This window comes from Rhinichthys klamathensis, unplaced genomic scaffold, assembly GCF_029890125.1.
Source record: "Rhinichthys klamathensis goyatoka isolate OS25496 unplaced genomic scaffold, OSU_Roscu_1.1 h1tg000303l_1, whole genome shotgun sequence".
Taxonomy (NCBI): domain Eukaryota; kingdom Metazoa; phylum Chordata; class Actinopteri; order Cypriniformes; family Leuciscidae; genus Rhinichthys; species Rhinichthys klamathensis.
The window spans coordinates 1,560,528-1,618,956 of NW_026606822.1; the positions used below are offsets into that span (position 1 = coordinate 1,560,528).

The window sequence follows — 58,429 nt, forward strand, 5'->3', positions numbered from 1 at the left end:
TAAATATATAAATGGGCGAATCTCATGAAACCTGTCATAAACATATCCAGGTCACATTGCACTCAAATCAAATGAAAAATAAAACCTGAAATTATATTGTGCAAGTCAATTTAAAGTCTGTTGTTAGGACTATTTTTTAATGCTCCTAAAAATAGACCTCAGTATATTTTTCTTGTGATTTTGGGGGTAAAATGTGACATGAGATTGACTCAAACCCATATTTAATATTTACTATTATAGAAATATCAGTGTTGTATTCCTGTTGCATAGGATATAAACTGTCTTTCCTATATTTCGAATAGGAAAAAATAAAATTGAGTACAGATAGAGATAATACAGATTGAATACAGATAAAGATAACTCTGGGATTTTATGGTTCAATGATAATAAGCATTAACAAGAGATATCTGAGCCTTGGCCATTTTGAGATGAGTTTATGAAGTTATATTTAAAGTTATATATGAAGAATGTGCCAAATCTTTGCAATTTTGTAGTCCTGTACACTTTTTGTGACATAGTAACGGTCCAGTAGTAGCAGATCAGTGGTCAGTGATGTTGATGCATGAGTTCAACACAACCATCTGCATATTTTATCCATTTGCAAGTCGAGATAACAATAGTAACACGTTTTTTGCTCCAATTTGCCACATCCTCTGTTGCCAGATTTGTAGCTACAGATCCAGCCTGTTCTTGGACTAATAAGCAGTTGGAATAGACTTTTATGTTTTACAGTGTCTGACCGTTGTTACTGCTTGCAGTGCATAATCAGGGCATTAGTGGAGTTCAACCCTCACGCTTTGAGAGAAAGTTGGCCAGTCTTTTAGAATAGCAGTTTCAAAGTGTTAGATGTGATAACTATTCCAACTGTTCGCATGTTTTCCATATCAGAACTTTAACGTTAGTGGGAAGGAGCCAAATGCAGGAATTTTGTATACGGTGCGCTTTAGGCTTTTGTCCAGGACTTTGTGAAGTGTGCAGTATGTCCAAATAGTTTCTGAAATTGCATTTTAACCATTTGTGTTAGTTGGCAGTTGGTCTCTTTAGCTCCCATGCTGTTCTTTTTCATGACTTTTCCTTTTTTATTTTTATACTGGATTGAGTGATTTTGAGAGGTCTTGCCAAATGCCCTAATTGTCTCGTAAACATTTTTCATCTTTCTCATTCTTTCACTGAATAACTTTTGGCCTGCACATCCAACATACTTTTACTATCTGGACAGGGATAAAAAAGGAGCGTATCTGGAAACTAGTCTTGTTCCAGTAAGAGCAAGACGTCTAAGCTCTTCATCTTTAAAAAAAAAAAAAAAAAAAGCAAAGGGAAGTAATTATACCACATATTCTTCTTTGAATTGACCCCAAATGAAATAACTCTTCTTTGCTGTCACTCAATTTTTCAGCCTAAATATTTTCTCAAGAGGTCTGGCGTCAGTTTCATTGAAGAAACAGAAAGTCTTATTTTTTGACAATCTGAGAAACTTACCTTTAAAAGATTTGTATTAATGTACACACTATTCGTTCAAGAGCTTTATAACACAATGTGGTTGAGTGACTCTTTTTCTACACATGTAGAATTTAAGATTATCTGTTACAATGTTGCATTTGAGAATATAGAATAAATATGTTATGATTTATCAACTGAATACCCACAATGACAAAGTTTTATATACTTAAAATGTGATTCATCTAAATGTACACTTCAGTATAACACGTAACACCATCTTTGTTGTTTTTAGAAATTAGTATGTGGCTTTTGATGGTACTTTAAAAAAAAAAAAAATTCATGGATATTATTACATGTGCTTTTGACACTATATTGGCATATTGGAGTCATAGAATGTGTTTAGTGGATCAGAATGGATATTATGGGCAATCTTGAGTTTCAATTCCCGTCCTTTATCCTGTGATTCTATATGCAGTGCTGCCAATGCGCTATGATGTTTTCAGGAATTCACAAGTGCAATAATAATACTTTCCCCCTCCAAAATATGTGCTGTCAGTAATAATAGCAGAGAGATTTATAGACTTATTAAAGTAATTGTAGTTAATCCATGAATTTTAGCACAACAATATTTTCCTTTAGAAGACTGCTTGTTAAATTTAAAAAATGGCATATTTGGAACAATACTTGGGGGGAAAACTGCACTTTTTCAAAATTCCTGTGTGTCTTTCGTCCTAGTTGAAACAACTTGAAAAATGACCGTCCTAAGCATTCCCATATCGATGTTTACACAGAGAAAATCATTCAAATTGATTCTTTTATTTTCTTTCTCTCATGTCAAACTAATTGAAGAAGGAAACGGCTCAACTAATGTCACATGTTATTAAACTCTCTGAAGGGCCTTTACAATGTATGGAAATGCATTGCTAGCTCTAAATGTTGTAGAGCAGCTGTTTGTTTGTCTTGTACAAAGCCTGTGATCCACAGTGAGACCAAATGTCTAATTTAGTCCTCTCGAAGTTCTTGAATTCCTGGCCAATTGGAAAGGACTTTCTGAATTGCTTGTCCTCTTGCTGGGGAGCACAGGTTTTGCATTAATGCCTTTGAATGGAACTACATGCTTGAGTCGGTCGGACAGGATAATACGCCGTCTGGTGTGGTTTGCAGTGGTGTTTAGGTGGAAGAATAGAGCCAACAGTCTTGGGCTGGCCCTAAGAAAGTTGTGAAATTCTCGTTATGTTCTTTACGTCCTTGTATATACCACACATTGGATGAAATCTGTAAATGAATTGATATAGGCAATGTTACTTTACCACTTACCATTGTAATTCAGTATTTACAAAAGTAATTTAACCTAATCATTAATGGTTTTTACCTTGTCTCTTTTATTGTTTTGTCATGCAAAGAAGGCTTGAAAATAACATGTATTTGTTCATTTGTGAATGTGCAAAAGGGAAATGTTTAGCTCTTTATTAGTAATAAAATGATACAAAATCCATTTTGATTTTTATGCTTAATCAACAACATTGAGAATCTGTTCGCAGCAGTGCTAGTTTCTCCTGCACTGGCCCATGGGCTATATATACACATATGACACTTGTGGTATGTGTCTCCTTTGGCAGGGGGTCCCTGCTGATATTTTAATTGTGCTGAGGAAAGTAAAACGGCCCTCCAAGAGCTTGTATTCAAAACTGCCAAACTGAGCATAAATTAACTCCCCTAATTCAACCAGATGCAAGTACGACGTATCTAGAATCTTGGCTGAGGATAAAGTATGTTCATTCTTAGATATTCAGTTGGATTACTATTGCTTTCAAAGAACAGATTTAGATTTTTTTTTTTTTTTTTTTACATTATAATTAACCATTTAAAAAAATCATTCTCAAATCTACACCAAAATACTCTTCTTACAGAAGTATATATAAAAAAAATCGGTGGTTCGTGAAAAACATGAACAATTTTAGTTACCTTTTTAATTGTTTTGCAGTCCCATTTATTATTTTTGTGTACAGATATCCTATGCTTCTTAAATATAAGGCTCATTAAAAATAATTATACAAAATATATGAATTATATATTTTCAATTATGTACTTTTTATGATATAATAGGATATATATTAAATAATAAACAGTCTAAGTATTAAACAGTTTTTAAAATAATATTATTAATTTAATATAATTAAATCTTTTTAATTATAAAAAGTATTTATATTTGTGCATTTTTTTTAGGTAGCCTACAATAATTCCATGCTTCTTAAACATAAGGCTCATTGATTATAAAATAATTATACAAAAATGTATGAAATAGAATATATATATATTAGGGTATATATTAAAAACAGTTTTTAATTATATATTGGCCTAATATATTATAACATAATAAAAAACTTTTTAACTATAAAAATGCTAGCATTTTCTTCAGTGGTCATTGTAAATGCAGTTACCGTAACATTTTCATAACATGGTTCATGACAGATGACCCATAAAGACAGCCCACCCCTCCCTCATTCTACTACACCCTTCTCCTCACATCAGTCGCCACTACTGAGTACTGCAGGGGCAGTGACGTCACGGCCAGCCTCTCGCTCTCTCTCTCTCTCCCACAGTCCCTTCCTGCTGCATCACAACAGTCGCTAGTGGATCGGGTAACTGAGCTATTTCCACTGCCTTGTGGAGTTTTTATTTCAAATAAATGTAACAGAAGTCCTCATCGACTAACAGCCTCAACCATCAAGCCCGTCACCGTCAGTCCGAGCGGACGTCAGCGCAGCCAGTCTGAACGCGTTTCAAGCGCAGTGGGAGATGGCCAGGCCAGAGCAGGTCCTGCTTCTAGAACCGCAGCATGAACTGAGGTTCCGAGGTGAGTGGAGAGATTGACACAGCCGTGGACGAGCGCCTATAACGCCCAACACAAAGAGGGAGGGTCAGTTTTTAGGGGATAAGGGCAGAAAGAGGCGGTGAGATGGCGTTTCTGACAGGCCTCAATCCTTGTAGTAATAATGATAATATGGCGCAGCGCCGTAATGATACATCGCTCCAAACTAATTAGAATGACATCAAACCCCTTTCACAAGGAGTAGATTAAGTGCTGACTAGGTTTAACAGAAGACTGACTACGTTAGCTCGAGCTAGCCTGTTTAGGCCTTAAAATACAGGCTCTGCTGGTGGGCTGGTTAATTCGGTTAGTATGAAGCAGTTCAACGAGTGTTGCCATGTTCGCTTATTATTAGCGACGTTGCGTTTTTTCTTTTCTTCATACAGTCGCTTAAAAAATGGGCTGTTGCTTTTATTATCGTCTTATTTACAGCAGCGTATATTTGCTTGTTAATGTTTCGTCTACTTGCATACAAAGTGTGTATGTCGTTGTTGAGTGTTATATTTCTCTGATTGAATGACCGCTGTGAGTGAGCTGTCAAGGCGAGCGCTCATTTCTCCTCGTGTTCATTTGATCGAAGGAGAAATGCTTCCTTTCGTAAGCATGAAGAACTGGGCCGCTTATTTTGACTTCTTTCGGTCTGGCAAGTCGATTATTTTTGGCTTATTTTTTCAGAACACGTCGCATATTTTTTCTAGCGAAATCTGGCAACACTGACAACAACATACCTTGATGCTGCTTCCAGTCAGGAAGTCGTTGGCACCATTGAAAAATCACCTGTACTATTACTCCACCTGACATGGATATATTGTGGATAATAATTATGTCGTAAACAAACTTATTTAGGTATTTTTGTGAAAACAAGTTGCCATTTTGTAGACTTTTAAGGTTTGGAGCTTTTAGTCTAATGTAAGTTCATAAATTTGATGTTTACACAATTTCAGGGTTTATTTCATGGACTGGGATTACACTAATTACTGTCGACAGGAGACCAATGCTATAGTGTTGTATGTTTACATTAACATACTATTTATTAAAGGTCGTAAGAAATAAGCCAATAAGAATGCTTTGGAGGCACTGACACCTCCCATGTGACTGCCCTTTGTCAACAGGCTCCAATATTGGTTTGTTCCCAACATTTCCAAAAAATTCTTCTTTTGTGTTCCATACAAGTGTAAAAGTCATACAGGTTTGGATTGGAATGGTGTAAGGGTGGGTGAATGATGACAGAATTATCATTGGTGGACTACCCCTTTAAGGAGCTCAATGAAAGTCCATTGAGCTCAACTTTCACATTTACATTTATGCATTTGGCTGAGACTTTAATCCAAAGCAGCTGGTATTGGAATCAAGCTATACATTTTATTAGTTCTTGCATTTGATGGGAATGGGCAAAAGACCGTTTGCCTCCCTCTGAAACTTTATTTGCTAAAAAGTGATATTTCAAAATAATATCACACCGACTGATTTCCTAAAAGATGCTCTAATTTTAAAGTTTTGGCAAATCAACTTGCAATATCAGTGAAACAGCATTCCTTCTTTAGTCACCCTACCTTGGGCATATTTACATTTTTCATAAACTGTCAGTGTCAGGACACACCTTGTGAATTGTCTGGAGTTAAAGGATTAGTTCACCTCAAAATGAAAAGTTCCTAATAATTTACTCACCCCAATGCCATCCAAGATACCCATGTCTTTCTTTCCTCATTGGAAGAGAAAATATTTTTTTTGAGGAAAACGTTTCTGGATTTTTCTTCGAATAATGGACTTCAATGGACACCAACGTTTTGAAGTCCAAATCAATCAATTTAACTACAATTGTTCGGATTCGAATCCGAACAATTGTAGTTAAAAAGTGTGTATATATATATACACAAAAATATATATATATTTTTTTTTTTTGGGGAAAATGACCTATTGTTTCGCTAGATAAGACCCTCTTCCTCAGCGGCGATCGTGCACAGCCGGTTGAAGCACTTCAAGACCTTTGAAACTGCATTGATTTGGACTTCAAAACGTTGGTGTCCATTGAAGTCCATTATTCGAAGAAAAATCCAGAAATGTTTTCCTCAAACTTATTTTCTCTTCCACTGAGGAAAGAAAGACATGGATATCTTGGAGTAAATTATTAGGAAATTTTCATTTTGAGGTGAACTAATCCTTTAACCAGGGACATTTTGTAAACCTATTTAATGTTGTTATTGTTTGTGATGTCATGTCTTTAGTTGTGTAATTGTTTAGTAAGTGCTTTAAAGGTGACGCATTATGCCCCTTTTCACAAGATGTATTATAAATCTGGTGTCCCCAGAATGTGTCTGTCAAATTTCAGCTCAAAATACCCCCCAGATCATTTATTATAGCTTGTCAAAGTTGCCCCTTTTTGGGTGTGACCAAAATCGCACAGTTTTTGTGTGTGTCCCTTTAAACACAAATGAGCTGCTGCTCCCCTCCCCATTCAGAAGAGGGCCAATCCTTTACACGAGCTTCAGATACTCCAGCAATAACAAATGCGAATTTCAGTCAATCCAGAAATAACCCATAGCGGAGTGCAGCCTTACAGAGAGACTCAGGAAGAGATTTTAACTTTTAGACACACATGGACGTTTCTGAATGGTTAGTGGATACATGTTGTTGTGGAGTTACGTTGATCAATCTCATCGACTTGCATGTACTGTCATGTTTAACTTTTACACAAGTTGACGGTTCCCTGAGGTCTTTATAAGACAGCTGTGACCATTTTTTGGTCCAATAGTGTTCAGTGCTCGTCTGTGCAGCAACGACAGAACAGTTTGCATGCTTTGCTAGAACTTTTGCCATTGCTGCACTGTTGTCGCTTGAGAAAACCAAATGGCGGTAATATTATAAGAAGATCCCCTTCCTACGTCAGAAGGGGAGCGAAATCAGATCGGCTTAATTTTTGACATGCTTGCAGAGAAAGGCTTTAACCGTACGCTCACACCGCCGCCGGCGAGAGCGGCAAAATTCGCTCTCGCCGCCCTGCCAGCGACGCCGTGGAAAGATTCGTGGATGATCTGACGTAGATCGAATGCGTGGTCTTTTTTAAAAACTGTATTTAAAGGGGCCGCAAAGCAAACAAGCATGTCGATCGTTATTTTTGCAGAAAATTGATCGATGGAAACATGGGCGGCGCTAGGGAGGGGCTAGCAGGTGCTTCAGCACCCCCAAGAAAGACCAAAGCACCCCGATAGCACCCCCCAAAATAATGTCTGGAATCAATTATATTCAAATATATGTTATTTCGAGATATTAAGTCGTTATTTCAATATAATATCTCGGTATTTCGACATAATAACGGCAAATGTTTGTCCCGCCAAAGCCTTTTTTGATCGGTGACGGTGAGTGATGTAGAATAGAATGACTGCTGCGCTTGACAGGGCGCATCACGAGCAGAGAGAGAGAGCCCCGGCCGCGCGCACTCTCACGTCTTCAAACACTTCTCGCGCATATTAATCAAAATCAATTGACACTATAGTAAAAGGTCGGAAGACCGCAGTTTCATGTGGAGCATTTGGAGATTTGTTCTCCTGAATTACCGCGGTGTGTGAATTGTGCTAAAAAAACAAGTTGCCTAGCTTATCGTCTCTAAAAAGCGTTCCGCCCATTCAGCTGACCTAAACCACATTTCAATAAACGAAAAAACCTATCCAGTGATATGTTTTCTGTATTGACGCAAATCTTGTGCGATGTCCTCCTAAACTGCCGAGATAATCACACAAAGACACAAGCACTATTAGTGTAAAAAAAAAAAAATCGGTAGATTAACTAATTAGATTAGTTAACATTTACTATTAATTAACTGCACTTCAGCATTGTTAATGTTAATTGTTTCAATGTTTAGAGAGTCAGGCCCACTATATGTGTGTTGTAGCCATTAAATAAGCGCATTTAATTTCATTTTTGTTAATTTTTTTTTTTTACATCTATGCTGATTATGAAAATTGATTAGTAAGATGCGCGATATATCAGAAGATATGATGGGTTAGACATGATTTTGCCCACTAAATTTACATTTACACATTTACATTTAGTCATTTATTTTAGCAGACGCTTTTATCCAAAGCGACTCAACTGAGGACTAAACCAAGCGAGTCATCGTAAAAAGGCAAAAACAATGCAAGAAGTGCTCAAAATACCAAGTTCGGACATTGTTCGAAGTAGCATAAGCCAGACAAGCGAGGATTTAAAGGAAAAAGATTTTTATTTTTTATGTTAAAGGATAATTCCGGTATTTAACACTTTGAGTCTATTTTTTAGTTTGTTTTGGATGAACTAGAGTGGTGGACTTAGAAATTTTGACGATGGGTCCTGTCTCGACTTTTTTAATATTTTAGAATCGCCTCTGAGCGCTTCAGAGTGGATGTCTATGGGCATGCTCAAACATGTCCTTAAAACAACCCTTAACGTTCGTTTTCAAAACTGTGCAACTCACCGAGTGGTTAGTGGTGTTCGTTGATGATTAAAAACAAATATATCGGCGCAATGTATGCTTTCAATCCGTGTTATTTGCTATACTGGAACTATTTTTTCAGATACCTCACAACCGCGTATAAACTTCCGCTCGATATTTGAGTCTGAAGCGTTAGCACACCCCCGACCACTTGATGGCGACAACCACTTTGCCGCAGCTGCTCAGCTCACGCTAGCCTTCTGAGAGACGGAGAACCGAGCGAAAAGACTACAACCAAATGTAAACAGACCCCTTTCCGTTTCCGGTAGCGCAGTAATATCAACGAGCACTGAGACCTCCAGCAGACATCAATGCGATTTAAAAAAATGGCAAATAAAACTCGACAGAAACTGTATTTCGCTACGCTACTTGTTTTGGAACATCAACGAACACCACTAACCACTCGGTGAGTTGCACAGTTTTGAAAACGAACGTTAAGGGTTGTTTTAAGGACATGTTTGAGCATGCTCAGAGGCTATTCTAAAATATTAAAAAAGTCGAGACAGGACCCATCGTCAAAATTTCTAAGTCCACCACTCTAGTTCATCCAAAACAAACTAGAAAATAGACTCAAAGTGTTAAATACCGGAATTATCCTTTAAGTATAAATTAAATTTTGTTTTGTAGAAAGCCATTTTTAAAGTGAATTTCGTTTTGTATAAATTGTATCTTAATTTTAATCAATTTTTCATCAACCAATTGACTGGGTATAATAGCCTAAATAAGAAGCAAATATAGCAGACAATATGATAAAGATCGCGGGCGCGATTGCATTGCACGTGAACTGGAGCACATCTCATCATAAATTTTGCTCATTTAAATAATAGTGTGTGTATATATATTAGGGCTGTCAAATGATTAATCACGATTAATCACATCCAAAATAAAAGTTTTTTTTACATAATATATGTGGGTGCATTGTGTATAATTATTTTGTATATATATAAATACACACACATGCATGTATATTTAAGAAAAAAATATAATTTATATTTAAAATATTTATATTTATATATAATATAAATTATATATAAATCTATATACAGTATATACATGAAAATATTTCTTAAATACATACAAGCATGTGTGTGTATTTATATATATAAAATAATTATACACAATGCACCCACATATATTATGTAAAAAAAACTTTTATTTTGGATGTGATTAATCACGATTAATCATTTGACAGCCCTAATATATATATATATATATATTATATATAGGCTATATAGATAGGCTAATTGCGCAGCTCCCCCTGTCAATGATCTAGCACCCCCTCAGCACCTGCGTTAAAAATTATCTGGCGCCGCCCCTGGATGGAAAGAACTTAACAATTATAGTGACATGTTTGCTAATGAAATAAACAAATTAAAAGCCATTTGTGTGGTGTGGCTTTTGTGTTCATGGTTAAGTGCTATTATAATTTGCATTCCCGCTGAAAAAGTGTTCTAGCACGAAAATCTTGCCTATAAATAGTGTTGCGCGACCTCCTCTATTTTGCTTGGGAACTAATGTGGTCGGAACCAAAGTTTACAGGACTGCGTTCTCTGGAATTCTCTCAAACGGAGCACTTCTACATTCCGATTGGTTGCCGCCGAACCGCGTCATTGCTTATTACCATAAAGTTGACCTGACTTCAACTCTCCTCGCCGCTCTCACTGTCCAAGACGCGCCACGCCGCCTTCGCCGGAGGTCGCCGCCGGCTCTCATTGAAAATTAATGACTTCCGCCCACTTTGGCGCTCTCGCCGGCGGCGGTGTGAACTGTTACTGTTACTGGGTTGTCACTTTTCACGTTTTCAGGGTTGGTAGATGCACAGGGGACCTGATTATAGCACTTAAGCACAGAAAAAGTCTCATTTTCATGATATGTCCCCTTTAAAAATGAGGGTGGTTCTCCTACTGCTTGTTCACACCTGCAGCCTGTGAGGTGACATATGCCAGGTTCAGACAACACAATATTTTTGTCTGTTACGATAGTCTCTGTGTCAGAGTATAATTTTGACTCCTATAAGATTTTGACTCCTTGTCGTGTCATTGACCGAAAACATATCAGACAGACTATATGTTGCTTGCTGTCTTTAGTGATGTGCGTAATGTCATCAAAAAGGCTGAACTAGTAACTGGAAACAAGAGCGTAAACAAGCAATGAGTTCATGAGTGCATGCGCGAGAACTGAGAAGATGACGCTCACGATCATTTGATGGGAAAGTGTGAAAGGTAAGCCATTCATTTTGCGGCATTGGTAAGGCACTTTAAGTTTTCTCGTTGGTTTCTCACGATTCGGACATCCAGGAAATGCACACTTTAGAAGCATTTTAAACACTTCATCGAGACCCATCTGCGTCACCTTCTCAGTTCTCGCGTATGCGTCGTGGCGCTCTCGTGAACTCCCGTCAGAGGCCCACAAAAAAAAGAGAATGAATAGTTGAATAAAAGTCGTTGTTTTTTTACGCACAAAAAGTATTCTTGTCGCTTGATAAACTTAAGATTGAGCCACTGTAGTCTAGTCACTTGAACTATTTTAACGATGTCTTTACTAACTTTACTGGGCCGGCAGATGCAATTACCTTGCAGTCTATGAAGGAGTGAGACCGCTCTCAGATTTCATAAAAAATATCTTAATTTGTGTTCCGAAGATGAACGAAAGTCTTACGGGGTTGGAACAACATGAGGGTGAGTAATTACTGACAGCATTTTCATTTTTGGGTGAACTAACCCTTTAATGCGCTCGCCGTTGTACTATTCTTTGAAAGTCAGGAATCAGTAGTGAGAAGTAAGGTACACATTATGTGACCGTTTGTTTTAGTACACTTCACCAAAACCACACTACAAAAGAATCATGTAAAATCCAGTTAACCTTGAGTTTATTGCTTGTGACATTAGAACTAAATACATGGATATCAGAACATGTCTAAAACTAAATTAAACAATGATCTCTTAAATATTTTCAAATTTTACCAAACATTTTCATTTAATTTTGTGAAATTTTTTTTTTATTAAACATGGACTTTTATTTTCATTTTAAAGGGCTTATTTCTGCTATAGTAGGCTCATTTTGTAAATGTAAGCAATTGATCTATACACACGCAAACCGGGTGCCGGTACAAACGTACCTGCTCGGCCAGATTCGCCTCCAAATCGTGCATCTTCGGAAGCAAAGCCACGCTGAAAGTCACAAAAAATGGCGTGCACACCGCCACACAAAATGGGGGCTCACGCACTTCCGTCAATGGTACAATGATGCCATTTTTGCCACGTGCACCCAAGCAAACTTAATCAGCCTTAATGCTAATTCCAGGACTCACATTTATCGTATCGTCGTGGTAGTCCTTCGTCAAAACATCAGGCAGGAGTATTGTTACGGAGGTTAGCTCCACGAACCTTCTCTCCATTGCATAATTCCACCTAGCAGCACCAATGACATCGTCTCTCTTTTGTTTCGCCATGATTGAAAGCTGTGTATGGAAGAGCTTCTGTGCTCCTATTGGTCAGTGTCACAGATCTGACGGAAACCGTCGTGGAGCACCGTAAAAAATTAAACATGCTAGTTCTGTTGGGATGTCGAAGCGTTGCAGATGTGGCGACGGTTGTCGTCCACTATGACACACTGACACTACACAAGATAAAACGCTAAATTCTTCGCGTCCTGATGCCCTTTGTCATTTACGAATCAGCACGACGACCTACATCTAATGGATCGGGCTGATATTGTGTAGTCTGAACCCTGCATTAGACATGCTCTTAGTTGTAGGAGTTAAATATCAATGCCAGTCTAATGCTGAATGCCATTTGGTTTCCCCAACATATTTAGTATGTTGTCAATATACTTTTCTTTAAACTGTTTAATCTAATGGTTCCTGTCGCGTCTTTTGTTAGTTTCATGTTAACCTGCAGTTTTGTGTTTTTATTTATGAATAAACTCTGAAATGAACTGCTCACTCACAAAGTTGTTTTTTTACAACAAGCCATATCTGATCTTTGCTTATCAACAGCCAAACTTTTAATAAGCATTGATATCAAAGCTAGTAATGAGTGTGTAACCATTGCCCCTTTTTATTGCTTAGTTTTCCTTTGGTGATCTTACTTGTTGAGCAATACTGTTCTTGTGCACGATTCTTCTGAAACGACTTTTTCAACTGATGTCACCTAGGCCACGAGGGCTATTGGTTAATGCTATGTCTTCAAAAGTGTGTGTGCTGCTGTTTAAAGGGCTGCTTAGTAATCGTGTAAATGCTCATTTGTTGACATTAAATCAAGTCTATGCTGGGAATAATGTTATTCTCTTCCAGGTTTGATTTTGGTTGTTAATCAATCACTAAAATTGAGGAAGATTAGCCTCAGTTGGTTCCACTGTGGAACAGTGCCAGTTCTAAAATGCTTCTCCAAAATTATCCTGATTCAAAGGGTAGTGCATATATAGTTACAGTAAAATTGTCGCCTGATGTGATTGTCCAAATGTTTTTGTTTCCGACAGGCTTTTAGATCTTTTAGGTCTACTATATATTAATTTTTAGTTTAAGTTCTTTTTAGACAATGAAGAATGTTAAATTCCTCCCTCACATATCAAACCTATTATTAATCGGTATATTGGATAAGTGGCAAGAGGAGTGGAAGGACTTATTTAGTAAGCTTATGCCTAAAAAGATTTTGGATTTTTTTTTTTTAATCATATGTTAATTAAAAAAAACTTGTGTTTGTTAGCTTGGTTTTATTATATGTATATGATATTTGTATTTTTGTAATTGCATTTTTGCCACGAAAATAGCCTTAGATGCTGAAATGGCATTAAATAAAACTATCTCTCTTTCAGACAAAGAATATGCTACACTAGAATAGTCCAAAATACACAAAAGCCTTATGGGCTGCGTTGCAGAAATAATTTTCTTACTCAGTATTTTTGGCTTGATTTTTAGTATCCTGAAAAAAGGATACAATTAGCTTATGAAGCAAAATGACATTAGACATGACATCTTCAATGTCAGCTAACTAAATTTAGTGAGGTTTATGCACAAAACAAGGAGGGCAATTTTAATTAGGTTTAGAAACATTTTCAATAGAGAGCAAGCTTATTTATTAACATATTTTTTTCTCCCCCCCCCCGCACCCCCCCCTTTCTAAAATAAAATACTAAATAAGTATTAATTTTGTTAGATTTTTCTGTGGGGGAAACACAATATATAATCTTCACATAAATATAAGCGTCACATGGCTGTCAAGTTGAAAAATGTGGGTTTAAATCTTTATAATCTTTTGTTATTATCATGCATTTTATGGGTCATGATTTAATGCATATATATATATATATATATATATACACACTCACCGGCCACTTTATTAGGTACACCTGTCCAACTGCTCGTTAACACTTAATTTCTAAGCAGCCAATCACATGGCGGCAACTCAGTGCATTTAGGCATGTAGACATGGTCAAGACAATCTCCTGCAGTTCAAACCGAGCATCAGTATGGGGAAGAAAGTTGATTTGAGTGACTTTGAACGTGGCATGATTGTTGGTGCCAGAAGGGCTGGTCTGAGTATTTCAGAAACTGCTAATCTACTGGGATTTTCACGCACAACCATCTCTAGGGTTTACAGAGAATGGTCCGAAAAAGAAAAAACATCCAGTGAGCGGCAGTTCTGTGGGCGGAAATGCCTTGTTGATGCCAGAGGTCAGAGGAGAATGGCCAGACTGGTTCGAGCTGATAGAAGGGCAACAGTGACTGAAATAACCACTCGTTACAACCGAGGTATGCAGCAAAGCATTTGTGAAGCCACAACACGCACAACCTTGAGGCGGATGGGCTACAACAGCAGAAGACTCCACCGGGTACCACTCATCTCCACTACAAATAGGAAAAAGAGGCTACAATTTGCAAGAGCTCACCAAAATTGAACAGTTGAAGACTGGAAAGTCTCGATTTCTGTTGAGACATTCAGATGTTAGAGTCAGAATTTGGCGTAAACAGAATGAGAACATGGAACCATCATGCCTTGTTACCACTGTGCAGGCTGGTGGTGGTGGTGTAATGGTGTGGGGGATGTTTTCCTGGCACACTTTAGGCCCCTTAGTGCCAATTGGGCATCGTTTAAATGCCACGGCCTACCTGAGGATTGTTTCTGACCATGTCCATCCCTTTATGGCCACCATGTACCCATCCTCTGATGGCTACTTCCACCATGTCACAAAGCTCTAATCATTTCAAATTGGTTTCTTGAACATGACAATGAGTTCACTGTACTAAAATGGCCTCCACAGTCACCAGATCTCAACCCAATAGAGCATCTTTGGGATGTGGTGGAACGGGAGATTCGCATCATGGATGTGCAGCCGACAAATCTGCGGCAACTATGTGATGCCATCATGTCAATATGGACCAAAGTCCCTGAGGAATGCTTCCAGCACCTTGTTGAATCTATGCCACGAAGAATTGAGGCAGTTCTGAAGGCAAAAGGGGGTCCAACCCGTTACTAGCATGGGGTACCTAATAAAGTGGCCGGTGAGTGTATATATATATATATTGCCATAATTTAAATGTAAAAGCTCAAAGCTGTAAGTACTGCACAATTGAGGACAGTTTAACATATTTGTTTTTCAAGAGTTAAGTTAGCCGACATTACATTATGAAGCTTTATATCAAAGCTAAAGAGATCTCAAATCCACTGCGGAGTTGGTAGGTGTAGTCCAAAGCTCAGTTGCAGGCTTATGTTTTATAAATGAGGTACAATGCATTTGTTTCTCAGCACTGGACAAGGCTTCCCCCCAGAGAAGGCTGCCTGCATGGTCATACATCATAAAGAAGCCAAAATCATCTTAAAGTTACACCACGCCTCCTGCCTCAGACTCCACCCCCCTACAATACACTTCATTGAAAAGTTAGTGACGCTCTCAAGTAGCAGGTGACTTCAGGTAACAATAACCCGACCGTCCAGGCATGCCACTTTATATTTAAAGTGTCTGAAGCTGAGACTCGTCTGTAGAGTTCAGGAAGTACCTCCAGCCAATAATTATATGTCATTTTAGGAAGTATAAAGGGCAGTTTGAGATTTTGAGGTGGTCCAGGTGTAGTAGTAATGGGGCAAAGCTGTTAATGGTGACGTCTGTTCGATTTAGCAGGTCTGCACCTTTTTGGCCTGTTCCATCCATTTAGAATCACTAATACCTTGAACTATGTGGTGAAATTATATAAATGCTCATTGATTCAGACCTTGGATATCTGAATTATTATAATGATCATGAAACGGTCCTGTAATAAATATGTTTTAGGGCTATAAAGCAGGGTGTAAATGAGAGGCAGATGTTGAAATGCAGAGTTGGAAAGACGAGTCACATCTGCACACGTGCGGATGCCAAGTATCTCTCCATGTAGATGAACGCTGCATCACTGCAGACAGATGTGTTGGGTATTTCTGAGCTATACGAAAGGCACGCATAATCGCTCGAGGCTTTTCCGCCGTCGTACCTTGTTTGGCAGGAAAACCTCTTCTACATTAAATGATGTGTACAGTGAGTTTTTTAAGGTGCTCAGGGGGATCGTATTTGTGTCTGCAGAATATCCTAGAACTTTCTTGAAGCTCAGTCTGACTCTAGAGGTCAAACTGAGGATTTTTTAGGAAAAATATGTATGCATTAAAGTGAGACTACATGACTATATGGTAACTATAAAGTAATAGGTGGCTATAAAGATGCAGCATTACTACAATTCTAAGCTCTAGGTGCAAGTGTTTTTTAATAGTTTTTTAGCCTATTTTTAAATCTGATCTTAAAAATGTCAGCTTAGGCTAATTCAAAAGCCGTTAGTTGTGTAGTGATGTTTGCAAATAAAACTATAATTTTACTGTAAGTCATGCTTGTTATTTTTCATTTATATTATAATTTAAGATTAATTGATAACCCTTTTTTTATGAGTACTTGAATTACAAAATTACTCCAAATGCCCAGCCCTACCATAAAAGGGCTGTTTTTTCATAAATAGTTTTTTGTTCTTCTTAGACACTTGGTATTGATCGGTGATGTCATTTACCTAATAAAATTAATACAGAGAATGATGCCTTTCTGCATGACTCATGCTTTGCAATTACTTATGCACTAATTCTATCAGGTTCTCCGTATAGGTCTGTATGAATGGAAAAGACATGGAGCGTAAGGCTTTTGGCCAGAATTGTCTTAGGCCTTGTGCAATGTTTGTGTCAATGTAAGGTTTTAAAGGACCAAGGCGCTTAGTTCGTCTGCGTCTTTTCCTCTGTAACACACAACATAAAGGCTCAAACAACATAAGGCTCACTATGGGTTTCAAGTGTCTCAGCATCTCAATAATTTAACTGGTTTAATAGAATTAACCTAGATGAGGTGTTGCATACCTGATGTGTGGTGCTGCCATATTACAAAGGGTGAAGGATGTTTGAGACAGAACTAACATGTATGTTTGTGATATCAAAAATGGCACGATTTACTTTCTCAACACACATTTATGTTTATGTTGTGCACAATTTCATTGTTTATCTTTGTAATCAATCATCAAAATGTAATAACTTGCTCTGCCTGATGGATAAAAGTCTTATTGTTTTATTTGTTTTTGCACATGGAAATAAAAAAATGTGTTGCAAATTATTCTGTTTTATGTAGACTATAATAGACAAAAGTTATCCCTGTATTTTTATAGTGTTTATACAAACATATTTATAGTACTACTAAATTAAGGCCTTTTTGTTTTTCTACATTTTTATTTCATTTCTTGTTAAAGAGAAAAACGATTCGACCTTGTTTCCAGGTGAAATATTCGTAAAGGTGTTGGAAATGATTTGATTTCATCAGGAATTGGTTGGAAATAAATTTCATCAAAATGCAAACCTATTGAGAATCAGAAACTTTCAAAAACACAACCCCCGACCCCAAGATTTTGAAAAGCATGTATAAATCTTCCCTCTATCACCATATAGTTTTCAAGTCTCTGTTCATCACCACAGACATTTAAATTAATTGATTCTGTGATATGGATGGACTGATTACTGATTAGCATCAGCCTTTGGCAGAACAAATTCTCTTTGTTCCATTTTTCTGAAAATATTCTTTGCCGCAGTGTAAAACGAGGGCCAGGGTTGAGAACAATGCTGTGGTCTTTTGGCCTTTGATGTGCCGCTAATTTTGTAATGTGCCACTAATGTGATTTGTCACGAATCATTATGTCTTGGTGGGGTGAAATCGGTTACAAGGTTGTAAATCGATGTGGCCACTTAGAGCAGTCTGGCTGCAGATATTGTTTGAGATGTTTTTGCAGCAAGCCATCACCCAGCACACCCTAGCAACTGCATGGCAATGCGCTAACAACCACAGAGCAACACCCGAGTTTTGAATGTAACAATTGAATGTCCTGTCTTTCTCCCCTCAGGTCCATTTACAGATGTGGTGACCACCACCCTAAAGCTCGCTAATCCCACAGACAGAAATGTGTGCTTTAAAGTAAAGACGACTGCACCGCGCCGGTACTGCGTGCGGCCAAACAGCGGAGTGATTGATGCCGGAACCTCCATCAACGTCTCTGGTAAATGCATTTTTCTTAAAGTTAGCATTTTGATACCATTGATCACTCTTGATTTAAACTGTCAAAGCTTCCAAATGACGACAAGATACTGGGTTCACGATATGATACGCATCACAATATTTTGAAACTGAAATTCAAATAACAGATTTTTTTCCAAAACATTGGCAATTTTCAATAACTTTGTTGTACATACAACTTAACAAAGATTTAATTGAACCTTCTGCATGTAATTGAACAATTGACTAGGTGTCTGAACAATAAAACTGAATTTTAATTGGGATAGCTAAAACCTAAGAGAGAACAGGTAAAGCAGTAAAACAATTGTGACACCAGAATAAAAATATTCATGATTCTGAACCTGAAAATACAGAATTATACTATGCATAGCCTATAAATAATGTAAGCCCTTTTTTTACTGGTAAAATCAGACATTTGGCATTATCAGGACCCACAAATATTGCCCCATTGCATTACTATACATTATATTAGTAGTTTAGTGTAGTACTGTTACTGAAACTTTTTTTATAAGGACCTGGCATTAAAACTAACTCTGTATCGCGAGTCATATCATTTACATCTATGATGCATATTGTCGCATTTTTATTTCGATATATCGTTACATCCCTAATTGTTATTGAAGCAAGCTAAATAATATTTAATATTATTTATAATATTACATTTACATTCAATCATTTATCTGACGCTTTTGTCCAAAGCTACTTACAAATGAGAACAATAGAAGCAATCAAATCAACAAGAGGGCAACAATATGTATTGGTGTGTCAAGTCCCAGTTAGTCTAGCAAAAAGTTTGGTAATAAATAAATAGAGAAACAGAATAGAACAAGTAATGCTTATATTTTTGGGTCAGGTGTTGACGAAAAAGATGTCTTTAGCCGTTTTTTGAAAGCTGCTGAGATCGAGTTAGGCAGGTCATGCTACACCACCAGCAGGGAACAGACGAGGAAAAGGTCAGTGAGAGTGATTTTATGCCTCTTTGGGTTGGCACCACCAAGCGCCGTTCACTTTAAGTATAGTGGTGCAGAGCCAGTGGTTGTTCTGTAGGCAAACAGAGCCTTGAATTTGATGCAAGTGGCTATTGGCAGCCAGTGCAAACCGGTGAAGAGAGCTGTGATGTGCACTCTCTTCCACTCTTGCTCTGGCGTTCTGGATCAGTTGCAGAGGTTTGACAGTACATGCTGGAAGGCCTGACGAGAGAGCATTACAATAGTCCAGTCTGGATAGAACAAGAGCTTCGACAAGGAGTTGTGTAGCATGCTCCGTTAGGAAGGATCTAATCTTCCTATTGTTGTACAAGGCAAATCTGCAGGACCGGGACGTTGCAAAATGGTCTGTGAAGCTTAACTGATCAACAATCACAACTCCAAGATTCCTGGCTATACTGGAAGGAGTTATGGTTGATAAACCAGGTTGAATGGAGAGGTTGTGGTGAATTGAATTGAATAGAATTAAATAAGATATTAAATTGTTGATATTAAATAAGAATAAATATCAATTTACACATATATAAAAGTGTTATTGATATTACTACCTCTACTTTTCTTCGTAAGAACTTATTCTTACTATTTATTTGTATTTTTTATATATGTTTGTATTTATTTATTCTTTTCTTATATATATTAAGAATATTATTTATTGTTGTGCTTGCGTCATACTTAATAATAATAATAGTTATTTAAAATATTTATTTGTAATTTATTATTTATATTTGCCTGATTTATATTAATAATATTGTTTATTGTTTTGCTTGCTTTGTTATAAACTCAATAGAAATGCTCTCCATTTATGGGAACACATGCACTCCCTTCTTAACTTGTTAGAGTTTTTTTTTTTTTTTTTACTCTGTTGCAGATACAGAGCCATATATAGTTTCATTACATTAAATACAGTGCTATGAGTCATCTGCTCCAATTCTGTATATTGTGAAGGAACCACTTTGACGATGATGATGTCAATATTGTGTGTTATATGACAGATGTTTGTAATGAAACGCCATTAGCGGTCTTTCAAAGAACCAAGTGCTTAAAATTGCCGTTGCTATCAAATGATCATTAACTCTGTCAGGTAATTGATCAGTACGAGCAGTTGATTATTTAGGTCGATTTTAAAAGGGATTGTTTAATAGTGAGTCATATCGGATCTTTTCTGTCCATGTGTCACAGGAAATCTGTTTGTTTGAGCTTGACAGCTTGACTTGTATCCGTAGGCAGTTCTGTCTGTGTGGATCCAGATTCCCATCCCTGTGTTAGTGTTAGTGTTAGCCCTTTCTGCAGACACAGTTTTTTTCTGTACACGTCCTGGTTTCTGTATGTGTGAATTTACAGAGAATCAACTCATCAGCAACAGAGAGCGTTTGTTGTTTTTGAACGGAAGGTAAGGTGAGAATGAAGCAAAAACTGTTTAAAAAAATAAATAAATGAATCACCCCCAAAAAATGTGGTTTACTAAAACTATTAAAAATAATTTTCAGTAATTAAAAAAAGATGAAATAAAAAATAAATATTATATAAAAATAAAATAATTGGAAATGCTGCCTTGGCTAACTAACAGAAATAAAGCTTATGAGGAAGAACTAAAATGGCTAAAACCGAAATAAAAATAAATAAACCTATATACAAATACAAGTAAAATGAAACTAAAGGTAAATAAATAATGCAAAAATATTTGATTTGAAGGCACTTTTGTACACCGTGATTAGTGATAAAACGACCAGAAGCTATGATGTGAAATGAGCAAGAGTGACTGTTGACGGAGTGATGGGGCCGCCTCCATCAGTTCGGCTAAAATGAGAATATGTAACTTTATGCAAATGAGCTAATGAAGTCATTGGAGTACACTTGACCCGTCTCCTGTGAGATACTTTTGTGGGTAAAATGGAGACATTTATGTTACAGCACCTTTATATCCATTACCCAACTGCTCTTTGTGCATGACGGAAGCCTTTACATAACCAAGAGATAATTTTGTAACAACAGTGTTGGTCTCAACTCATAACTCAACTCCAGAGCCTCTTGGAATCTCACGGACAGTCTTAAATTGCTCTCATTATTCTGTTGATTCCAATGTTTTGGGATTTCTCTCCATGGTGAGATGCCTGGTCCCTGTCAATATGTACAATAGCTCTGACTGTATTTGAATCGATGACAAGCTAGTTTTTTAGTCTTCCCTGGCGTGTTATTCAGAAGGGATGCACAATGGATTTTGGTTAATGGGCTTTTGACTTTTATCCAGACCTATGAGACGAGCCTCACGTCTCCACCCGTTCTCAAACATCACTGTCTGTCTGGGTTGTGAAGTTTTTTTGTTGACAGTTCAAAAGCAATAACTTCAAGCTCTGAATCCCTCATGAATCTGTTATGATTGAAGAAACTTTACCTTTGTCAAGTTCTTTATACAGTACATGTGTCCACTTCCACATTGTCAGAAGACTACACACTTATTTAACACTCACATAGATTTCACCATTATGTAACGCTTCTATGCCTTTATTTGATCAGCAACAACATTTCTTTAGCTGCACTAAGTGAAGTGACTCCAATTTAAAGATATATTTGTGGTTACCGATAATAGTGATTGTGACAATCTGCAAGTTAACAGAAAATAGGTTGACTTTTGTTTAGTTTTAATGTTTTTTTCTTAAACATCTCTTCAAGTCTTCATTTTTTATAATTCCATCCATCCATACATCAATTCAAACATTATGAAGAGATCAGTAATTGGGATTTTTGACATGATATTATTGCAAGGTGGAGACACCAGTAAACTTCATGCTAAATATGGTTTATTATGGTTAATCACTTAGTGTTTATAATCCTGTCATGATCAAATCAAATTACTTGTTGATTATACTTATTAATACCCTGTCATGACTCAGAACCTTTGCTTTGGAACTTAGTAAGTTGAGTATGTCTCTTTAAACCATTAGTGTTGTCTGGATTTCCTCACATTTTCTCCCTCTCTCCATTTAGACTTCATAGTTTTTGCCGATGGGATTCTGAGGTCATGTTTCATAATTAATGGAGTTGCTCTGCTTTTTATCTCCAGGGATCCAGTTAATTAGGCAGAGGAATGATTGTCAGGTGTTTTGTTTTCTGCAGTTGTCCCGCCCCCAGACAGGCCACAGCCCTGAAGATGACCACTCATGTTGTGACCACACTGATTAGAAATAGTTCTCTTAAGAATACAAGAAAGAACAGTATGTGCAGACAGCTCATAAGATTTTGTGTAAAAGACTGAGATTGTGCCAAATATGGTTGCTTTCAAAACAAAAAAGGAGATCCAAAAAAAGACCTTTCTGTACATGAACAATCCTTGTTTTTCTACATTGCACATTAGAGATATCTGATCAAAAGTATGCATGCCTGAGAGCGTAAATTAGTTAATATTTTGTAATATTATCAGGTCAATCACATAAATGGCTAAATATAATCAAATTCATTTTCACTATTCTGTTTCTTGTACATTTCCAACCGTCTTCGGACTATTATTTTCCATGTTCTGCGAATTTAAGCATCACATAAAGATGTTCTAGAAATCATGCTCTTGTGCTTTAATAATTATTAAATCACTGCCTTTCTCTTGTTGGATTGTGTCAGTAGTGATCCGCCAGAACAAACTGTCAATCACAGTCAGCATGGAGCCGCCCATTTTATTGTTCAAGACATTAACACTTAATTCTTAGACTATAAAGTCTCTGGCTTTGTTTAGCAAAATAAATGTTTTTTTATCACATTCAACTCACATCTGTTTATTTGATTGCAGTTTGAACATCGAAAAATTGTTAATTCACATTCGCACAACACTGTTTACCACAAACTTTTATGCATTTTGGCCATTCATTTACACAACACGACATCGCCAACTACCGGCCTGGCAGCATAATACAGCGTTTTTATTCATGTTCGTAGATTTGTGTGAACGAGGATCGTTTAGCATTGTTGTTGTCTGTACGCTAACATTTTTAAAAAAAAGCAACGTAAAAACGTTTTCGTTTTCAGTACATCGTTGTCATGTAAACTCGCCCTCGGTCTAAAAAGTAGTTGTTGTTTTTTTTAATTTGTGATGCAATGTGTATATAACGTCATACACCGTGGGCGGTAGCATCTATTGTTGTTTTCATTACTGTGACAATTGATAAACACTACCATTAAAACATTTAAAGTCTCTTATGCTCAGATTGCTCACCAAGGCTGCATTTATTTGATTAAAAATACAGTAAATACAGTAGTATTGTGAAATATTATGGTAACATTTTTCAATAAGGTTTCGTTTAACTTAGTTAACTACTTTAGTTAACATGAACTAACAATGAACAATACTTCTACAGCATTTATTAATCTAAGTTAATGTTAATCTCAACATTTACTAATCAGAAGTTGTATCTGTTAACATAAGTTAATGCACTGTGATCTAACATGAACAAAGGTTAAGTAATGCATTAACTAATGTTAATAAATGAGACCTTATTGTAAAGTGTTATTAAAATTTAAAATAAATGATTTCTATTCTAATTGTAATATATTTTAAAATGTCATTTATTCCTGTGATGGGAAAGCTGAATGGTGTGAACTTGAACTGATACTTTGACTTTCTCCACATCTTGCGTCAAGGATAGCAACAGCTACGGGTGTGAAATCTGAATATTTGCACAGTGCACATTTCTTTTAGTAATATTACTAATGTGAACTGTACAAATAAAGTCATGTCAAGACTCATTTAATCCCTCTTCCTCTGTTGATGCGTTTAAAAATACCCCATTGATGCTGCTAGTGAAATACCGGTCTAGTGCAGTCGGAAAGATTGGCACTGACAAAACAGGACATTCCCAATCTGTCTCAGCCGTCTGTTTTCAGTTTGCAATATCGACGGCGCTTGATTGCCATAGTGGCACACAAAACCAAAGTGAGGTTTTTTAACTCGCGGGGGAGTTGGCGTGCACCTTCTGTGAGCTCGGCAGTAGTAGCCACATCTAAGAGGGCCTTTGAAATTAAGAGATCATTTGTTTTTAATGAAACTTAGCAGCAGTTTTCCTAAATCATGCACACATTCACTCCAATGTAAAAAAAAAAGACCCTTTTGAATCCGAATGGTGTCTTTTAAAAAGGGTGATGGGGGTGAAATCGGCTTTCAATACTGATTTCAATCGTGCCAGAGCCCTCGCACGCCAGGCATAAGAAAGTGATCATTGTAAATCATGGTAACTGCTCTAAATTAGCTTTTGCTCGTTGGAATGACATCAAATAACATGGCCTTCTTTGGATGGTGCTGATGGGGTTGCAGACGTGAACTTCCTCACACTAACACCTGGTTTGAGTTAAAGGCTGAATGTGTTATTATTAACGTGAAAAACACTGTTTAGGAGCTGTAAGAAAAATTGGCCTTCTGGGTCACTTAAGTTTTATCAGCAACGTTTGTAGTGGGATTATATGAAATGAATAGCTAAGTCTTTTTGTTTTTCTGAGTAATGTCATTTTGTGAAACATGGATGTTTTACACCCAAATATTTTATCACATTTTTTACTAAAGCCAGATTTACTAAACAGGGCCGATTAGCGTGAGAGCGCAATTCCCAAAAAACTCAGCTGGGAGTGGAAAGTTCTGCATGTGATCTACTGAAGACTTGCAAAGTAAAGAACACAGACGCAGCCGGATCATTTCCAGAATGACCATCGCAAATTAGCTGCTGGTTTAAGACATGCTTTTAAGGCGGTAAACAATGCCGCGATAAGACAGTAAACTGACTAGCGCAAACCTTAGAAAATCACCTTGCATGATTCATTTAGATACTCTCCTCCCATAAATTTTGCATCTGAAAAGAATATTCCTACAAATGCATATGCAATAAGGTCAGCCGCAAAAATGACTGTCCACGCCTTTTCACCGCTAATCTTTCCACTGCGTGTCTTTAGTAAATCCTGACAGTAGTTTTTTTAACGCCAAAATAGGGTTTGCGCTGGCGCAAGCTGTTAATAAATCTGGCCCTTGGACTGTTGAGAAACCTATCTGCTAGAAATTTTATTAATTGTATAGTTTTTTTATTCCTTAAAAGTCAAAAAATGATGTTGGAGCCATTGTGGCCTAGCACTTGGTGCTCAAGTAGGCATCTCAGGTTCAAATCTGGCTCAGATCATTTCCGATCAGGTTCCTTTTTCTTCCCCCCCAACATTGCCTGTCCTCTTATGCCCATTCTGCCCATTCAAATGAGGAAAACGCTAAAGATATTGTTTAATGTGTACTGTATGTTCTTGTGTTTGTCTTACAGTGATGCTGCAACCGTTCGATTATGATCCGAATGAGAAAAGCAAACACAAGTTCATGGTACAGTCTCTGCTGGCCCCACCTGACATGACCGACACTGAGGGAGTGGTGAGTACTGGTCCATGCCACCTGCTTTCGGAAAGGTTTATACTCCCTTGTTCAAGACCGTTTTTTCTTGGGTGCATTTTCTCCTTTTTTTAGTAACACTATCTATGAAGTCTGTATATATATATATATATATTATTAAACCATTCTTGATGTCTTATATGTGGGGTCCAAAATGTATATTTTCATTTCAGTTTTGATAATGAGAATTTAAACTTTAATTTATTTTATTTCAGTTAGTTGCCAAGGCAGCATTTCTTGTTTTTCATCTGATAATTATATTTTATTTTATTTCAGCTTTATTTCAATAATAAATAAATAAAAGTTGACAATAACAACACAAAACAAAAGTCTTTTGCATTATTTTTTAAGTTTTTCAATATACAGACTTCATCAAAAGTGTGCTACAACGCCATTAAGCAGTAATATTGTGATTAACCCCGAGCATAGATCAACAATATATGATACAAAGGGGTGTGAGTTTGCTGTTCAAGAAATACACACAATTGTCACATAACCCCAGTGTTTGACAGGGTCCAAGAGCAAGATCCAAATCTCTTGGTTGTTCATGACTCTCTCTGAGCTTTCTGAAATAGATCATACTGAACATCTGTGTGCATGAGCAGATGTAATGGTAAATAGGTTATGAAAATGTCAGGAAGGAGAAGCGGAAAGAAAATGTAGAGCAGAGATCTGGCTACTAATTCACTGTCCTGAACTATTTCCACTATTCCTTGTTGATGGCTCCAAAACTTAACTCCAAAACCGAGGGAGCTGCCTCACTGTCTGCTGTCTTCATGGCCAGATACCTTTTTAAGATCCGAGACCTCGCAGATGACTGCTTTGAAACTCTCTTCATGGGCAACTTATTAATGCATAACTTCCTCAATTGGCTACGGTGGCATGTGGCTGGGCTAATGGATCAATGCTGTTATGCATGAGAAATACAAAGCACACAAATTTGAGTAAATTGTGCATTTTTAATTGTTCAGAGATTTTCTAGCAATACTTTTTATCATCTACATTTCTCTGGGGAAATCTTCCTATGATGCCTAAAAATGTTGCGTATGTAAGCAGGGCGCTAGGGTTTGTAAACGGCTCATGAGGTGTTTATTTGGTGTATAATCAAATGTAGGGTCTTGTTTACACATGTTGTTGTTCTCTCCTGCAGTGGAAGGACGCCAAGCCCGAGGATCTGATGGACTCCAAGCTGAGATGTGTCTTTGATATGCCCGCTGAAAATGAGAAAACAGTGAGTGAATGGATTTTCATGTTTTTCCTCATGTTAGCTCTGAGCTGTAGGCAGTGTGTGAAATGGCAGCAGGCATGACTACATTCATGTTACCCTCTCCTAAAACTATTAAGCAAAACAGATTCTTGGCTCTTTTATGGATTCATTTGCTTATGATTGTGTCTGTGTGTGTGAACCTGATTTTGGCCACAGCATGAAATGGAAAGCAATAAGATATCCGCCAGTCTCTCAAAGTCGGAATCATCCACATTGTCTATGAAGTCCATGGCCTCCAGTCTGGATGATGGAGAGGTCAAGAAGATCATGGAGGAATGTAAAAGACTGCAGACGGAGGTGCAGCGGCTACGAGAGGAGAACAAACAGATCAGGGTGAGTGTTTGCTATTTGCATTCTCATAAATATCATTGTCAGCAATAGTCATAAATATTTTAAAACATTAGATACAGTTTTGCAATTTTCTTTTAAACTCATGCATTAAAAATACATTTTATACAATACCGTTCAGAATTTTGGGCTCAGAATTTTGGGCTCAATATTTTTAAATATATAATTTTATTCTTGTCATGACCAAGCTGAATTTTCAGCATCATTTCTCCAGTATTCAGTGTCACATGATCCTTTAGAAATCATTATAATATATATTTAAACATTCGCCCTAACATTCATACAAGTAGTAGCCTAATGTTAGCCACTTTACATGCCCACTCGCTCTAACGCTAACCTAAACGCTAACCTGCTCTATTATTAGGCACATATCCAAGTGCTTGTTCTGAGTGTGGAAGCTAAATTAGTACCGCGCTTAGTACAAACTCTCTCAAAAGTCGCATCCACTATCCTCTTTGCAGCCGACTCAGAAATCACTAATCTATGAATAAATTAAGATGTTCAGATAGTCTTTAGATAGTTTTTTCTGATACATTCATAATCATTATTTTTGTCGGTGCGCTGCAGCAAGCTTTGTGTACGTTCGAGCGCTTAATTCATATTTTAAATTAATATTATGGTTTATTATTTCTCTGCAATGTAGAACAATGTTATAAGCATGTGCATGTGTTCTATACGTGCACGTCCTACAGCATGTTCCCTGTGTGCATACCAATGTGTTTGCATACCACTGCGCAGGTTGTTCACGCAGACATAAGTCATCAGCGCGTTCACGTACGCTGTGCACACAGAGCGAGAATGGCAGGCAAGCAGCAACAACCTAACTGTCCTTCTGAACCGATTCATCAGAGCTAAGCAGACTCTCATTGTGGAAACCCTGTCATACAAGAAATATTCTTACTGACAAGTTTTGCTTGCTAAACAAACCGAAAACTTGCTGTTTTTTCTGTTTTTAAGAATTTGTTTACGTTTGGTGTTGTGTTACTAACTGTACTATAAAGTTTTCTCAACGGTGAATGACACATGATATTGGTATTGCAGTAACGTTGTCTGCGGTCTTCTTGGCTGTGCGTGTTCATGCTTTCAGGAGGCGTGGCTTTGGACGGCGATTTGCAGGGAGGGTGGGACGTACGCTTTTACTGCTATCAGGCTAAAGTTAGCATTTTCCCAGATGTCCTACAGCACCTTTAAGTTATTAAAATAATATCCTAAACGTCAGACTAGTCAAGTAATGGCTCAAATGAGTAACTAGTCGACTAAAAAAAAATCTTTAGTCAGTGAGCCTATATATATATAATACAATTCTTTACTGTTAATACTTAACTGTTTTCAATTTAATGCATTCTTGCTGAATAGAAGTTTCTTTAAAAGAAGATTTAACAGTAGTGTACATAATTCAAAGCGGTAATCTCTTGAATTTAGAGGAAGTATAACAACTTAATACTGTAAATGAGAGGAAATTATATGTGGATTCTACTCACAATATTTGTGAGTAGAAATCCACATATAATTTCCTCTCATTTACAGTATTAAGTTGTTATACTTCATCTAAAATCAAGAGATTACCGCTTTGAATTATGTACACTACTGTTAAATCTTCTTTTAAAGAAACTTCTATTCAGCAAGAATGCAAGAATTTTGGTCAATTCTTGTGTGGTCACTTCATTTGATTTAGAGGCAATGAAAAAGATGCTCAAATTACCAATAGACTGAAACAAAATAAAAAGGTTGAAAGTGGAATCTAAGGGTGCGCTTATTTAAATACTGTCTTAAATTAGAGCGATCAGTAATTTTGTATTCGTTTCAAAGCATTTATATCATTCATTTATATAAATTTCTTTCCACTGATGTCCTCTTAAAATGTTTTTTTTTATGTGCCTTTTTGACCTATTTGAGTTGTTCATGAAAAATAATTTTAGAATAAAAATGTTCTGCTGTACCTTTAAGAAACACTTGAAATGAGCAACGTTAGATTTATATCCATCACCCTGCTCTCTCTCGATATCTGTCTTTGAGCCATACTGAATGACCACCGCATTACTTTAGCTCTCTTCCACCATATTTTTCAAATTTGTTACGGCCACAGGATGTTAAGCATATCGAGAGTCGGAACTGAAGATAACCTGCCCTTACGCATCAGTTGCAGCTGGGGACCATTACCGCTGCTTGTTTAATGAGACGCGTGCTGGGCCATAAGCGCTTTTCATAACTCTCAAGATTATTTCTGTCATCTAACTGTCTTTATCTTTATCTCTCTCTTCCACTTCCCCAGCAGGAAGATGATGGTCTGCGGATGAGGAAGAGCACAGTAATGTCCGCTCCGCACTCCTCTTCAGCGATGAGAGTGAAGGAGGAGGGGCTGAGCACCAGGGTGATCGCTCTAATTGTGCTGTTTTTTGTTGTGGGTGTCATCATCGGCAAGTTGGCCTTGTAAAATCCAAGAGGAGAGTGTTACAAGCATGCATTGCGGATGAAACAAAAACAAAACAGACAAGTAACCAATGCAGAATTCGTTTAATCCGAATGCCATATCATTGGGGTAGTTTTGGATTAGCGAGGTGTGTAAAATTAATAAAGAGATCAAGATATTTCATCATGTTATGTGCAAAGAAATAAATTCAGAAAAAAAAAATTAATAATAGTAATCTGACACAGCTCTTGCCTCAAAATTGTGAAATCATTCTGGCCCCTCTTCCTAATTATTTCTGATGCAAGTTCAAATATATCATAGATTTTAACCACTAAAATGTTGTAGGGATTTTCTAACACCAGATGTGCGACTGAGTTGTGCTAGAGTGAATGTTGTTTATCACTTTTTTTCTTTCTTTTTTTTTTCAATGGGTCAGAAGCAAATTGAATCTGTATACAAATGCTAAACATCTTTGAAAAGTGTCACGTGTGCATTTAATTTGTGCATACCCAAACATCCTGCATTAAAGCAGCAGTTCACTGAAGTTTAGCCTGTATATTTTCAATCATTCTCCAGGTAAATGATTAAAAAAAAAGCCTTCTAGTATCTTCCCCAGTCACACTGTTGTTGAAATAACGCGTTTTATATCTTCCATCCACTTCCGTTCAGTCCAGAAGATATGTTTGAGTACCAACAAGTACTATGATTCAACATATATTTCCTCGACAAATCAGATAACGTGCAGTTTTGCAAGAATATATAATGTCGTCACTAATTACCCACATTCTTTCGTTAAAAGACCATCACCGTTTCATGCCAATTTAATGTTCACTTGCAAACACCCGCCAATCCACTTTCAAGACAAAACCACCACGAAGTCTGGCTTTTAAGTGGCTTTGGCAATGCGTTTTGACTATTAGGTTTTGTCTTGTTTTCAGACATCTTCAATCAACAGGAAAGAAATTGACTGTTAGTGAGTGATATTTCAAACTGCTGTTACTGGGGAAGTGTTGGTAAAATCCTTTGGCCATTCACCTAGTAATTTGCTCCAAAAACCATTTGAAACAATATTTCTCTGAAACCAACACTTCCGATGATGCTTTGCACAAACCGATTTCCCTGTCAGGAACAGAATAGGTTTTTCACCTTTCTTTATTATTGTTTTCTTTTTGGTAAGGGATATGTGCTTGAATGCATGGCTCTGTTTAGAGCAAAAAATACTTTATATTTTATTAAGCTGCTCCATAGGTGAAATCTCCTTTTCAGGCCCTTTTAGCACACCTCTGTTTCCATTTCGCTGCCTGTCGACCTGAGTTAATTTATTGATCAAGTCATTATTATATACAATAATAGTGCAGCTGCTAAGCGTAATATCTGATGCACCATGTACATGCAACTGGTTGAAGGTCTCTCTCCCTATGAACTTTCTATCTGAAGATGCCATGAGGAGAGTTCACCATCAGGTCCATTAACACTGACCCCCCTCTCACTTTACCCCTTCAAAAAAGAACAAACAAAAAAGTAGTTAAAGGAATAGTAAATCCAGGCTTTAACATTTTATAATCATTTACTCATCTTCACGTTGTTCCAACCCCAAATGTTTTCCTTCTGTGAAACAAGATGTTAGGAAGAGCTGCTCTTTTCCATACATGATTTACTGTATGTTGCTGTGAAAAAGGACAAAAATAGTCATGGAACTATCATAAAGCTAGTCCAAAGATCTTTAACACTAATTCTGAGGCCATACGAATAGATTTGTGTTAGAGATGGACTGAATTTGTTCATTGCGGTTGGCATACAATTTGATATGCTTCAGATTTTGCATATGGTATGATATGTAAATGAGATTTGGCATAAGAATTGATATTTGATTGCGGTTATGAGTGACAAACGGTTTAGCCGGTTGGCCCGTTTTCCACACAAAGCTATTGCATGGCTTTAGAACATGGTACACAAGTTGTATGGTGATTTTTGTCCTTTTTGGATCTTTTCAGGATCAATCCCCATCCGCGTTTATGGGAAAGAGCAGCTCGGACAATCTGCATAGCGTCTCATTTTGGAGAAAGTAATTAATGAGGTCGTAACAACATGATGAGGGAGTAAACAGTGATGAAATGTTTATTCTTGAGGGCAACTATTCTTTTAAAAACTGACACATGTGAGTATTGTAACCTGTATTTTAGCCATGCCAAGCCTACACCTCATTTCCAGATAAATGCATGGCTTCGATATGCCTCGTCTGTGGTCTGAAATGTACACAACACTGGTTTATCTCGCAGCATAAGGCTTTAAAAAAACACTCCTGACATTTCTGCACTGTTTTCCTGAGCCCTCTGTTTCTTTGCTGTCCTCTGATGTTAATTTAGTCGTTTGTTTGGATTTAAGTTATGAATAAAACTTTTATTGCACAGAACTGTTTATATTAAAAATGCACTACATATAAAGAATGTCATCTTCCCATGCACAACGGTCTGGTCTTTGTGAAATAACCGAAATGACACCCGAAAAGAGACTCTTCCTACAGGGGACCATTTTGTGACCTGATGTGTATTTGTGTCATAGTTTGGTGTTGTGGGGGTGTCTTTTTCTTTAATGTTTCTCTTCTACCCCCCTCCTTGAGACGCTTTGGTTTCAGTTAATCATCTTATTGCTAAATATTGGATTTCTAAGAACAGAGGAGCTTACGATATTGACAAACGGCAAAACTTTGCTTTGTGAGTAACTTGTGGAGACATTCAGGGTATAGGGGTTTTTGGACTGCAGTTTATGTATAGTTCACCAAGGAGTATGATTGCCATGGAGAGGGAGGGATTTGGGGGCCTATCAGCCAAATCAGCTGGCTCATAATTAAAGGAAAACCTTATTATAGTGCCCCAAACCTTCACATACGATGTAAACATGAAGGTGACCGTTTTGTATGTATATAAATAAATAAATAAATAATGAGTCTAAGATGAAAATCAAGGTTGATATTCCTAGTCGAGTAGTCTATAATGGTATATAAAGAAACCCCAACTTTGTTGGACTATGTAGCATCTTAATAAATTAAATCAATAAAGCCCCAGACCAAAACTTTGTGTTGTTTGTTCTTTTGTCCAGTTTTCATTGTCTGCTTTATGCATTTTCTATGTATTGTGAATTGTGTGTCTGATATAAATTTGAATGCTTATTAATCTTTTGATAGTTGATCAAGTGATTGGATTTCCTGATTGAATTTTGCAGATATTTCTATGCAACTGCCTTGTAAGTGACTTTTCATGTGACTGAAATTCCACACTATAGTCTACCCTTTTTTTTAAGAGTTTTGATTTTCACTTTCTCAAACATTATGGTTGAGGTGAAAAACTAGTAAACCTCTATTATAGACCTGTGACATCATTAAACTCCACCATTGGCTCTACCGCAGTGCTTTTAATGTTAACTTTAAAAAGTTATTTTACCCACAAATAGATCTACAACATGTTCAAGTTACAGAAAATGACAGGACATCTGCACAAATTTATACATAACTTGCAAAAAATAATGTATTAAAAAAAAAAAGTTAGGAAGTCTGTTCCAGCTATACCTTTTTTGAATTTTAGACATTTGGCCTTGCAGGAATGTGGCCCTTGATTTGGTCTTTGCTATAAAACTGTATTATGCTATGCCCCTTTTTTATATATACATTTTGGGGGGAAATACAGAGCAGATGTTGGTCTGCAGTCATAAACAATTAGAGACATAACAACAAACATAATTGCATTACATGCATAACTAGCTTTTTTTTTAAGTATTAAGTTTTTTGTTTCAAGTTAACCACATTTTGCTATACATTAGATGCTGTTGTTTTCAGTTTGCAAAGTTTACTTTTTTTAAAGGAGTTTTAAACTAAATGGTGATTGAGTTGTTTAGCCAAAACATGTTGAAATTGCATGCTATATATATATATATAGCATATATAGCATTATATATAGCATATATAACATATATTAGGGCTGTCAAATGATTAATCGTGATTAATCACATCCAAAATAAAAGGTTTTTTTTACATAATATATGTGGGTGCACTGTGTATAATTATGTTGTATATATATAAATACACACACATGCATGTATATTTAAGAAAAAAATATTATTTATATATAAAATATTTATATTTATATATAATATAAATTATATATAAATCTATATACAGCATATACATGAAAATATTCTTAAATATATACAAGCATGTGTGTGTATTTATATATATAAAATAATTAGACACACACATATATATATATATATATGCCTTTAATGAGTTTATTCTCAAGATTGTATTTCGATTTTTTTATATACATTTTTTTTTATTAGCTTTAAAGGGGACCAATTATGCCCTTTTTTACAAGATGCAATATAAGTCTGAAGTGTCCCCAGAATGTGTCTGTGAAGTATAAGCTCAAAATACAGATAATTTATTATAGCATGTTGTTAATGCCCTCAGTGGATGGAGAAACATGCTGTTTTCGTGCATGTATCTTTAAATGCAAATGAGCTGCTGCTGCCCATCCTGCTTTCCAGAAGAGGGCGGAGCCTTTACAGCTCGTGCCTCCGATACTCTGCCAAAAAACTAAAACATCTGTTTGGTTTTGATTAGAGCCATCTCTATGGCTCTGGTTTTGATTATCATCTTTATCGCGGTCACGCTCACGTGACAATGCAGTTCTTCATCATCATGAATTCTGAGTCGCACAGAGAGCTGGATATCAGACGGCGCCTCCTGTGAGTAATAAACTTAAGTTCTCTTTCACGTCTTATTGTGCTTAAACTGTCAAATACACAGAAGGTTATGTCAAACACAAAGTTCACATAAACACAGTAGGTTATGTCGGTGAACGTAAACAGCAAGTAAAGAAATCGCATGTGTATCTGAGAATTAAAATGAAAGCAGCGTAATATACAGTACCTACTGCTATGAATCAAACGAAAAAAGAAAAACAGAAATTCACTCACTGCTCTTGATTGAATTACTTTAGCAGATTTAAAAAGAATACATTTCTTAGTTAAATGCTGCTGTTAAATGCTCTGGCGAGGAGATACACATGGTGGACTGTGTACAGATCACAGGACGGGTTCGTCAGCAGTCGTGGACAGGGTCTGCAATGTGACATCATATTGCATAGAAACTGCAAACAGCTTATTCTGATTTACATGATGTACTAAAAATTAAAACAAAAAAATCTTTGTACTAATGGCAACATTATCAAAACTATCCCGTTCGAATTGAAAACGACAAAATACCTTCATTATGCTCCTATTTTTTTTACAGTCTATGATTATGCTGCCAGGCCAGTGGTCAGCATGTTACTTTGTAAAGAAACACTGTGCACGTGCATTCTTTTACAGAGCACGTGCCAAATGCGCATGCCTATACGCTGATTTCACGCAGCCGCCATTTTGAAATCGAAAGCGAGGCTCCGGTGGGAAGAACCCTGGAAGTACAGATAGACAACAATGCCTTGGACTACCAACCTGAAGCTGCTGCTGCGATTTACACTATTGGATGTTAATATCCAATATAGGATATGTCTATAGTTCGCTCCTGCTTCTTTTTTTACGTTCTGAATTAAATATATATAAAAAAAATATTTATAAATGATTTTCACTGTATATAGTCTAAAGTATGAAATAAATGTATGTACATTTTTAGAATAAATAATTTCTACATTAAACACAACAATACGCCATCGCATTCGCGTCTCTCCTATGATTAAAGGTGACACTTCCGTTTTTCTTCCCACCGGAGCCATTTCAAAATGGCGGCTGCGTGAAATCAGCATATAGGCTAAAAACGCAAAACGTATGTGCATGCCGTCACCGTTTTTGTAGTTTACACAAAGACAATAATGGTATCGTTTTCAAAAACTTGCGGTAGATATTTACCATTATAGGGTGGTTGTGTACATACACTGCCGACACACCTTTATGTTCAAACACCATGTAACAGTGAATTGTCATAATAAGTCTATCCAACTTGGTTTCTATGAAGATAAGTGGCATATACTGCATCTCACAACCACTTTTTTGTTCGGTTGATACTCTGCTGCTTACATTAAAACAAGAGGCATAGTTTGAAAACGTGAAACGTAACAAAAGACTAGGAATGAGGTCAATCTTAGAGACATTTGCCCTGGTTTTCATAAGGATTTATTTGAGCCAATACAGGACCTCACACTTACACTTTAAAAACTGTAGAAGAGACCGTATAGATATGTAATGTCTTTTAATATTTCCTTTTGTCAGTGGTTTAGCCAGATGGTCTTGCTGATTTTATTAGACAGCTGCAGCTCATATTCTGAACTGTACAGCATTGTAATGGATGTTTCTAATGGAGTTTGTGAGTGGAGGTCTGTACAGTCGAGAATATAAAAGGGCATATATGGCCCTGACGTAACACTTTTAGCAATGTGAATTTCCCGTTTTAGATGATGGAGTATTAATGAATTGTGCGTATTTGAGGCTGTTACTGTACTCTGGAAGACTTTTATAAAGCAACTTGCTTGTACCAGCTCGGTCTCAAGAGGTAGTATCATTTTGTGGGATGAAATCAGTTTCATGATGGTTTGGAAGGACTACCATCAAATAATGACTCTTATAAATAGTGCAAATGCTTACCATGTGTTAAGAATACTTTTGTAATGAGATACAATAACACTTTTTTTTAAGCATCTCTGCTACATCTAAAGCAACGTCAGTTGTCTGGCCGACCGAGGGGATTTTTTTGGCTGCTGTTAAGTATGGAATGTTGTCTTTGTACTTTTGTCATTTTTGCGTTGAAGGGCTGGATTTCATCATGTGTTTAAGAAGTTGGTTCACATTGTTTCCTTACAAGGGAATTATTATGACAAACCCACAAAGATTCTGAGGTTTGGATGCATCAATTTGCCGAAGGAAAACGTTTAACTTTGGCATTGTGTTGTTGTACGTCTTTTTTTAATTATCGTTTGCCAGCCAGGAACGTGTTCTCCTGCAGATGCATGATTGCAAAATGCGAACTTACCGCCAAATTTGGACCACTTTACCCCAGTGGACTGTGCATGTCAAGTCTAGTTGATTTGATCCTTTGGTCCATGTCCAAATTGAGGATTATTGTTTGACTTTATTTACAATGATTGCAGTCTAAATATAAGCAATCCAGGTTCTCGTCGATACATAAGCGCACTCTTATGTTTGCAATGCATGAAACCAAAACACTTATTCAGCATTCAAAAATTAAACATTGTTTTATGGCTGATTGCTGTTTTATAGCTGATCCATCATGAGGCTATTTGTAGATGTGCATGTATTATTTTTTAATTTCCTGATTTTAAAGTGAACATCGAGTGTCAAATCAACACCAGAATGATCTATTGTATAAAAGTAAGCAAAAATCTCCTTAATATCAATATTGAAATGTATTACTATTAAACTGCACAGTCCAAAATATGCAAAATTATTAACATGATGTACACTACCATTGAAACGTTTGGGGTCGGTAAGATTATTAAAAAAATTTTAAGAAAGATGTCTCATGCTCACCAAGGCTGAATTTTTTAATGAAAATACAGTAATATTCTAGCCTGGTTAAAACCAGACCATTCTCAGTTGTAACTGAGTTATGGTCTGGCAAAGCGTCATAGACAAATCATTTCCAGAGGAGCGTCACCAACGGACGTCGCGGATAGACCTAAAACCAATCAGAGCGATGAAGGAGATGACGTATGCAGAGCGGTGGAGAAACATCTCCGAGTGTTGTTCTTTGCTCGGTTTTTAACAAAAAGGAAACGTTCAAATGGCTTAAAACAGGCGCGATAGCTGATTCGAACGAGTGATGTTCGACGGCGGCATCCATCTTTGTAATGTAGGCTACAAAATCATGTTCAAAATCCCAGCGCTGTCGTCATCGTGTAAAGCCCGCCCCAACGTTTCTGATTGGTGCCTCGATTTCGACGGATTGGAAATGGGCTTGAATGAGCTCTTTGCCAGACTAACTTTCAGAGCAAATCTAAATTTGCCGGAAGTTGTCTGGGTTTTCCCAGGCTAGTAATATTCTGAAATATTATTACAATTTAAAAATAACTGTTTTCTATTTGAATATAAAATGTAGTTTATTCCTGTGATGCAAAGCTGAATTTTCAGCATCATTACTCCAGTCTTCAGTGTCACATGATCCTTCAGAAATCATTCTAATATGCGGATTTGCTGCTCAAGAAACATTTCTTATTATTATCAATGTTCAAAACAGTTTTAATATTTCTGTGGAAACTGTGATGCATTTTTCTTTTCAGGATTCTTTGGTAAATAGAACATTCAAAAGAACAGTGTTTATTTGAAATAGGAATCTTTTGTAACATTCTAAATGCATGTTTGATACATTTAATGCATCCTTTTAGAATGAAAGTGTTAATTTCCTTTTAAAAAATCTTACTAACTTACTGAAACATCTCTTGAATTGTAATCGCATATACTTTACCTGGTCTTCACCACACAGTGCACTTTCCATGTTCATCCGCTTTGCAAGTGGATTGAATGCAGTTTGGGTCATGTTTTTGTTCACCTTGTGTAGTTTTGGTCGTGGTTTTTGAGGATGTCACGCTACTTAGTTCGCTTCTACCAGTGGCAAATGCGCACGGCCTTTGATGTCAACAACAAAAGACTTGGAAAATGTTTCTCCTCCCTTTTTAAAAGTTCTTAAGCCGGTTTATTTTGTCATCCTGACCCACTACGGCAGCTCTAGTGTGTTGCTTTTGATCACAAGAGCCAATGATCAAAGTACGCCCATCCCATTAGCAATAATAATTGGAGCAGTGGAGCATGGAGCAAAGACATTGTAACTAGGACACAGTCACGCTGTTATGCTTCGTAACTTTTCATTGAACAGTGTAAAATAGGCCTTGTGTTAAATCTTTTTATAGATTCTTTTGACAAGCAAGAAGCGTGATTACAAGCCGAAGGCCTTTTTGCAATATGATTTTCTGACAGTTAGCTTGTATTAGTTTAACTGTAACCACAGAAAGAATTGTCGCTTATTTTTAATCCGTTTCGCTGGACTTCTAGAGTTAGCTTGGACTCATCTGTTGTTGTTGGCAAGCTCTAACAGACGCAACTGCTTTTGAGTGTCAGTATGGAAATGTGCCTTGTTCTCCCTCTCTCGATTTATTATTTCCAAGTTCCCAATCCCAACCTTCGGAACTCTTGTTATAACCAGAAAGCATTACCTCATGGCACCCAGAGCCACCGTCACCGACAAGATTTAATATGAACAATCTGCTGCCTTTTGGATGCGACTCACTGACTTGCCTTGCCCTCCGCGTTCTCTTCCGTTACGTCCCTCGGCCAGCAACCATTATTTCATAACTTTTAACAGAAAAACCACAAACTCAATCATTTTATGATTCCAAAAGAGTTGTTTAACAGGAATATGCCTGCAGATGGTTTTAATGACATAGCTTGAAGTAAGTAAAAACAAATGAAGTAGCAAGCGGAAGTCACTGGAGTATTTTGGGTAAGGGTTGGCTATATGACATGCAGTTGGGTAATGACATTGCTTATTAGGGGGATAGTTCACCCAAAATTTAAAATTGTTATTAATTACTCGCCCTCATGTTGTTCCAAACCTGTAAGACTTTCGTTCATCTTCGGAACACAAATGAAGATCTTATTGATGAAATCTGAGAGCTTCCTGTTCCTCCATTGACAGCTACGCAACCGACACTTTGACGCTTAAAAAGTTCATAAAGAGATTGTAAAACTAACCCAAATTTTCTGAAGAGACTTGATCGTTTTATATGATGAACAGATTGAATATAGGCTTTTATTCACATATACTGTAAACATTCATCAACTCACACATCAGTTGTGGTAAACGGAAGCTCAAGCATGTTTCTCAAGCACATTCTCGTGTGTTTTGCTCGTTTGAGGTTCAGCAAGAAGAACCAATGAGGTTCATTCTCACGTGTTAAGCAGAACGTTTGAGCTTCTGTAAGAACCAATGAGGTTCATTCTCATGTGTTACGCAGGTTCAGTTAGCTTCTGTTTATGTTCGCTGATCAATGTTTACAGTGTGTGAATAAAAGCCTAAATTCAATCTGTTCATCATACACTGTAAAGCGATCAAGTCTATTCAGAAAATTTGGACTAAACCGCTCAATTCATGTGGATTAGTTTTATGATCCCTTCATGTGGATTAGTTTTACGATCCCTTTATGAAGATTTTGAAGCGTCACAGTGGTAGTTGTGTTGCTGTCAATGGAGGGACAGAAAAGTCTTACAGGTTTGGAACAACATGAAGGTGAGTAATTAATGAAAGAATTTTCATTTTTGGGTGAACTATCTCTTTAAGGCTTTGCGAACATGAACGTCGCAAAATTAAGGATTACCCCAAATCCTTCATGTCTGCTAGGTTTGAACTCTGGGTTTGGCTGTTATCTGGCAAGTGCACATGTTGAGAACATCTTTGATTAATAAGATTGTCACTGTTGCATACAAGCAGATTTTTATTTTTATACACGAGACAACCGTGACTGCGAAAAAATGTTAGTGCCTTAATTTGGTTCTGTATTCTGCATTCTCCATAGGGATTTTGAAGTTTTTTTAATGGAGTTAAAGGCTATAAACCAAACCACCAATTTGATAAGAATTTGCAACATTTTAATATGACCCAAAAATTTGGAAATTGAAAAAAAAGAAAAGTTTGTAACCCATGAGGAAATATGGCTTAAAAAGCACTAAAAACACTGTACAGTATATATAAATTATATAGTGTTTGAAAATATTTGGATACATAGTGAAAGATAAGTAGTTTGAGACTGTAGAAAGACCTTGGGTGAATGTTGATGTTCTTTTGCTGTAATTTCTTGGTATTTGCTGTTTCCATGGTAACAGTGTCTTCTCTGACTGGTGGTCTGTTCGGGATCATGGGTAGTGTAGTTCTTCACAAATCATTGTAAATAACTTTTACAGAAGCATATCCTATCATCAAGTCAGCACATGCTCTTGAAAGGTTCTCATTATTGAAGAAAAAATCAGTTTGTAAAAGAGGAACAGATGGGATTTTTCTGTGAACATGAGTTGAGTGTCTAGAATCTTTGATTATTTTGTAATTGACTGTGTCGTATGGTCACTGTGATTTTTGCCAAGACAGACATGTTCAGATCGACAAGTATACATTGTTGATCCTGGAACAAAATTCCAGTCCGAAAATCTTGCCCTAAACTTAACCCTACCCATATCCATAAAATCTGAGGGAAATTATAGGTGGATAAAACTGATGTAGAAGAATCTAACCCTGGTTGTATATAAGCCTAAACTTGACATTAACAGTAAACTTGTCCCTTAAATCTGATTGGTTGAATGTTGTTCCAGGATCAACAAAGATTTTGAAATCACGTTCACCATGTTGTATATATTAACTGATGCATTAATACTTATGCACTTACCTCAGGATTCTATTATAACATTTTATAATGGTAACTGGTTTCCAATAAAAAGCATTGTAACTACAGCTATTTTTTTGTACTGTAAAACCATATAAACCAATGTTGAAATAATACAGGGTAGTTAATGCCAAATTTGGTATTTTGGAAACAATGGCTACTATGGTGCATTTTTGTAAGGGTCGTGTCAAAACTATAACAATCAATATCATGCATGCACTTTAATGTTTGACAGTTTCAGTTCTGATTTTTTTTAAGATTGCCTCCAGAACAAGGAATCACTCCACTCTGTAAAAACAGAAAATCGCACGCTCTGCTAAACTAAGACTGAATGAGTTGAACACTTCCTGTTCTTCCAAATAAACAGAGGGAGAGATTTGTACGCAGAGTTCTGAGAACTTACGCTTCAGATATTGGCGAGCGTGAGCATAATGTGGAAGCCATATGACAGGTCTGTTCAAATGTATTGCACATGTATTCAACATTGGATATGAATTGAACCATTGTGCAAGAGTTCACTAAACGTGCATCCAGTCACACATTATACATTTGTAGTGTACTATGTGTGTAAACATAAATAACAGAAGATTAATGTTCAAAATAAAACAAGATTGTTTTTCTTATCAAAATTACTTTAATGGTGGCAATAAATATGTTCACCCTCACCATTATTGGAAGATTAACTCTAAATAAAATGTATAAGATGGCAAAAATGAGCTACGTCGCCTTGTAATAATACAGGGTAGTTAATGCCAAATTTAGTCCATGTACGCACTTCAATTCAAACGTATTACCAGATTTTGGGAAATCTTCTTTCTTCATTCCCAGACAAACGGGAATCTGGATATCCATCTATATCTCCCATGTCTTAAAGCTGAAGTGTGTCATTTCTGCACCAAACAGAATAATGATTGTTTTGAAACAGATTCCCCAAACACCCCCACCTCCCATTGGTCGGTCACACAGATAGTCCCGCCCAAAATCGCACCATTGGTTGTACACTGGGAAGTATTTAAAGTACTTCGCCTTTAACTGTTCATCTTTGTTATCTTGCTGGAATGTTGGTAAATGCATTTTCTACAGAACAATCATTCTTTGAATAGATGTTCGTTTATCTGTAGTTCTTATCAAAATAGGAAACAACACCCCAAATAACAGATATTAAAATGAATGTTGATATACTATATGATTAAAAGGTTTCTATGTACATTTTTGATTTATGAAAATCTCTTTAGATAAAAAAAGTCATATTTCAGAGCATTTACAGCTAGCATTTTGTCATAGCACCGAACTGACCGATCAGTCTATTAGATTGTGCTATGCCCATTATAAACGGGTCAGAATTTGAACAGTCAACGTGAATAGCACGTCGCATTTTTAGAAAAGATGAATCTTCCAGCACCATGCATTTAGAACGGACAGCAGAATCAATGAAGAGTGCAGTGCATTAGCAGAGCTTGTGGTCTTGGGTCCCGTTGAATGATCACTGTAGGAACTGTAGCGTGGCTCCACCCCGACCCTTGTGCTGCATTGCACCATTGGTGTCTGAAAAGATGTTGGCCTTTTTGTAGGTCGATCCGGGCTGGATCCATCCGTGGGCCTTTCCCCATTGAACAACAGGGGGCGCCCTTTATGATCCACCCCCATCTTAAACAGCTCATACTCTTTGTGCGGAAGTCGTATCCCCAATGCCTCGCAACCGTCCGTCCAGGTTACGTCCTGCTCGACACCCACCTCCCACCTGCCCGCCTGTCCACATCCTCCATTTTGCGTTGAATTCAGTTCCCGCAACAATGCACGGTCAAACACAATCGCATTTGCTCGTGTCACCTTGAAGACGAGCTCAGTGGCCCCACGTACTTTAACCGACTGTCCTACTTTAGCATAATGACCTGATGCCAACAATGTAAAGATGGGCTGGCGGCACATTGGGTCAGAGTAATGTTGGTAGGTCCCCTCCCAAGTGCGTCGCTCCTCGTTGAAAACAAAAAGGCGGGTAAGGAAGAGGACGGATGGACGGGACTCGCAGCGTTGGCTCACCCAATTTCCGTTTAGATCCAGAGGGACGGAGGGGGTTGGGGGAAGAATGGGTGGATTCTGTTCAGAGGCTCGGTATACCAGGGCGCACACTGGGCATGGGTGGATGTGGTGCTGAGAGACAAAACAAGGATTTTTGTTAATTTTATAATATTTATATTATTACAGGATTCACATGTTTGGTGTCAGTAGCTATGTTTCCATCCACACGTTTTTATCCGCATTAAGTGATATCGAATGAAAGATGCCTTATGGAAACAGTAAAATTCGATTGAAATTCATGAATATCGACTCAAATGAAATACGATCGGTCTCATCAGATTTTATCTTGATGGATATACGGCTTATGCGATAAACGAACGCGGATGGAAACGTTATTATGGTGCGATCCATTTTGCCTAGTAAAACTTTGTTCGCAAATGTTGGCTTGAATGTTGTGCAATTCGGTGAGAAAATGAATGGAAACACCTTAACATGCCTCAAATCAATTCGATATACCAATTTGATCGCAAAACAGCATGTGACGTCATTACGCACAGGTTTTTATCCGCTTTAAAGCCGTTTGATGGAAACACACTTTCACCAGCTTTATTCGCATGAGGTTTTTTACCGAACTTCAGATAATTCGATTGACAAGTGGATGGAAACATGGCTAGTGAGATTTTTTTTTTTAAGGAATTAATACATTTATTGAGCAAGAATGCATTAAATTGATCAAAAGTGACAGTAAAAACATTCGTAATGTTGTGAAAGATTTCTATTTCAAATAAATGCTGCTCTTCTGAAGCTTTATACATCAAGGAGAAAATGTAGCATGGTTCCCTCAAAAATCTTAAGCAGCACAACCGTTTTCAACAGTGATAATTAAAAGTTGCTTGATCAGCAAATTAGCATATAAGTATGATTTCTGAAGCATCATGTGACACTGATGCACTGGTGCAATGATGCTGAAAATTCTACAATCAGAAAACTTACATTTAAAAATAGAAAACAGTTTAAATTGTAATAATATTTTACAGTATTACTGTTTTTGCTGTATTTTGGTCAAGTAAATCCAGCCTTTAGTGAGACTTCTTTCAAAGACATCAAAAAATCTTACCAACCCCTAAACATTTGGACCGGATATAAACTATATATGTAAGCATCTGCATTCTTGATTGTTTCTAACCTTATTTTTGCTTGCTTTACATTGACTGTAGTGAATACGCAGTCCTGTTATATATATTTAACATGCACTCTTACCTTAGTCAGGTGGCACAACATGATATACTATAAGTTCATCATTTTAAACATTTTAGCAGACCTAAGCAGTTTGAGCAAAAATACTCTAGTCTAAAAAGTGATAGTTTACCCAAAAATTAGAAGACCGCTCGATTTACATGGATTCATTTTACGCCACTTTTATAACCTTTTTGGTTCTTTTCAGTTTTGAATACCTGGATTTTCAATGGAGGGACAGAAACCTCTCAGGTTTCATTAAAAATTAGGGGTGAAATAGTACATGTATTATCCCGAACCATCAAGGTACTGACGTCATGGTTCGGTGTATATAGTCAGACGACGAATACAGTCAGTCACAGGCAATCCACACTCCAATCCAGAAGGGGGCGCGCGCAGTAATGCAACACAACGCTGTTTGCTAACCGCCACAACAGGAAAAAGAGCAGAAGAAGACATGTACATGTAAATTTACCGAAACTCGTTTCGAACCGTGACCCCAAAACCGAGGTACGTACCAAACCGTGACTTCGGTGTACTGTTACACTCCTATTAAAAATGATCTTGTTTTTCAAAGATTTACCTAAGTCTTATGGGTTTGGAACATCAGGAGAGTGAGTAAATGGTGACAGATTTTTTTCTCTTTTACTCTCACCATAGCATTCTGTAGAGGCTCCTGGTAACCAGTCGGTCTATGGTGCACCCTTTCGTTCCAGTCTGTGTGCACGTCCCCTAGGAACAGCTCCTGAGCCGGCCTGCTGTGAGGATGGTGATGGGTCTCCACCCGCAGCAACTCCAGTTCCATCATGGAGAAGCCAAGAGCTCCCAGGCAGTCTTTCTCTGCTTTGGCATTAAAGAGTTCATAGAAGTGATGAGGCACCAGGTGTCCTCCAACTTTGAGCCACGAGGGCAGGCGAGTCGCGAGATGATGGATGGCTTTCTGGGTGTGAAAGACCATCCCTACTTTATGGAGGTGGTGCTCTGCTTCAGTGGCTCCACGGGTGATCCATGAGGCCTGACGTAGCCGCAGTTTACCCCTGATCACAAGAGAGTAGGTTGGGATGTGGCAATCACTGTCAGAGTAATAGTGCTGGAGGGCCCTGAAGAGACGTGTGGGGCTTTGGTAAAATGAGTAGGATCGAGTGAGGAATTCAGGACCGGGTCGCACTTCACATCTGAGAAGAAAATAACAAATATAGTCAGGAAGTTAGTCAATATGGCAATTGCAAATCATTTTATTCCCATAATCTGATGCATTTCCAAGTGAAACCGGATGTTTAATGAGACAAAATGTAGGATGGGACTTGCTTTTTAGTATTTATTGTAAAATTTAAAACTCTTTGTTTTACCAGATAATTGCAACATTCAATACTATCTGATAGTTTCAAATGTATACACATATTGTCCCCTTAAAGTGCTACACTACCATTTAAAAGTCAGAGTTAGTAAGATTTGTTTTTAATTAATACTTTTATTCATCAAAAGTGACAGTAAAGACTTTCACATTGTAACAAAAATGTCTATTCCAAATAAATGCTGTTTATTTAACCTTTCTATTCATCAAAGAATTAAAGAAAGTATCACAAATTGCACAAAAATAAGCAGTGCAACAACATTGATAATAATAAAGTTTTTGAGCAGAAAATCATCATATTAGAATGATTTCTAAAGGATCATGTGACACTGAAGACTGGCGTAATGATGCTGAAAATTCAGCTTTGCATCACAGGAATAAATTGCATTTTAAAATATATTAAAATAGAAAACATTTATTAATACTATTTCACAATAATACTGTTTTTACTGTCTTAATACGATTTTTTTTTTTAATTTTACCAACCCCAAACTTCTGTACGGTAGTGGACAATTTGTTAAATATTTCAAGGTAGCCATTGTTTTTAAAGATTTACTGAACAAGTTGCTTGACTTTACTCAACTTCTCAGCAGTGGTAATATGCATGCCGTGCACTGATGAATCATTCGCAATAATGCCAGGATTCTATATTAAGAACATAATTTGGGTGAAATTTTAATTCATGTTGACTTTAAAAGTAGAAAAGTATTTCTAGGGGCCTCTTACCTGCTTGACACCCAGTGGCCCTCCAGTTTGGGTGGTATGGTGGCTGTGACTCTTCCTTCATTCTGTAGATGGCGTAGCTGAACCTGGCACTGTGGCTCCCACAACAGTCTCGTGCTGAGGTTGGCATGGGGTACGAGGGGGGCGGTGGGCACTTCCCACAACTTACTGCCCATCACACACAAAACTGAGGAGACACGGAAAATATCATATTGCATTGTTATATCTGCCTGCATGCAAGCTCCGTTTATATCAAAGAGTCGGGTTTTGACAACTTACTAACTGTTTGTTTTCTTATCATTATTGAAGTTGTGAATTAGCCGTCATGCAAAAATCCTAAAAGGTTTCTATATGTTTGTTTTTAATAAAAAGATATTGCTTTAAAATGTTTGCTGGGTCATAAGTTTTAAGTTAGTCCTAATTAACAGATTATGTGGATTGTTGTTGCATGTAGGAGCTGCCAATGTATTAAATCCAAAGGGCTTTCCAAAAGGTCTAAGTTTGCAATAATGTGCTGATCTCTTCATGACTCTGTAGCCACATTTCCGAATAAATTAAGCCTGTAAAAAACCTCAGACACTTCAAAAAGCTTTGGTACCTCCAGCAATAAAAAAAAAAACTCCAAGAGGAGCATTTTCACTTCATGGTCTTTTACGGTCTATAAACAGGATTCTGCTGAACTGGAAGTGGTTGAAGGATTTTGCATTTCTGTAATTTTCCGTGTAATGAAACGTGATGAGGTCTATTAGAGCCATATATAGATCCCAATCCTGCTCTGACCAGGATTTGTGGTGAAGGGCAGGAGGCCAGAGGTTTGGCATGTCACTTCAATCAGACACCATCTTCAAGGGAATTGGAAGGGATATGTGGCGCTGGCCAATTTAAACAACAATTTTTGACAATTTTTTTGAACGGGGAGAAAGGCAAACATGGTTGGAGCTCGTGAAGAGTGATTTCTCAACATGGCACTGGGCATCTTTGTTTGATCTGTAAATCTCCTTGCCGTAGGCCTCGCCACAGAGCTGTCCTTGAGTACTAGAACACTAGATAAATGGTGTAGTAAACCTGATTAGCAGAGGCAGAGCTTTGGGAAGTTGCTTGCTGAGAAGTGCTTCCCTGTTCACAGACTCAAAAATGTGCGCTGTTCTATCAAACTTCATCCAAAGAGGAAGACTAGGAGGAGAGAAACAGTTTATTTGGGACCTCATTTACTCCTGTGCCAAATGTCAAATAATTATTACAGGTCCAAGTCACGTTTAACCCCAAAATCAACAGAAAATGAGTCCTGTTTTTATAACAATTAAGATTATTACTATTAAAATGATTATTTTTTCTATGAAAATTAAGCACATTTTCCCTAAAAACTAGGGGGGAATACTGTGATGAATTAGGGAGGAGAGGTTTTACACATGAATTGTCTGTAATTCTAAAAATCTATGCAGTGCCACGCACAAAAAAGTACCATGTGTAAGACTTTAAAACATGTATAAATAATATAATAATAAATTATTATTATTGTAATAAACACAGTTCAAACATTTGTGACGGTAATATTCATATGCTCACCAAGGCTGCATTTATTTGATTAGAAACATTTATTATTATTATCAATGTTGAAGTCAGTTGTGCTTAAGCACTTTTTTTTGTGTGTGTGTGTGTGTGGGGGGGGGTACATTTTACCCCAAATTTTTCAAAATATGAAATTTGTACTACTAGTTTATTAATCCATCAGATGAAACTTCTAATCAAATAGGCTAAAGTCTGCTCTCTGAAAAGCACAAAACAGAACCTCTTTTATTTGTTAACTGTGGCCCGAAACTTTCTCTGATTGCATAATTACAGAGCATTTATTGAGAATGTCAGGCTGTTTGCTCCCTAAAGGAGGGAATTATTTCCTTATGCTGTTTGGGAGGTATCCAGTCTCTGCTGTTCTGAGGGGTTTTTTTCCGATGTGAAAGAAGACTTGTTACTCATGATCACAATAATGTGATATAATGTTAGAGTTAACGTGCTCTCAGTCGCCTGTTCTATAGATGGTTCAACAGCCTCTTATCAAGTTGAGGTTCTGTCTGTATTAAGATCACTTTGGACATCACAAACGGACAGTTTAGATAGCTTCTGGGCTTTTCACACTTGAAATTGTTTATCCAGGGTCATTTCCAAAGCTATTTCATAACATATTTCAAATTGTAATACTTTACTATTGGATGGGTCATATTTTAAGTTTCTAGAATAGGCTATTAGAATAGGCTAAAACACGTGTTCACAGGACGCATGCCTGTTCATGAGAGCACCATGACACATACGTGTTGTTAATGCAAGAATTGCATTCACGTTGTTGCATGAATGTGCGTTGGAGATAAATAGTTTTTAATAAAGTGATAAATTGGGGGGTTTTTGCACAAAGAAAGCACTCTCATTGTTCATGAAAATGGGGTTAAACCACATGAGTCACATGGATTACTTTAATGATGTCTTTACCTTTCTGGTGCTTAAAAGTGGTAGTTGCGTAGGCTGTCAATGGAGTGACAGAAAGCTCTCAGATTTCATTAAAATATCTTCATTTGTGTTCCAAAGATGAACTTATGTCCTATGGGTTTGGAACGACATGAGGCGAGTAATGACAGAATTTTAATTTTTGTCTGAACAACTAACCCTTCAACTGCTGCTCTCTCAGATCCTGCTCAAAGCTCGTGAATATTAATGAGGCAGTTTAGTTCATGATTGGTTGTCCGCGCAATACTGTTTTTTTTATCAAAATGGGAGCGCTCTCTCAATGTAGACTCAGTGTAAGGAGAAGATCCTATCTTTTAATCTCTTAATCTCACACATACTCTCTCTCTCTCTGTCTCTTATCTCTCTTATCTTTCTATCTCTAAGTGAATGGCACAGAACAGAAGTCTGACCCAGACAAAGCTGCAGTTCATCCTCTTGACCAGCAGAGGGGGCTGTGGTAGAATGTGTGTGGTCTCTTTGCTCACAGGCAATTCCCTTTAGTGTGAGCCAAAGTAAACTACCTGTCCTAATATTCCAACCATTCAACACCCCCGGACATACACACTGGAGACATTGATTTATAGAAGAAGCGAGGCCTCAAAAGTACCTCCGACTGGTTTCATGTATTTGTTTTTATTTGTCATTTCAATTTGGGCAGCTTCTCTCTCACCCCTAATGCGTCATTACTGAAGAGTGGCCAAAAATAAAATAACCCTTCCTCTCTGGCACTATTCCTCCTGCCATTTGCAGTTGCCTATTTAACATGATGTGCGTGAAAAAGGGGGAGGTGAGAGACACAATTTTAGTTGTTATCCTTATTAAATAAAACATTTAAACCAAAAAAACACGTGATTCCAGAGGACAAAAAAGTCTAGTAGCTATAGATAGACTATAGGTATAGAGCTATATGACAGACTTAAAACAGTACAGCACATTGAACACACACACATTAACGAGAAGATCTTCGTTGTCATCTGTACTACAATTCCATTCTTGTTTTGTCCTTTAATTTAGATTTGTTATATCCTAAAAATTCATTTATTTCCAGGTTTAAATGATCTTAGACGTTTGGATCATATACAATATGAATATGATAACGATTCAGAACATTGCATATATCAGAGTACCAGAGTATCACCATCTGATACCATCATCACTGTACTAGTATGCATGAAATGGCCCTTTTCAGTGTTTAACTGCCTTTGTGCCGCCCGCCGCCTCTTTCTCCCACCCACCCCTGCTTTGATAACTGCTCCCTGATGAAAAAACTCCCGTTTACACCTCATTTACTTTGGATAGAGCTCAGATTCCTCTCTTCCTCTCTCTCTCTCCCTCTGTCACACTCTTTTTGTCTGATGAAGTACAGTTACAGAAAGGTAAAGTTTCATATTGAAAGTAAAGTCTGCATGTGTGTGCATGCATATGTGTGCTAGGGGCAACAAAGGTGTGTGCACGCTTATGTTCATGTGCATATATTTATGAAAAGGGTAGGAGAATATATTGATGTGTGCATGTGAGTGTGAATAAGATTTGTGTACAGAGCAGTTCAGAGGTCATTCTCATCATTCAACTTCCTTATAATTCTGGAGCATTGTTGTCTTTTCATGAACATTAACCCTGCCTAATCCAGCAATTGTTTTTATTTAGATAAGGGATTATGCGAAAGTTTCTCCGCCAAACTAAGTTACCCGAAGGTTAACTCAACATCACTGTGATAGTGACTAACTGGCAGAACTCTTGAGTAACTTAACCTTAATTCTTTTAAATTCTGTTAAGTATTTGGATCTAGTTAACATATTGCTAACCTAACCAAAAACAACTAGTTTTAGTTATTAGTGTGGGTGATTGAGCATTAAAGGCACATTATGGCACAAATGGAGTTAACCATACTAAATTCTGAACTTGATCCGCCTAACACAACTGTTAGTAACTAACTTCGCTGTTGTTAACTGAACACAAGTGGGATTATGTTACACTAACTTGTCATCCCAACCTAATTAAAAGAAAAAAATACACTTATTTCAGTGATATTCAATAATATATGCAAAGACTCACTTTGACATGTATTTGAAAATCTTTTTTTTAACTATCAATGTGGTGATTTTATACACTACTGTTAAAATATTTGGGGTCCGTATGATTTTTAAATATTTTTGAAAGACGCCTCTTATGCACACAAAGGCTTCATGTATTTGTAATACAAGTTAAACCAGTGTTTCTCAACCTCTCCTGCAGGGACCCCCTGACAGGCCATGTTTCTGTTTTAACCCTGAAATGGCACACCTGATTCAAGTCATTAAAGGCTTAATGAGTAGTTGACTAATTGATTAATTGAACTATTCCTACTCTAATTACTCATTAAGCCTTTAATTACTTGAATCAGGTGTGCCATTTCAGAGTTAAAACAAAAACATGGCCTGTCAGGGGGTCCCTGCAGGAGAGGTTGAGAAACACTGAGTTAAACAGTCATATTATGAAATATTATTACAATTTAAAATAATTGTGTCCTATTTGAATATATTTTAAAATGCAATTTATTCCTGTGATGTAAAAGCTGGCTCTTAAGCACCAGTCTCTGTCTTTTATATATTATAAAATTATATTTTTTAAATCTTAATGACCCCAAACTTTTGAATGGTATTGAATATCATATACATATGGGGTTGTATTATGTTATATTTTTGCATTTTGTCGTCCATATAGTCCATCCCATTGCTGACCGCATTCCACATCAGTTAACGTGACAGTCAGTTAGTAACTGGTCTGATCTTTCACTCCTCCAGCTGATTGATGGTTTTCTCTCTCTAACAAGTACTGGGCCTCTTTTTAAATGGCTGACAGGCTTTCTCTTATGTCTTCTGCTTATGAATATTACTCATGCATTTCAAAGCAGACATATTTTTTAAAAAGGTGGAATGGATGCAGAGCAGCTGGAAGATTTATGGTGGTGATTCCGTGTAACACTGGAAAACCTTCGTGCTTTATCAATATTGAGGCATAAGTTTTTGTAAAATCACCTTGTGTTACATAATGTTCCTCTTTAAATCAAAGCAGACAGTGTCACAGCCAACTACAGTATACAGAATTGCATTTAGTATCTGTTTTAGAAGAATTTTCAAGCATATGGGCATGATATTAATCATTTCCGCAGATCTAATTCAGCTGTTTGATGAAAAAAGGCCAAGTATTTAAGTACAGGCACATAAATGAACACATGCTGACCTCCGAGGTCATGCGTAACTGCCATGAGTTACTGGGGGGCGGGTGTAATTGCGCCAGTCTTTCACTCTCTCTCTCTGTTGTTCTGTAGGCGGCATGATAGTGAGAACAGAAGCCTATTGCTTTCTTCATCACCCTAACCATCCCTGACTGAAAGGAACGAAAGCATAGAAGAAAAACAGCTCCTAAATGGCATTTGAACAGAAGGGGTCGTTAATGGCGTTGGCCTGTTACTCTAATCATTATTTTAACGGTGGGATTAGTTCCATTGCTGTGATCTGCTTTCACAGGAAACAATGGCCTCCTCTACACCCCTGCTAACTTTAAAAGAGTCTGGATCAAAAACGGGGGTCCGGGGCCCGTGGAGCAGACTGACAGGTGAAAAGAGCCGTGCACGGGGAAAGGTGAGAATCACAGTGTCGAGACAAACTCTTTGCCATTTATATTAAGACCTCTTTAAACTCCACCTGACTGACTCATTTTCCTGGAGAACAAGTCAAATTTATGTTACTCGTGCACTCTTAAAAATGAAAATTATAACCTTATGCCATTGGAGAACCTTTTAAATTTCCTAAAACAACTTTTATTCAAAAACCATCACAGTGCTTTAAAGAAGCCAGAAACCATGATCTGAAGAACCAATAAATGTAACATCAATAACTTTTTCCATCTCCAAAGAACCTTCTAGACCACAACGATGAATGGAAGGTGCCGCAAATATGCTCTTTTTTGAGAATGTGGGCTTTAAAAGTCTGAAATTCAACATTTTACAATTTAACCTTTTGCTGAAACTCTAAATCTGATTAAATAAATTGTAATGAACACTTTTGCATACAAAATAGAAGCATTTTCTAGACATGCACAAATGTCCCATCGACATCAGCAATGATTTCAACAGCAAAGAATGACCAATGCAGTATTAGTTCAGTAAGCATGAGTTGCATTTTATAAACACGGCAAGCTTTAAAGCAGACTTGGCAAGTTAAACCACTAGAGAGTTTTTAAAAAAAGCCGAAAAACCATCTTTTGTTTTTCTTCCATGAGTATTAAAGGGGTCATATAATGCCATTTTTGTACAAGATAATATGAATCTGTAGGGTCTAAATTAAAAGTTTGTAATATACTTTAATTAAAAATTCTCATTAGTATTGTAAGAAAACACTTATTTTACCTCCATGGTCAAAAACAACTCTGTTTTCAGCACGCCGTTTCAGTGCATATGCCTTTAAATGATAATGAGCTTTGCTCACCCCGCCTCTCTGTTCTGTGCATACACCATTTGTAACACAATAACCATAACGCGTTGTTCAGTATAAATGTGGGATTATGAATTATATTGAGAACGTCGTACATAGAAAACATGCCGTAATGTACCCTAAGTGTAAACCTTAGACGCATTCATTGTGAAGCGTGCAGCTAGCGATTTGCAAAGATTAATATAAATATTAATATAAAGATTAATAAAACGTTACACTCACTTCAGTTCTTCTGGAGGTTCAGCAGGAGCACAAATAGTTGGTACAGATCCTTTATTCAGGAGCAGCTTCTTAGCAAATCCAGCTTTATACTGACCCTCGTTTATAAAGCAGTCTGGTGTGAGAAATGATTCGCGCAAACATGAAAGCATTGACGTTGCTCGTGGGGAATATTCCCTTCGAAAACAAACACAGCCACTGCGTCTTCAGCGGTTCGGATTTAGGAACATTAAAATGACTGCTGTGTTCCTTATTGCAGCCAAGAACAGAACACCACAATCGCTTAGACGCCATTCTCTCATAGACAGTGCTCCAGCATATCAACAATGACCGCGCCGGTCCGCGCAGACTATGATTGACAGCTCGCTCACGAGCGAGGGCGGGTCTGTGTTGAAACGCTGCTGTCAATCAACAATCGTGGGAGGGGCTTCCGAGCGTGTGACGTCACACGGTCGAACGGCTTGATTTGAGGCAGGGGAAAACATATAAGGAGATTAAAACAAAAACACTGGATGGATTTTTATCATTATATGATGGTTGTGTACAGGCACTGCCAACACACATTTCAGTACAATCAACTTGAAAAAGTGCATGTACCATTATATGACCCCTTTAAGTTTGCCAATTCAAGTTTAGTTTCGTCATGGGTTTTATTAAGGTTAATTAAACCCCAAAACTTTAACCGAACCTTATCTTGAGAGCTCTTTGTCATCCTTTAGATCCTAATTACACTTGTGAAATCCAGAGGGGGGAAAAGACGCCGTTAAAAAACTTTCTTGATACAGTAAGAAAATGCTCAGACTTGTTGGTCTCGATAATGAAGGTGTTTTGCTTGGCAACTCTCATACTTTCACACATTAACAAGAAGTCATTCTTAAGCTTTAAGCTTATACGTAAGATTCTCATAATTTGCATTATTATTTATTTGCATTAACATTAATACCATAATAACATTCATTAATTTAGATGTGCCATATCATTTAATGAATCATAGGTATATGTTTCTGATTTATAATGACTGTTTTGCCTGCTTTGATCTGTGATAAATGGTAAATATAGGCTGTACTATGATAACAAAAAAATCAAGGTTCTTCGGGTTCAGCAAAGAACACATTTGTTACCTATAGAATCCGTTTGGCTATTTAGTGTTCTTAAATTGCTCTATGGTGTTTTTTATATTAATTAGATTAATGCCGTTGTAGGGCAGGCTGAGAAAATCATATTTGGTTTCTTTACAACAGTCATTCAACAGTCACATTTATCCTGGTTCTGAAGTCCTGCAGCACTGCACATTTTGGATGTCTCACTTATTTAACTGATTTATATCATCAGCTCATTAGTAGAGGCTCCAATACCTGAATTGGGTGTGTCAGATAAGGGAGACATTCAAAATGACCAAGATTGAGAACCACTGCTTTAAAGCAACAGATTGTTTTCTAAAGAACTAGAGAATAAAAAGCTCTTTGTATTACTTGACAAGGTTTTTTAGTGCCATGACAATGTAAAAAAACCAATTTTGGTTCTATGGGAACCAAAAGAGATGGATGAAAACATTGAGTGCATACAATTCAAAAGTTCATATATCAGAAGTGTAATCATGCACCTTTTAGCATTTTGAATAGTGTCCTGAAATAGGTCAAACCATTTGCTACAAATCAAAGAACAGAGAAAAAGAGGGTACAAGACAACAAATTAACTAACCTTGCATGAGAAATACCATCCAAAATGTCTTCAACAGGTGAATAAGTCTCACCCCAGCCATGATCCGGTACTTGTACTCTCCAAATCACTTAAAATAAAGGACAGAAATCTGGAAATGCTCCTCTCCTGGATAGTCACACGTCAATGAGAGCGTTTCAGATAAGATATTACCAGATATGCAGATTAATTTAATCCACTTTTGATACGTTTCATCTTCAAACATGAAGTTTTCCATTCATGGTAGGACTCCTTGACTGAGTTTTCAGGATCTCCTTTCTTGATAGTGCTTGAAAATACGTCCCCTGTTGATTCTGTGCTCTCTTTGGTGATGTTAAACCTGTGTGGTGCTTGTAAGAGTCTGTCTTTGGGTTACTCAGTTGAGAGAGCGGAGCGAGAATCTGAGAGGGGGAGAGAGAGAAAAGAGGAGGGAACTTGTAACCTCCCAGTATTAACCCTCTGGGGAGCAGGGTAAGGTGCAAAAGGGCACAATCAAAGCCAGCAAGTTGAGAAACCTGCCCAGTGCCCACAACATTAAATTCAACATAAATGTGTTAATCAAACCCACACTCATGTTTGTATATTTAAACAGTTTGACAGATGCAATGGTTTCCTGCATAAACTCTGTCATTTTAAATATTTTCTCAGTTTACCTCATACACACATATAACATGGGTATAGTAGGTGTTAAAAAGCAATGGCACTTTGGCCATCCAAGAAGAAAAGTTTTTTATATATGCCGTTTTATGTACAGTATGTTGAAATTCTATCTTGACTTTGCCAGCCACTATGGTTTTGAAATAGAGATAACACAGTGGAAGTATAATCCAACAAAATAAATCTGTTAATGTATGACCCTAGATAGCATTAAAATATCAGCTCTAAATAATATATCTACTATTATACGATATTACATTTATTTAATGCATGTGAGGTTTATTAGTAAAATATGCGTATAAATCTAATGGTGTTTAACGTGCTGATGAGAACCTCTTGAAACTGGCACTTTGGGTTTCAATGCTGCAGCCAATGCATACTGAAGTGTTTATGACCTGCGTGATTTGGATTGTGTGTTCTGTTCCTGAGAACAAGTTCAAGAGTTTACTTTTTTGGAAGTGCATGGGGTGGATTAGAGTGTTTTAGTGGGCTAGGTTAGGTCATTTAAATCTATAACCTACAAAACCTGAAATATTTTCACATATGAACTGTCGCAAGTACTCATTAAGTCCATATTCTGAATCTGAATTTTTGTTAAGCCATCTGTGATGTCATTTTTGGCTGCAGCCTCATAACTGTTTGTGACTGTTGTGTCATTCAATCATTCATTTAGTAATGTGTTTGTTGCAGTTAAGGAGTGATGAGTGAGAACAGAGTTGGACTGCGGACATAACCCTGAGGAGCGCCAGACCATGTTGCTGCGTTTCACCACTTGTGGTTTGCTGTGATGATAAAAATTCAGTGTCTAATTGCCAGGCAAGCTGCACAAACTCAGTTCTTCACATTTCAAGTTTATTTGAGGAAATAGCTGAATTTCAGAATTAAAGGTAACTGTCAGTACAGTTCATGTTTCATAAGGATCACCAGTGGTTTTGCTAGTAATGAGAGATGGCATGAATGCGCAGTTTATTGTTATTTCACTGCTTAGGCAAAACATATCTTAATAGTTATAGGTAATAAAATACATTAAGAAACGTTATTCTATCCCAATACTAAGCCAAACCAAATTAAAACCCCTGAGAAGTGTCGCTGGTGCTTTCAAAACATTGTTATTTTAGCTAAAACACTCAGACCAGTCTAAAAATGCAACATTGACTCAACCAATAGCATGAATTTGCGGCAGGATCATCTGTTTGTCCAACCAATGGGAGACGGACTGTTTGGGAAACCTGTTTAAAAGCAATCATCATTTTAGGGGTTTTATTTGGTATCACTAATGGTGCCAAATTACACCTTTACCTTTAACCATTCATTACACCAGGAAGAAACTTATATTTAGCTCATATGTAAGAAGAAGAGAAGTGTTACATTATATTCCCAAGACGTGGTTGCATCGCCCCCCACAGGATCCTTTTGGTTTCCACATACATTTATGGACATAATCTCTCTCTTTCTTGTTCCTTTTTCTGCTGACTTTCTGGATTTTCCCTTCACATTGCTGTCTATAATGGCGGCAGCTTCCAATCTAACACACCCATGCACCCAAAACCACAAACAGCTCTCTAATCAAAACCATTTTTTTGTCTCGCTGCCTTCTTTGTCACACACTCTACACACAGATTTGATGTCATTGAGGTGCAAAGCCTCTTTGGAAAACCACCACCCATTTCATTCTTTATCCCCCCTTTCTCTCTTTCCCCTGAGGCCTACAATCAGTCATCTGTTTGATCATGTGGAGATGTGGCTTTAGTGTGTGTGCTGGCTTGGTGCGTAATTCTGTCTAATGCTTTGAGATATGAAAGAAAGTATACCCCCCCCTCGCTTCCTCAGTTTAAACCAGAGATGCCGCAGCGGTTCCAAACCAGTGAAGGCTAACACGTGGCGGTCGTCCAAGCAGCAGGAGGTCCAGGCCAGCCCAGGTGGGCGCGAAGGGGGTCTGGCGCGGAACAAAAGCAGAATCGTGCCCCTGTGCATAAGATAAGATCCACGCTCTAATCATCACACATTCGCATCCCGTATATGCTATCGGGCAGCTGGGTGACTACAAATGCACACTCACACACACACTTACTTTAAATGCATATGCACACTGATTGGGTTCCCAAGCATTTGTTATAGTGCAGAAACGTCCCATTTATAAAGTTTCATGTTTCCTTTTGTTATAATAAAGAAAGAAATAGTCAGTTGTTTAAAATCATAAACGCTCTAATGAGATGAAGAGTCATATCAGTAGTCTAATAAAAAGCTGTTTTATTTTACACCGGGTTCACTTTTGCATGTGGAATAAATTAATCATGGCTGATTATGTGGATCACTCCAATGGCAAATTACAAAGAAAATATTTGCTTGATGCTGCATCCACAATGCA

At 37.2% G+C, this 58,429-nt stretch overlaps 2 protein-coding genes across 3 annotated transcripts; one reads left to right on the forward strand and one right to left on the reverse strand.

The window, feature by feature from the left end:
* The first annotated feature begins 3,986 nt into the window (after positions 1 to 3,986).
* On the forward strand, positions 3,987 to 30,296 carry vapb (VAMP (vesicle-associated membrane protein)-associated protein B and C). 2 transcript variants are annotated; one of them, XM_056270378.1, is made up of 6 exons: positions 3,987 to 4,297; positions 18,172 to 18,324; positions 25,606 to 25,709; positions 26,878 to 26,958; positions 27,151 to 27,327; positions 29,618 to 30,296. In XM_056270378.1, exons 1-6 carry the CDS (start codon positions 4,240 to 4,242, stop codon positions 29,774 to 29,776), a joined length of 732 nt encoding a protein of 243 aa, XP_056126353.1. In that variant the 5' UTR covers positions 3,987 to 4,239; the 3' UTR covers positions 29,777 to 30,296. The 2 variants fall into 2 exon arrangements, with proteins under 2 accessions (XP_056126353.1, XP_056126352.1); XM_056270377.1 differs by having other exon boundaries at positions 3,990 to 4,297; positions 29,615 to 30,296.
* An 11,621-nt stretch (positions 30,297 to 41,917) lies between these two features.
* On the reverse strand, positions 41,918 to 55,788 carry apcdd1l (adenomatosis polyposis coli down-regulated 1-like). The gene is made up of 4 exons (XM_056270542.1): positions 55,408 to 55,788; positions 46,520 to 46,703; positions 45,095 to 45,614; positions 41,918 to 43,335 (listed from the first exon to the last, which is right to left on the reverse strand). The coding sequence occupies exons 1-4, from the start codon at positions 55,466 to 55,468 to the stop codon at positions 42,562 to 42,564; spliced, it is 1,539 nt and encodes a 512-aa protein (XP_056126517.1). The 5' UTR covers positions 55,469 to 55,788; the 3' UTR covers positions 41,918 to 42,561.
* Between the last annotated feature and the right edge of the window lie 2,641 nt (positions 55,789 to 58,429).

What these genes read in the sequence shown, in the direction of transcription:
- apcdd1l (XM_056270542.1), bottom strand. Translation starts at nt 55,468, where the DNA reads ATGGCTGGGGTGAGACTTATTCACCTGTTGAAGACATTTTGGATGGTA. An exon ending in GGCCACTGGGTGTCAAGCAG is followed by an intron (nt 45,615 to 46,519) that starts GTAAGAGGCCCC and finishes TTTTCTTCTCAG; the next exon opens with ATGTGAAGTGCGACCCGGTC. An exon ending in AGCCTCTACAGAATGCTATG is followed by an intron (nt 43,336 to 45,094) that starts GTGAGAGTAAAA and finishes TTTGTCTCTCAG; the next exon opens with CACCACATCCACCCATGCCC.
- vapb (XM_056270377.1), top strand. Translation starts at nt 4,240, where the DNA reads ATGGCCAGGCCAGAGCAGGTCCTGCTTCTAGAACCGCAGCATGAACTG. An exon ending in CCGCTGAAAATGAGAAAACA is followed by an intron (nt 26,959 to 27,150) that starts GTGAGTGAATGG and finishes TTTTGGCCACAG; the next exon opens with CATGAAATGGAAAGCAATAA. An exon ending in AGGAGAACAAACAGATCAGG is followed by an intron (nt 27,328 to 29,614) that starts GTGAGTGTTTGC and finishes CCACTTCCCCAG; the next exon opens with CAGGAAGATGATGGTCTGCG.